Raw genomic sequence first — 72,089 nt, 5'->3', positions numbered from 1 at the left:
CCTTGCCGTCTCGCCTGCTCTCTTGTCTGTGATGATTATGTTTCCCTTCCTCCCCCTCCCTCTCTCTCTCTTTCTTTAATTCCTTCTTCACATGTTTGGCTCAGAGCGTGAGACGAGGACTAAAGAGGACACGGCTCTGTTAATCCTGTCTTACACTCGCCACAGTGCAGACTTCTTTGGTCCATAGAATGTCAAATCGTAGATATTTAAGGGTTAACTTGTTATATGGAGCGAATCATTCACATTATGAAGCCCTCAAACTGTTGGTGATAGTGTGTGTGTGTGGGGGGGGGGTCTAAATTCTATAGACACTCAAAGTGAAATAGTGACTCGATCGGTGTTACAATTCAGATATCGCCCGTGATATCTGACGGGCGATATCTGGTGATCCGTGGAGGTACAATATGAAATTGGTAGAATAACCCTTTAATTGTGAACGCATGGGTCACAAGTTCCAGTGTGCATACATCAATCACTCAAAATGAGTAAATTTCAGTAAAATACACAGCGCACACACACACACATTCTTGTACTTGCTGCATATTGAGGACCGGGTATAAGTGCTGACAAAGTAAGGACCAGCATTTCCACTTGGTAAATCAACACAATCACGATTATCTACTCAATGAATGACATCTATGAATAACTACTGGGTGCAGTGCAATAAAATGTCTGCAGGTGGAGCACCAGAGAAAAAAGTCTGTGAAATACCAAATTGAGGAGCTGTGTTAAAAACAGAGTATAGCATGTTTACAACCTGAGGAAGTGATTTCAATGAAGACAAAGTGAGGACCGGCCAAAATTGCCTCACTTTGTAAAAATGGCCTCACTCTGTTGGTTAAAAAAAACCCTCACTGGTCCTTAGTATGCTGCAAGTACAAGAACACACACACTCGCGCTGCCTACTCATATAAAGAGATCCCACAAATGTAATATTACAAAATGATTGTTAGTGTGAATGAGTGTGTGTTTAGCGAATGGGAGCCTTCAGAGCAGCGTCCACGTCCTCCTCTGGCTGCAGTGTGTGCCACTGGGCCACGGGACGCCTGGGATTGGCCAGCATGTCCGACCAGTGGCGGAGGCCCACGCCGGAGGCGCCGTAGCCGATCCAGCACTTGCCGATGGGGTCGTTGCTGCCGAGCTTGTCGTAGTCGTACACGGTGATCAGCACCTGGAGTTTCTGAGGAGAGAGGAGAAGGTTAGACCACGTTCTGCAGGTAGACGTTATATATATTACAATATGAACATAGTGATGTCTTGAATTGTATGTGCATCTTGAACGAGAATTGTTCAAACCTGGATCTGGGAGAACGGGATCTCGAAGCTGAAGCTCTCGTTGAAGTAAGGGTTCAGGGTGTTCTGTTTGACCGACGTCTTCTTCTTCTTCACTCGTTTTCCGCTGTGCTGCAGCACCACCTTAACAAATGGATCTGACACAGAGAAACAGGACGTCAGACACTCGATCACAGGAGACGGAGGACATTTGAGTCAGTGTTGCGTTCACCTGACAGTCCTCCGACGTCCATCTTCTTCAGGTTCTTGGCCTCCATGATGTTGATTGTGAGCTTCCCAGCAGTGGGCACGTAACGAAGGGAAATACAGACGTCGCCCAGCTTCTCTTGCTGTCGGGGACGAAACATAATCCCAGAGTTTTGGTTACTCCAAATGTCTGTTTCTATTTATCAGACAGGATGAAATAAAAACAACCGCATACCGCTTCTTTCTCTCCGCAAACCAGGTCTTTCCACTCGCTTATGGGCTGTGCGAGGTCCACGGTGTTCATTGGGATCTTGATCTCGCCGATGCGGTCGTGTTTGCCGAAACGGTCAAAGTCAAAAACCTGCAGCACCAGAGTCTGACCGCCCAACTCAGTGTAGGGTATCTGGAGAGGAGAGAGTATTTGAGTCAAAAAGAACATTTCAGATATCCACAATGAAGCTTGTCATTGTGGATAGGAAGCATGTCATTGTGGATAGGAAGAATGTCATTGTGGAGAGGAAGCATGTCATTGTGGAGAGGAAGCATGTCATTGTGGAGAGGAAGAATGTCATTGTGGATAGGAAGAGTGGATAGCAAGAATGTCATTGTGGATAGGAAGCATGTCATTGTGGAGAGGAAGCATGTCATTGTGGAGAGGAAGCATGTCATTGTGGAGAGGAAGAGTGGATAGCAAGAATGTCATTGTGGATAGGAAGCATGTCATTGTGGAGAGGAAGCATGTCATTGTGGAGAGGAAGCATGTCATTGTGGAGAGGAAGCATGTCATTGTGGAGAGGAAGAATGTCATTGTGGAGAGGAAGAGTGGATAGCAAGAATGTCATTGTGGATAGGAAGCATGTCATTGTGGAGAGGAAGAATGTCATTGTGGATAGGAAGCATGTCATTGTGGAGAGGAAGCATGTCATTGTGGAGAGGAAGCATGTCATTGTGGATAGGAAGCATGTCATTGTGGAGAGGAAGAATGTCATTGTGGAGAGGAAGCATGTCATTGTGGAGAGGAAGCATGTCATTGTGGAGAGGAAGAATGTCATTGTGGATAGGAAGAGTGGATAGCAAGAATGTCATTGTGGATAGGAAGCATGTCATTGTGGAGAGGAAGCATGTCATTGTGGAGAGGAAGCATGTCATTGTGGAGAGGAAGAATGTCATTGTGGAGAGGAAGAGTGGATAGCAAGAATGTCATTGTGGAAAGGAAGCATGTCATTGTGGAGAGGAAGAATGTCATTGTGGATAGGAAGCATGTCATTGTGGATAGGAAGCATGTCATTGCGGATAGGAAGCATGTCATTGCGGATAGGAAGCATGTCATTGCGGATAGGAAGCATGTCATTGCGGATAGGAAGAATGTCATTGCGGATAGGAAGCATGTCATTGCGGAGAGGAAGCATGTCATTGTGGAGAGGAAGCATGTCATTGTAGATTGGAAGCATGTCATTGTGGATAGGAAGAATGTCATTGTGGATAGGAAGCATGTCATTGTGGAGAAGAGGAATGTCATTGTGGAAAGGAAGCATGTCATTGTGGAGAGGAAGAATGTCATTGTGGATAGGAAGCATGTCATTGTGGATAGGAAGCATGTCATTGCGGATAGGAAGCATGTCATTGCGGATAGGAAGCATGTCATTGCGGATAGGAAGCATGTCATTGCGGATAGGAAGCATGTCATTGCGGATAGGAAGAATGTCATTGCGGATAGGAAGCATGTCATTGCGGATAGGAAGCATGTCATTGCGGATAGGAAGCATGTCATTGCGGATAGGAAGCATGTCATTGCGGAGAGGAAGCATGTCATTGTAGATTGGAAGCATGTCATTGTGGATAGGAAGAATGTCATTGTGGATAGGAAGCATGTCATTGTGGAGAAGAGGAATGTCATTGTGGAGAGGAAGAATGTCATTGTGGAGAGGAAGAATGTCATTGTGGAGAGGAAGAATGTCATTGTGGAGAGGAAGAATGCCATTGTGGATATCTGAAATTCAAAACCCAATACACATGAATGACAAAAGTGACGTCATTTGTCCTAGGACGAATGTCATTGTGGATAGGAAGAATTGAATTACAGATTTCTGTAAAACATATCCAGTCTAGCTATTAAATGTTGACAGATGAGACTAGAGAGTTAAATCTGAGGCTTCACTGAGCGTAAGTAAGTACGCAAACACGTGGTACACACTTTAAAGGTGAACGTCTCGTTGAAGACTGGACTCAGGTTCTTGCGGTGAACTTTGGTCTCAAACTTCTTCTTCTTGTCCGGCAGCATGTAGACTTTGACGTAGGGGTCCGAGGTGCCGCACACGTCCATGGCCGGGAGGTCCTGTGCCTGGAGGATGCCCACGATCAGCTGGAAGAAGAGGAGGAGGCGGAGTTAAAAAGGTGAACGGAACTGACTGCAAACTGTAGCTCATCGAGACTAGAAAAGCATGTTAATACGGACCAAAATACAGACTCTTTTTAATGGAATCTTGTACATAGGTCTAAAGAGGCCCATTTCCAGTGTTCTAATGGTACATTGTGTTTGCTAATGGTGTAAGAAGACTATTGGATGATTAGAAAACCCTTGTGCAATGATATTAGCACAGCTGGAAACAGTTTTGCTGCTTCTTTGACGAAAGGGCCAAATTATTATTTTTAATAAAAATCATTATTTCTCATCTTGTCAATGTCTTGATTATATTTTCTATTCATTTCGCAACTCTTTTGATGCATAAAAGTGTGACTTTTAATGGAAAACACAACAAAAAATGTGTATAGGTGACCCCAAACTTTTGAACGCGAGTGTACATTCATGTTTTACCTGGTTATCAGTGAAGTTATAGTCCAGTGTGTATTCCAGTTTGCCCAGGGACTCCTTCTCCTCCTCTTCCTTGCCTTCCTCTCCTTCCTGGAAAGACGAAACATAATGTGGTTGCAGTTGCACAGACCTCGGTGTTCTCTTGAAGTTTCTCTTCAGCTTCTCTTCCCTCACCTTTCCGTCGCCCTCTTCTCCATCGGCGTCCTTCTTTCTGCGTCCTCGGCCTCCCTTCCTCTCGCGGACCTTCTTGGGCTTCTTGCCCTTGTTGAAACACTTCCTGTAGATGCAGAAGCACATGCAGCCGACGAGGGCGAGGACGACCACCACGATGGCTCCCACCGCCCACATGGGCACTGGAGAGAGTGAGGAGGAGGGGAAGAAGAGGAGAGGCTTAGGGGACTACACTTTCAAGATGGTTACTTTGTAAAAAACCATGCAAGACAATGTGATGGACTTACAGTTGAGTTTATGATCTTGAAGAGTGGACGCATGGAGAAATGAAGCATAATTGAAAAAATTTAGATGATTAGACCAGTGTTTCACAACCCTGGTCCTCAGGGAACACTGCCCTGCATTGTTTTAGATGTTGTTTAGATGCTCCAAAAACACCTGATTCAAATAAATCGTTTTGTCAAAGAAAAAATGTAAGGAAGCATGTCATTGTGAATAGGAAGCATGTCATTGTGAATAGGAAGCATGTCATTGTGGATAGGAAGCATGTCATTGTGGATAGGAAGCATGTCATTGTGGATAGGAAGAATGTCATTGTGGATAGGAAGCATGTCATTGTAGATAGGTAGCATGTCATTGTGGATAGGTAGCATGTCATTGTGGATAGGAAGAATGTCATTGTGGATAGGGAGCATGTCATTGTGGATAGGAAGCATGTCATTGTGGATAGGAAGAATGTCATTGTGGATAGGAAGCATGTCATTGTAGATAGGTAGCATGTCATTGTGGATAGGTAGCATGTCATTGTGGATAGGAAGAATGTCATTGTGGATAGGGAGCATGTCATTGTGGATAGGAAGAATGACATTGTGGATAGGAAGAATGTCATTGTGGATAGGAAGCATGCCATTGTGGATAGGAAGAATGACATTGTGGATAGGAAGAATGTCATTGTCGATAGGAAGCATGTCATTGTGGATAGGGAGCATGTCATTGTGGATCGGAAGAATGTCATTGTGGATAGGGAGCATGTCATTGTGGATAGGAAGCATGTCAAAAAATGAGATGATTAGACCAGTGTTTCCAAACCCTGGTCCTCAGGGAACACTGCCCTGCCGTGTTTTAGATGTTGCCCTGCTCCAAAAACACATGGTTCAAATAAATCGTCAGCTAAACATCAGAACGTTCAAGTTTTGTAAAAAAAAAATTATATTTAAACTTTTGTCTTATTCAAATTTTTTAATAATAATACATATATATATATATATATATATAAATATATATATATATATATATATATATATATATATAAATATATAAATATATATATATATAAATATATAAATATATATATATATATATATTATATCGCCTATCGCCCTATGTCAGCTGAGATAGGCACAGCACCCCCCGCGACCCTCTGGTATAAAGTGGTAGATAATGGATGGATGGATGGATGGATATATATTTCTTTTTTTTTTTCACCTTTTGTTAAAAAAAAATTTTTTTTAAATATATATTTCTTTTTTTTTATTCAAAAGTTTTATGCTTCAATTTTTGTAAAAATTAGTTTTTTGGAGCAGGGCAACATTTAAAACATGGCATGGCTGCGTTCCCTGAGGACCAGGGTTGGGAAACACTGGATTAGACAGTGGTATGATGTGAGACAGAATATGTGTGTGTGTGTGTGTGTGTGTGGGCTCACTCGGCAGGTGCGTGAGCTCGTTGAAGAACTTGTTCTTCATGCTGGTGAACTGGTGGTTGGAGTGATGTGAGGGAGGAGGAGGAGGAGGTCGCTCCCTCTCCCTCTCCCTCTCCCTCTCCCTCTCCTCATCCTCCTCCTCCTCGGCTGCTGCTGCCCTGCGGAGCCGCGCCCCCGCCACGCTGACCAATCGCATTGCAGCTCTGTGACGACAGAGAGACGAGCACAAAGAGACACAAATGATTTATTATGTATTTATTTATGGTGAGAATGGAGCCAGCACAATTCTTAATCAATGTAGATTTGGTCATTTAATCTAATCTAAATTCAATCTATTGCATATTGATATTACAAACTGCCTTTAAGTCACTTATTTCTTATAGTTTATTCACACTTTATTCTCATTGACTCGATACTAAATTTAAATGTTATCGAATCTTTAAGTGGGGGATCTAATGTTCGATCGAATAATGTGTATATATATATATATATATATAAATATATGAACGTGTATATATATATATATATATGAATGTGTATATATATATACATGCATATATATATATATACATATATGTTCGATCGAATAATGTGTGTGTATATATATGTATTTGTATATATCTGAATATATATATATATATATAAACATACATATGTGTATATGAATGTGTATTTATATATGTATATATATATGTACATATATATATACATACATATATGTTTGATTGAATAATGTGTGTGTATATATGAATATATATATATAAACACACACATATATATACACACACATTATACATACATATGTCACGTTTCAAAGTTAACAAAAATCACTGCTACTGTTAACTTTGGTCAGAAGTTACCTGTTTTTTCCCTTTTTGCTCCCGTCTTTATGCTAAGCTAACATCCTGCTAGAGCTGGATTTGTTAAGTATTATTATATATTATTATATTATAGTATTATTTATTATATATGATTAACTCTTAAGACGGCACACATTTGTGGTATCACTGTTTTGCTCGGGATCCTCAAATGAAGCTATTTATTTATATGTATGACAATATCACTGCTGTTGTTCTGCAGCCTGGTGTCGGGGAACAGTTTATGCTGCAGGTAAATTACACACGCACGCACACACACACACACACACACAGGTTGTGTGTCGCTGTAAATAGAAGTGCGCCCGTGTCCCATAATCCAATTAAACTAATCTTTGCCACTTTTGTAAAGCAGCCTCCACTGTGTGTGTGTGTGTAAAACAAATCAAACAAAGAAAAAGCTTTTTTCAGTGAAATGTCTTCATCCACCAAAACAACTTTATAAAAAGGAGAACTGTGATTTAAAACACAATGAAATAACGTGAACCTCGTGCTCACTGTTGCTGTGGCTGCTTCTCAACGGCGTTACAGCACAAATCATATATATATATATAAGCAGAAGTAGAGGAAACTGAATACAGTGAGAATAAGTTATTCATAGGTCTGATGTACAATACACAGTGCAGGTTTCATGAGTCATTTAAAGTAAAAGCACCTGTTTTTAGCTGAGTGAAGCTCATTAAACCACAGTTGACGTCGTCATTCAAAAGAAAACAGCAAACAACTCACCTGATTTATAACAGTCCCTGTTGTTTCTCTTGTTATTATTTTGCATCCAAACGTCCTCTGGACAAATTCACCTCGACTGAGATCTTGTTGTGCACACACCTCGCTCTGTCTCTCCTCCTCCTCCTCCCCCTTCAGGGTTAATCTCCACTATATCCCTCACCGTCAACCACTTACTGTCCTGCATGTCCACCTGTGACATCTATTTCCTCTCAAGATTAAAGGTGCCATAATGTAAGAATGTGGCCAAAAACGGTTACTACATTCAAATTCAAAATACAGAGGTCTTTTTAGGTTTCGTTTTCTATCCTCAACCCATATCCAAGTGTTAGGGTGATCAGACTAACGGTCAGCGAGATATGCCTGTCACAGACAGACAGACGCAACTTGCTTTATAGATAGATTGACATTTTGAGCACTTTGAAATCATACGTTCCAACATTCATGTCTCCAGATGCTCCAAAGCCTCCCTCTGTGTCCGTGAGTCCCTCTGGTGAGATCGTGAAAGGCAGCTCAGTGACTCTGACCTGCAGCACGGACGCTAACCCAGCAGCTACTTCCACCTGGTACAAGGAGAGGGTTAGCTCGGTGATAGCATCGGCACAGACCTTCACCATCACTGACATCACAACTGAACATGGAGGTCATTATTACTGCCACAGCAACGCCTCCTTAAAACTGTCTGTCGTAGCGGGTGAGTTGTGACCTCTGACCTATAAAACCGCACCCTCCACTAAGTCTAATCTTACTGCTAATATCTCCAATCTGTTGTCTAGTGAAATCGCCGTACGTAAATGTGAACATCATCAGGCTGACTCTGGTGATCCCGCTGCTGAGTCCAGTGCTTGTCGTGACTTTGTATTTGAGGTAAAAACTACTTTTAAAAAAATCTATCAGTTTCATTAACTACTCCTTTCGTATCCAAGAGTCCCTGAATCTTGTAGTTGCTACTAATTCAGTGACTTGATTATGGAGTTGATTATTATCCTAAACGTAGTGTTTGTTGCTTTCGATCCAGGGTGAAGAAAAGCCGCAGTTTGAAAACGGAACCAAACGAAGTTGTAGAGATGGTGGAGGTGAGAGACGACGAGGAGCAGGAATATGTGCTGTTGTGAAGTACAGTCAGGTTAGCTTTAGATTCTCATCTTAGAGTAATTAGCATTTGAATAAGTGATTAAATGATTGCTTTTAATCCAAATTGAGTTGGTGCAGTATGTAATAAATCTAAAGCAACTGGCCGTATGTATATCACAGAGACTCAGGAATTATATTCCTATAACATACTGAAATCACCAACAACAACAATATAGCCAAAATATTTGCATTAAAAAAAACATTTTGCAGATAGCAAATCATGTTTAAGCATGTAGCACCACCTACCAATCATTACAGTCAGTCTCAGCCGAGCAACCACGGGTTGCCAGTTACGTCAGAAAACGAAACCTAAAAGACCTCTGTATTTTGAATTTTAATGTAGTAACTGTTTTTGGCCACATTCTTACATATGGCACCTTTAAATCTGCATTAATACTGTGTTGTTGTGCTCTGTTTTTACATGATGTTCCCCTCTCCTGACTCTTGGTTTGCTTTGTAAAGGATGTTTCACTTTGTAGGGATGAAGCCAACTGAGAATATGGGTTATACAATTAATAATTGAATTGAAAAATTAAACTGCAGCATGCATGTCATTGGCTCAGAATGTTTCCCCCCCACATGAGCTCAAACAAATTGGAGGAAAATGTTGCCACCATGTGGCCAAAAGAGGAAATGTACTAATATTTTAGAGCTTGCATGGGTTGGTTAACCCATGCAGCCTTCAGTTAGAATCATCAATTGAAATTTTGTTTGTTCATTGTGGACCGTTATAATCAGGAGCTAGTTAAAAATGTGTCTCATTCTTTAGTAAGGAAAGCAATTTAAAGTGATGTACCCTCAGCAATATATTAATTTGTCTTCAGTTTCTGCCAAAATAAAGGTTTTTACACACTGAACCTTTAAAGAAATCATGTTCATTTTACAAGTAGGCTATAGGACAGGATTCAACATAAAAACATGCCATTGCAGACAAAGTCCAGCTCAAAAGGTTTATTCAAATCAAGAGGTGACAATAGGTGGTTTGCAGTCAGAGGGAAAAGGAACATTAACCCTTTAGGACAATAAACAAGCACTCATCTTTGCCTTAAGCATTTTAATGCCGATTACACTCAGTGAATGAACAGCTGGAACACAACGGTGCATTAGATTAAAGCCCGTGTTAAGATCTCAATCCAGGACTTTTGTGTTTAGTCCTTGCCGCTCATGGTGTGCTTGTCAAACAGGTACTCCGCCATCTTGTTGTTGTGGCCGTCCATGCGGGTGAGGATGCCAATGTAGTCGCCCAGCTTCTTGATGGCCTCCACCTGCTCGTTCAGGTAGTGGGTCTCCAGGAAGTCGCACATCTAAAAAAAAGAACCAGACAAAACAATGGGGTTTAGTGGGTCAGAATGATTAATAACAGGTTTTAAAGTACAAGGTTGTGTGGCCTCAGCGTGACCAGACTGTTTCAAATCAACTTACATGAGGGTCTCCATGCTGAGAGGCCAGCTTGTGCAAGTCCAGCAGAGCCTGGTTGACGTTCTTCTCCAGCTGCAGAGCGCTCTGCAAGGCCTCCAGACCACTGCCCCACTCGTCACGTTCAGGTTTCTGTGGACGAAGAGCATCCAAATTATAGCAGACTCAACTTCCCATTATATGAAGTCACGTGTACACATCGGTGCAGCTTAGCTTTTGGACACCCACACAAGCTATTCATGACAAAGCAAAAAAAGATTAGTGAGGAAATCAAGTCGGACCCGATTTCACCTGCAAAATGAGTCAGCACAATTGAGGCAGAGAGGATTACCATCTACTATTAACATCTACATTTCTTCCTGGAGGCAATAAAATGCACATTTGCTTACTAAGTGGAAGGAATTTGGGCCAATTTCGCACATTAAAATACGTATTTTTACAGCGTCAATAGGATGTAAACACAGCGTGTCATTTACAGTTTTATCTGCATTAGACACAGGGTTTGGCGAGATGTTAACTCGGATCTGGACTCTGTGCTGACCTTCACGTCCTGGAGGAAGATGCGACCTCCTCTGTTGTTCTGGAAGGACAGCAGCTTGTCGGCGTGCTCCTTCTCCTCCTCGCTGTTCTCCTTGAAGAAGTGGGCAAAACCTGGGAGGGCCACGTCGTCACGGGAGAAGTAAAAGCCCTGAAGAGTGGACGAAGACAAAACACGTTATTACAGGACTGCGTCTGTTAATAACAAAAACACCTGCGTCGTTCAAATGGTAGTTATGTGACAAGGAACATGAGTCACTATTTAAAAAGGTCAGTCTAGACTGACGCAACAAGCCACTGTACGTGACAGAAGGGTGGGGAGAAGACGCCTTAACTGCCCGTTAGCGATAAACAACTTAGCAAAGCAATGACTCAGCACAATGCCCAGACTGGAGATACAGAGGACGCGCACAACACATTAGCATTTATGCTAGCGTCGCCTTTCACCGTTGAGGTTGTGGTCTCAACTGACTCAACACAGCACTGTATCATCTTTAAACACTAATAATTACAGAAAAGTGTGGTTTCACTCACCATGGAAGTGTAGGTGTAGGAAGCGAACAGCTCCATGTTGACCATACGGTTGACGGCGGCCTCGCAGTCGCGGTGGTAGTTCTGACGCACTTGAGACTCCATTTTGGCTGGCGTGTTTTTTTTCTTATCAAAAACGGTACAAAAATAGAGCTTTACGGCAATAGTGTTCAGCAGCGTTTAAGTATAAATTACAAAAAGGTATTTTTTTTTTAACAATTCGGCAAGCGAGACTTAGTCGGAATGAATCACGGCACGAAAGAAAGCAGCTCCGTTCAAACACTGTTGAAGCAAGAACTCCTCGCTGACTTGGAATGGCAGTCGAGACGCTGCCTGTATTTATACCACACGGAGCGACCTCGTGACCGACGTGACGTCACTCAGCGCTGCACCAATCACGAAAAGCCCAGGTACCACGTGAGCTTGAGTTGACGTTGCATTTTTCTTTCCTACTTCCTATTCACGGAAATCGCAGCGTAATCGGCGCATGACGAAGCACTTTTTCTGTGTCAAGTCATAAAAACAACAACACAATTGAAGGGACATGATGTACCCTGTCTCTACACGTGTACCATGTTTATTAATCTTTAACTCGACGGGGAAGCCTCTTAAAATGTAGTGTACCTGAGAATAATGACTTGATGTATATAATAATGACCTGAAGTGTGTGTATTTAATACACACAATTGTATTTAATACACACAATTAATAATGTAATGCAAAATAGTACAAAAATAATATTGAATAATCCATTTTCTATTATAATAATAATAATACTGTTCAATTAACTTTATTATTGTCAGGTTTTCTTTTTTCATGTAATCCAAATACAATTGCACAAATGCACTAAACTGTTTTTGAACAATTTCTTATTATATTATTATTATTATTATTATTATTATTATAATACTTTGCTCGGCCTATTTACACCACTGTATTTTAACACTGTTGTTGATAATGATGTTACTTTGAGAGCTCAATATGAGAACCAAGCCCTTTTAATATTTAATAGCTAGACTGGATATGTATTACAGATATCTGTAATTCAGTTCTTCCTATCCACAATGTCATTCTTCCTAGGACAAATGTAGTGACTATTGCCATTCATGTGTATTGGGCTTTCAATTTATTTCAGATATCCACAATTAAATTATTCCTATCCATAATCGCATTCTTCCTATCCACAATGTCATTCTTCCTATCCACAATCGCATTCTTCCTATCCACAATCGCATTCTTCCTAGGACAAATGACGTCAATTACCGTAAATGTGAAATGTGAAATCTTTCTCCTAGTAAGAATTCTATTGCGGATATCCAGAATGTTGATTCTAGATATCCAGAATGTAATTGTGGATATCTGAAATTGAAAACCCAATACACATGAATGGCAAAAGTGACGTCATTTGTCTTAGGAAGAATGTCATTGTGGATATCTGAAATTCTCTTTTTGACTAGGAATAATTGAATTACAGATATCTGTAATACATATCCAGTCTATCTATTAAAAGTTAAAACAGCTTGCCATAGAACCACTGGCCTCACCACATATACTGTACATTTTAAACAATCTGTGGATGCATGTAAGACGTGCAACACTGCAACCGCAGAAAAAGCAAGGATGAACTGGACCTGTGAGTCATACAATATACACCACATGACATCTAAAAAAACTGCTGATAACATGTTTCCAGGCCAGGCAGTTTAGTTTTACTGCATTACGCTCAATATACCACAGTCACACAGCCGATAAGCCCGAGAAGGCCCGTCAGTGCTCATTAAACCACACTTGGACCAAGGAATGATTATTGTGTTTATATTTTACGGGCGAGCAGAAATTAAACTTTTACCAAACTGCACATGGTCAGTAATTTACAGTTTGGAGTAATAGTGTAGTAAACATAGGCTGCAGATCTGCTTCTAATGGCATATAAATACAAAGTGTTTTTATCCTTGTGTAAACCTCAATATCCTGTATTTAGCTTTCCACATTTGAACATGTAACGTGAAGTAAACAGTACAATATATGCTTAATGAGACTGTAATGGAGTGACACAGCACTGTGACTCAGTACTTTTCCACTTGCATAGCACGTCTTTGTCTGGAGTGGATTTGTTAGGTAAGCACCTGTGTTTTACGCAACACCATAATCTCCTTTGTTTAATTTTTGTTTTGTTTTACTGTATCCTGTTATTCACAGTAAGTGATATCTTTCGTTTCATTTGGTGTAATGTTGAGTGGTACATTTCTACCATTTTTGCTCAACTGTTTCAATTTTATTGAGTTACGAAACCATGGACCATTTTTTTGAAAAACTTTTTTTGGTCCAAAACTTGACAAAAACGTCATACTATACTATGTAGTACGTCCTACTATACTATGTTGTCCATAATGTGACCATTTTTTGGAAAAAAAAAATTGGTCCAAAATTTGACAAAAACGACATATAATACTATGTAGTACGTCCTACGATTCTATGTTGTCCATAATGTGACAATTTTTTGAAAAAAAAAATTGGTCCAAAATTTGACAAAAACGACATACTATACTATGTCGTCCAAAATCTGACCATTTTTTTGAAAAACGTTTTTTTGGTCCAAAACGTGACAAAAACGTCATAGTATACTATGTAGTACGTCCTACGATTCTATGTTGTCCATAATGTGACAATTTTTTGAAAAAAAAAATTGCTCCAAAATTGACAAAAACGACATACTATACTATGTCGTCCAAAATCTGACCATTTTTTTGAAAAACGTTTTTTTGGTCCAAAAAGTGACAAAAACGTCATACTATACTATGTAGTACGTCCTACTATACTATGTTGTTCATAATGTGACCATTTTTTGAAAAAAAGAAATTGGTCCAAAATTGGACAAAAACGCCATACTATACTATGTAGTAAGTCCTGCTATACTATATCGTCCATAATGTGACCATTTTTTGAAAAAAAAAATTGGTCCAAAATTTGACAAAAACGACATACTATACTATGTAGTACGTCCTACTATACTATGTTGTTCATAATGTGACCATTTTTTGAAAAAAAGAAATTGGTCCAAAATTGGACAAAAACGACATACTATACTATGTCGTCCAAAATCTGAACATTTTTTTGAAAAACGTTTTTTTGGTCCAAAACGTGACAAAAACGTCATAGTATACTATGTAGTACGTCCTACGATTCTATGTTGTCCATAATGTGACAATTTTTTGAAAAAAAAAATTGGTCCAAAATTTGACAAAAACGACATACTATACTATGTCGTCCAAAATCTGACCATTTTTTTGAAAAACGTTTTTTTGGTCCAAAACGTGACAAAAACGTCATACTATACTATGTAGTACGTCCTACTATACTATGTTGTTCATAATGTGACCATTTTTTGAAAAAAAGAAATTGGTCCAAAATTGGACAAAAACGACATACTATACTATATCGTCCAAAATCTGACCATTTTTTTGAATAACGTTTTTTTGGTCCAAAAAGTGACAAAAACGTCATACTATACTATGTAGTACGTCCTACTATACTATGTTGTTCATAATGTGACCATTTTTTGAAAAAAAGAAATTGGTCCAAAATTGGACAAAAACGCCATACTATACTATGTCGTCCAAAATCTGACCATTTTTTTGAAAAACGTTTTTTTGGTCCAAAACTTGACAAAAACGTCATACTATACTATGTAGTAAGTCCTGCTATACTAAATCGTCCATAATGTGACCATTTTTTGAAAAAAAAAATTGGTCCAAAATTTGACAAAAACAACATACTATACTATGTCGTCCAAAATCTGACCATTTTTTTGAAAAACTTTTTTTGGTCCAAAACTTGACAAAAACGTCATAGTATACTATGTAGTACGTCCTGCTATACTATATTGTCCATAATGTGACCATTTTTTGAAAAAAAAGAATTGGTCCAAAATTGGACAAAAACAACATACTATACTATGTCGTCCAAAATCTGACCATTTTTTTGAAAAACGTTTTTTTGGTCCAAAACTTGACAAAAACGTCATAGTATACTATGTAGTACGTCCTACTATACTATGTTGTTCATAATGTGACCATTTTTTGAAAAAAAGAAATTGGTCCAAAATTGGACAAAAACGACATATATACTATGTCGTCCAAAATCTGACCATTTTTTTGAGAAACGTTTTTTTGGTCCAAAACTTGACAAAAACGTCAGACTACACTATGTAGTACGTCCTGCTATACTATCTTGTCCATAATGTGACCATTTTTTGAAAAAAAAAATTGGTCCAAAATTTGACAAAAACAACATACTATACTATGTCGTCCAAAATCTGACCATTTTTTTGAAAATCGTTTTTTTGGTCCAAAACTTGACAAAAACGTCATACTATACTATGTAGTACGTCCTGCTATACTATATGGTCCATAATGTGACCATTTTTTGAAAAAAAACAATTGGTCCAAAATTGGACAAAAACGACATACGTCCAATGTGACCATTTTTGAAAAAATAAATTGGTCCAAAATTCGACAAAAACGACATACTATACTATGTCGTCCAAAGTCTGACCATTTTTTTGAAAAACGTTTTTTTGGTCCAAAACTTGACAAAAACGTCATACTATACTATGTAGAACGTCCTACTATACTATGTTTTCCATAATGTGACCATTTTTTGAAAAGAAGAAATTGGTCCAAAATTGGACAAAAACGACATACTATACTATGTCGTCCAAAGTCTGACCATTTTTTTGAAAAACGTTTTTTGGTCCAAAACTTGACAAAAACGTCATACTATACTATGTAGTACGTCCTGCTATACTATATCGTCCATAATGTGACCATTTTTTGAAAAAAAGAAATTGGTCCAAAATTTGACAAAAACGACATACTATACTATGTCGTCCAAAGTCTGACCATTTTTTTGAAAAACGTTTTTTTGATCCAAAACTTGACAAAAACGTCATAGTATACTATGTAGTACGTCCTACGTTACTATGTTGTCCATAATGTGACCATTTTTTGAAAAAAAAAATTGGTCCAAAATTGGACAAAAACGACATACTATACTATGTCGTCCAAAATCTGACCATTTTTTTTAAAAACTTTTTTTGGTCCAAAACTTGACAAAAACGTCAGACTATACTATGTAGTACGTCCTGCTATACTATATGGTCCATAATGTGACCATTTTTTGAAAAAAAACAATTGGTCCAAAATTGGACAAAAACGACATACGTCCAATGTGACCATTTTTGAAAAAATAAATTGGTCCAAAATTCGACAAAAACGACATACTATACTATGTCGTCCAAAGTCTGACCATTTTTTTGAAAAACATTTTTTTGGTCCAAAACTTGACAAAAACGTCATACTATACTATGTAGTACGTCCTGCTATACTATATCGTCCATAATGTGACCATTTTTTGAAAAAAAGAAATTGGTCCAAAATTTGACAAAAACGACATACTATACTATGTCGTCCAAAGTCTGACCATTTTTTTGAAAAACGTTTTTTTGGTCCAAAACTTGACAAAAACGTCATACTATACTATGTAGTACGTCCTACTGTACTATGTTGTCCATAATGTGACCATTTTTTGAAAAAATAAATTGGTCCAAAATTTGACAAAAACGACATACTATACTATGTCGTCCAAAGTCTGACCATTTTTTTGAAAAACGTTTTTTTGATCCAAAACTTGACAAAAACGTCATAGTATACTATGTAGTACGTCCTACGTTACTATGTTGTCCATAATGTGACCATTTTTTGAAAAAAAAGAATTGGTCCAAAATTTGACAAAAACGACATACTATACTATGTCGTCCAAAATCTGAACATTTTTTTGAAAAACTTTTTTTGATCCAAAACTTGACAAAAACGTCATAGTATACTATGTAGTACGTCCTACTATACTATGTTGTCCATAATGTGACCATTTTTTGAAAAAAAAAATTGGTCCAAAATTTGACAAAAACGTCATACTATACTATGTAGTACGTCCTGCTATACTATATCGTCCATAATGTGACCATTTTTTGAAAAAAAAAGATTGGTCCAAAATTGGACAAAAACGACATATATAGTATGTCTTCCAAAATCTGACCATTTTTTTGAAAAACGTTTTTTGGTCCAAAACTTGACAAAAACGTCATACTATACTATGTAATACGTCCTGCTATACTATATGGTCCATAATGTGACCATTTTTTGGAAAAAAAAATTTGGTCCAAAATTGGACAAAAACGACATACTATACTATGTAGTACGTCCTACTATACTATGTTGTCCATAATGTGACCATTTTTTGAAAAAAAAGAATTGGTCCAAAATTGGACAAAAACGACATACTATACTATGTCGTCCAAAATCTGACCATTTTTTTGAAAAACGTTTTTTTGGTCCAAAACTTGACAAAAACGTCATACTATACTATGTAGTACGTCCTACTATACTATGTTGTCCATAATGTGACCATTTTTTGAAAAAAAGAAATTGGTCCAAAATTGGACAAAAACGACATACTATACTATGTCGTCCAAAATCTGACCATTTTTTTGAAAAACGTTTTTTTGGTCCAAAACTTGACAAAAACGTCATACTATACTATGTAGTACGTCCTACTATACTATGTTGTCCATAATGTGACCATTTTTTGAAAAAAAAATTGGTCCAAAATTTGACAAAAACGACATACTATACTATGTCGTCCAAAGTCTGACCATTTTTTTGAAAAACGTTTTTTTGGTCCAACACTTGACAAAAACGTCATACTATACTATGTAGTACGTCCTGCTATACTATATCGTCCATAATGTGACCATTTTTTGAAAAAAAAGAATTGGTCCAAAATTGGACAAAAACGACATACTATACTATGTCGTCCAAAATCTGACCATTTTTTTGAAAAACGTTTTTTTGGTCCAAAACTTGACAAAAACGTCATACTATACTATGTAGTATGTCCTACTATACTATGAGGGTCCATAATGTGACCATTTTTTGAATAAAAATAAATTGGTCCAAAATTTGACAAAAACGACATACTATACTATGTCGTCCAAAGTCTGACCATTTTTTTGAAAAACGTTTTTTTGGTCCAAAACTTGACAAAAACGTCATACTATACTATGTAGTACGTCCTGCGATACTATATCGTCCATAATGTGACCATTTTTTGAAAAAAAACAATTGGCCATAATTGGACAAAAACGACATACTATACTATGTAGTACGTCCTGCTATACTATGTTGTCCATAATGTGACCATTTTTTGAAAAAAAGAAATTGGTCCAAAATTGGACAAAAACGACATACTATACTATGTCGTCCAAAATCTGAACATTTTTTTGAAAAACGTTTTTTTGGTCCAAAACTTGACAAAAACGTCATACTATACTATGTAGTACGTCCTACTATACTATGTTGTCCATAATGTGACCATTTTTTGAAAAAAAAATTGGTCCAAAATTTGACAAAAACGACATACTATACTGTCGTCCAAAGTCTGACCATTTTTTTGAAAAACGTTTTTTTGGTCCAACACTTGACAAAAACTTCATACTATACTATGTAGTACGTCCTGCTATACTATATCGTCCATAATGTGACCATTTTTTGAAAAAAAAGAATTGGTCCAAAATTGGACAAAAACGACATACTATACTATGTCGTCCAAAATCTGACCATTTTTTTGAAAAACGTTTTTTTGGTCCAAAACTTGACAAAAACGTCATACTATACTATGTAGTACGTCCTACTATACTATGTTGTCCATAATGTGACCATTTTTTGAAAAAAAGAAATTGGTCCAAAATTTGATAAAAACGACATACTATACTATGTCGTCCAAAATCTGACCATTTTTTTGAAAAACGTTTTTTTGGTCCAAAACTTGACAAAAACGTCATACTATACTATGTAGTATGTCCTACTATACTATGAGGGTCCATAATGTGACCATTTTTTGAAAAAATAAATTGGTCCAAAATTTGACAAAAACGACATACTATACTATGTCGTCCAAAGTCTGACCATTTTTTTGAAAAACGTTTTTTTGGTCCAAAACTTGACAAAAACGTCATACTATACTATGTAGTACGTCCTGCTATACTATATCGTCCATAATGTGACCATTTTTTGAAAAAAAAAATTGGTCCATAATTGGACAAAAACGACATACTATACTATGTAGTACGTCCTGCTATACTATGTTGTCCATAATGTGACCATTTTTTGAAAAAAACAATTGGTCCAAAATTTGACAAAAACGACATACTATACTATGTCGTCCAAAGTCTGACCATTTTTTTGAAAAACGTTTTTTTGGTCCAACACTTGACAAAAACGTCATACTATACTATGTAGTACGTCCTGCTATACTATATCGTCCATAATGTGACCATTTTTTGAAAAAAAAGAATTGGTCCAAAATTGGACAAAAACGACATACTATACTATGTCGTCCAAAATCTGACCATTTTTTTGAAAAACGTTTTTTTGGTCCAAAACTTGACAAAAACGTCATACTATACTATGTTGTCCATAATGTGACCATTTTTTGAAAAAAAGAAATTGGTCCAAAATTTGATAAAAACGACATACTATACTATGTCGTCCAAAATCTGACCATTTTTTTGAAAAACGTTTTTTTGGTCCAAAACTTGACAAAAACGTCATACTATACTATGTAGTATGTCCTACTATACTATGAGGGTCCATAATGTGACCATTTTTTGAAAAAATAAATTGGTCCAAAATTTGACAAAAACGACATACTATACTATGTCGTCCAAAGTCTGACCATTTTTTTGAAAAACGTTTTTTTGGTCCAAAACTTGACAAAAACGTCATACTATACTATGTAGTACGTCCTGCTATACTATATCGTCCATAATGTGACCATTTTTTGAAAAAAAAAATTGGTCCATAATTGGACAAAAACGACATACTATACTATGTAGTACGTCCTGCTATACTATGTTGTCCATAATGTGACCATTTTTTGAAAAAGAAAATTGGTCCAAAATTTGACAAAAACGACATACTATACTATGTCGTCCAAAGTCTGACCATTTTTTTGAAAAACGTTTTTTTTGGTCCAACACTTGACAAAAACGTCATACTATACTATGTAGTACGTCCTGCTATACTATATCGTCCATAATGTGACCATTTTTTGAAAAAAAAGAATTGGTCCAAAATTGGACAAAAACGACATACTATACTATGTCGTCCAAAATCTGACCATTTTTTTGAAAAACGTTTTTTTGGTCCAAAACTTGACAAAAACGTCATACTATACTATGTAGTACGTCCTACTATACTATGTTGTCCATAATGTGACCATTTTTTGAAAAAAAGAAATTGGTCCAAAATTTGATAAAAACGACATACTATACTATGTCGTCCAAAATCTGACCATTTTTTTGAAAAACGTTTTTTTGGTCCAAAACTTGACAAAAACGTCATACTATACTATGTAGTATGTCCTACTATACTATGAGGGTCCATAATGTGACCATTTTTTGAAAAAATAAATTGGTCCAAAATTTGACAAAAACGACATACTATACTATGTCGTCCAAAGTCTGACCATTTTTTTGAAAAACGTTTTTTTGGTCCAAAACTTGACAAAAACGTCATACTATACTATGTAGTACGTCCTGCTATACTATATCGTCCATAATGTGACCATTTTTTGAAAAAAAAAATTGGTCCATAATTGGACAAAAACGACATACTATACTATGTAGTACGTCCTGCTATACTATGTTGTCCATAATGTGACCATTTTTTGAAAAAAACAATTGGTCCAAAATTTGACAAAAACGACATACTATACTATGTCGTCCAAAGTCTGACCATTTTTTTGAAAAACGTTTTTTTGGTCCAACACTTGACAAAAACGTCATACTATACTATGTAGTACGTCCTGCTATACTATATCGTCCATAATGTGACCATTTTTTGAAAAAAAAGAATTGGTCCAAAATTGGACAAAAACGACATACTATACTATGTCGTCCAAAATCTGACCATTTTTTTGAAAAACGTTTTTTTGGTCCAAAACTTGACAAAAACGTCATACTATACTATGTTGTCCATAATGTGACCATTTTTTGAAAAAAAGAAATTGGTCCAAAATTTGATAAAAACGACATACTATACTATGTCGTCCAAAATCTGACCATTTTTTTGAAAAACGTTTTTTTGGTCCAAAACTTGACAAAAACGTCATACTATACTATGTAGTATGTCCTACTATACTATGAGGGTCCATAATGTGACCATTTTTTGAAAAAATAAATTGGTCCAAAATTTGACAAAAACGACATACTATACTATGTCGTCCAAAGTCTGACCATTTTTTTGAAAAACGTTTTTTTGGTCCAAAACTTGACAAAAACGTCATACTATACTATGTAGTACGTCCTGCTATACTATATCGTCCATAATGTGACCATTTTTTGAAAAAAAGAAATAGGTCCAAAATTTGACAAAAACGACATACTATACTATGTCGTCCAAAATCTGACAATTTTTTTGAAAAACGTTTTTTTGGTCCAAAACTTGACAAAAACGTCATACTATACTATGTAGTACGTCCTACTATACTATGTTGTCCATAATGTGACCATTTTTTGAAAAGAAGAAATTGGTCCAAAATTGGACAAAAACGACATACTATACTATGTCGTCCAAAGTCTGACCATTTTTTTGAAAACCGTTTTTTGGTCCAAAACTTGACAAAAACGTCATACTATACTATGTAGTACGTCCTGCTATACTATATCGTCCATAATGTGACCATTTTTTGAAAAAAAGAAATTGGTCCAAAATTTGACAAAAACGACATACTATACTATGTCGTCCAAAATCTGACAATTTTTTTGAAAAACGTTTTTTTGGTCCAAAACTTGACAAAAACGTCATACTATACTATGTAGTACGTCCTACTATACTATGTTGTCCATAATGTGACCATTTTTTGAAAAAATAAATTGGTCCAAAATTTGACAAAAACGACATACTATACTATGTCGTCCAAAGTCTGACCATTTTTTTGAAAAACGTTTTTTTGATCCAAAACTTGACAAAAACGTCATAGTATACTATGTAGTACGTCCTACGTTACTATGTTGTCCATAATGTGACCATTTTTTGAAAAGAAGAAATTGGTCCAAAATTGGACAAAAACGACATACTATACTATGTCGTCCAAAATCTGAACATTTTTTTGAAAAACTTTTTTTGATCCAAAACTTGACAAAAACGTCATAGTATACTATGTAGTACGTCCTACTATACTATGTTGTCCATAATGTGACCATTTTTTGAAAAAAAAAATTGGTCCAAAATTTGACAAAAACGTCATACTATACTATGTAGTACGTCCTGCTATACTATATCGTCCATAATGTGACCATTTTTTGAAAAAAAAAGATTGGTCCAAAATTGGACAAAAACGACATATATAGTATGTCTTCCAAAATCTGACCATTTTTTTGAAAAACGTTTTTTGGTCCAAAACTTGACAAAAACGTCATACTATACTATGTAGTACGTCCTGCTATACTATATGGTCCATAATGTGACCATTTTTTGAAAAAAAAGAATTGGTCCAAAATTGGACAAAAACGACATACTATACTATGTCGTTCAAAATCTGACCATTTTTTTGAAAAACGTTTTTTTGGTCCAAAACTTGACAAAAACGTCATACTATACTATGTAGTACGTCCTACTATACTATGTTGTCCATAATGTGACCATTTTTTGAAAAAAAAGAATTGGTCCAAAATTGGACAAAAACGACATACTATACTATGTCGTCCAAAATCTGACCATTTTTTTGAAAAACGTTTTTTTGGTCCAAAACTTGACAAAAACGTCATACTATACTATGTAGTACGTCCTACTATACTATGTTGTCCATAATGTGACCATTTTTTGAAAAAAAGAAATTGGTCCAAAATTGGACAAAAACGACATACTATACTATGTCGTCCAAAATCTGACCATTTTTTTGAAAAACGATTTTTTGGTCCAAAACTTGACAAAAACGTCATACTATACTATGTAGTACGTCCTACTATACTATGTTGTCCATAATGTGACCATTTTTTGAAAAAAAAATTGGTCGAAAATTTGACAAAAACGACATACTATACTATGTCGTCCAAAGTCTGACCATTTTTTTGAAAAACGTTTTTTTGGTCCAACACTTGACAAAAACGTCATACTATACTATGTAGTACGTCCTGCTATACTATATCGTCCATAATGTGACCATTTTTTGAAAAAAAAGAATTGGTCCAAAATTGGACAAAAACGACATACTATACTATGTCGTCCAAAATCTGACCATTTTTTTGAAAAACGTTTTTTTGGTCCAAAACTTGACAAAAACGTCATACTATACTATGTAGAACGTCCTACTATACTATGTTGTCCATAATGTGACCATTTTTTGAAAAAAAGAAATTGGTCCAAAATTGGACAAAAACGACATACTATACTATGTCGTCCAAAATCTGACCATTTTTTTGAAAAACGTTTTTTTGGTCCAAAACTTGACAAAAACGTCATACTATACTATGTAGTACGTCCTACTATACTATGTTGTCCATAATGTGACGATTTTTTGAAAAAAAGAAATTGGTCCAAAATTGGACAAAAACGACATACTATACTATGTCGTCCAAAATCTGACCATTTTTTTGAAAAACGTTTTTTTGGTCCAAAACTTGACAAAAACGTCATACTATACTATGTAGTACGTCCTACTATACTATGTTGTCCATAATGTGACCATTTTTTGAAAAAAAAATTGGTCCAAAATTTGACAAAAACGACATACTATACTATGTCGTCCAAAGTCTGACCATTTTTTTGAAAAACGTTTTTTTGGTCCAACACTTGACAAAAACGTCATACTATACTATGTAGTACGTCCTGCTATACTATATCGTCCATAATGTGACCATTTTTTGAAAAAAAAGAATTGGTCCAAAATTGGACAAAAACGACATACTATACTATGTCGTCCAAAATCTGACCATTTTTTTGAAAAACGTTTTTTTGGTCCAAAACTTGACAAAAACGTCATACTATACTATGTAGTACGTCCTACTATACTATGTTGTCCATAATGTGACCATTTTTTGAAAAAATAAATTGGTCCAAAATTTGACAAAAACGACATACTATACTATGTCATCCAAAGTCTGACCATTTTTTTGAAAAACGTTTTTTTGATCCAAAACTTGACAAAAACGTCATAGTATACTATGTAGTACGTCCTACGTTACTATGTTGTCCATAATGTGACCATTTTTTGAAAAGAAGAAATTGGTCCAAAATTGGACAAAAACGACATACTATACTATGTCGTCTAAAATCTGAACATTTTTTTGAAAAACTTTTTTTGATCCAAAACTTGACAAAAACGTCATAGTATACTATGTAGTACGTCCTACTATACTATGTTGTCCATAATGTGACCATTTTTTGAAAAAAAAAATTGGTCCAAAATTTGACAAAAACGTCATACTATACTATGTAGTACGTCCTGCTATACTATATCGTCCATAATGTGACCATTTTTTGAAAAAAAAAGATTGGTCCAAAATTGGACAAAAACGACATATATAGTATGTCTTCCAAAATCTGACCATTTTTTTGAAAAACGTTTTTTGGTCCAAAACTTGACAAAAACGTCATACTATACTATGTAGTACGTCCTGCTATACTATATGGTCCATAATGTGACCATTTTTTGAAAAAAAAGAATTGGTCCAAAATTGGACAAAAACGACATACTATACTATGTCGTTCAAAATCTGACCATTTTTTTGAAAAACGTTTTTTTGGTCCAAAACTTGACAAAAACGTCATACTATACTATGTAGTACGTCCTACTATACTATGTTGTCCATAATGTGACCATTTTTTGAAAAAAAAGAATTGGTCCAAAATTGGACAAAAACGACATACTATACTATGTCGTCCAAAATCTGACCATTTTTTTGAAAAACGTTTTTTTGGTCCAAAACTTGACAAAAACGTCATACTATACTATGTAGTACGTCCTACTATACTATGTTGTCCATAATGTGACCATTTTTTGAAAAAAAGAAATTGGTCCAAAATTGGACAAAAACGACATACTATACTATGTCGTCCAAAATCTGACCATTTTTTTGAAAAACGTTTTTTTGGTCCAAAACTTGACAAAAACGTCATACTATACTATGTAGTACGTCCTACTATACTATGTTGTCCATAATGTGACCATTTTTTGAAAAAAAAATTGGTCCAAAATTTGACAAAAACGACATACTATACTATGTCGTCCAAAGTCTGACCATTTTTTTGAAAAACGTTTTTTTGGTCCAACACTTGACAAAAACGTCATACTATACTATGTAGTACGTCCTGCTATACTATATCGTCCATAATGTGACCATTTTTTGAAAAAAAAGAATTGGTCCAAAATTGGACAAAAACGACATACTATACTATGTCGTCCAAAATCTGACCATTTTTTTGAAAAACGTTTTTTTGGTCCAAAACTTGACAAAAACGTCATACTATACTATGTAGAACGTCCTACTATACTATGTTGTCCAAAATCTGACCATTTTTTGAAAAAAAGAAATTGGTCCAAAATTTGATAAAAACGACATACTATACTATGTCGTCCAAAATCTGACCATTTTTTTGAAAAACGTTTTTTTGGTCCAAAACTTGACAAAAACGTCATACTATACTATGTAGTATGTCCTACTATACTATGAGGGTCCATAATGTGACCATTTTTTGAAAAAATAAATTGGTCCAAAATTTGACAAAAAAGACATACTATACTATGTCGTCCAAAGTCTGACCATTTTTTTGAAAAACGTTTTTTTGGTCCAAAACTTGACAAAAACGTCATACTATACTATGTAGTACGTCCTGCTATACTATATCGTCCATAATGTGACCATTTTTTGAAAAAAAAAATTGGTCCATAATTGGACAAAAACGACATACTATACTATGTAGTACGTCCTGCTATACTATGTTGTCCATAATGTGACCATTTTTTGAAAAAAAAATTGGTCCAAAATTGGACAAAAACGACATACTATACTATGTCGTCCAAAGTCTGACCATTTTTTTGAAAAACGTTTTTTTGGTCCAACACTTGACAAAAACGTCATACTATACTATGTAGTACGTCCTGCTATACTATATGGTCCATAATGTGACCATTTTTTGAAAAAAAAGAATTGGTCCAAAATTGGACAAAAACGACATACTATACTATGTCGTTCAAAATCTGACCATTTTTTTGAAAAACGTTTTTTTGGTCCAAAACTTGACAAAAACGTCATACTATACTATGTAGTACGTCCTACTATACTATGTTGTCCATAATGTGACCATTTTTTGAAAAAAAGAAATTGGTCCAAAATTGGACAAAAACGACATACTATACTATGTCGTCCAAAATCTGACCATTTTTTTGAAAAACGTTTTTTTGGTCCAAAACTTGACAAAAACGTCATACTATACTATGTAGTACGTCCTACTATACTATGTTGTCCATAATGTGACCATTTTTTGAAAAAAAGAAATTGGTCCAAAATTGGACAAAAACGACATACTATACTATGTCGTCCAAAGTCTGACCATTTTTTTGAAAAACGTTTTTTTGGTCCAACACTTGACAAAAACGTCATACTATACTATGTAGTACGTCCTACTATACTATGTTGTCCATAATGTGACCATTTTTTGAAAAAAAAATTGGTCCAAAATTGGACAAAAACGACATACTATACTATGTCGTCCAAAGTCTGACCATTTTTTTGAAAAACGTTTTTTTGGTCCAACACTTGACAAAAACGTCATACTATACTATGTAGTACGTCCTGCTATACTATATCGTCCATAATGTGACCATTTTTTGAAAAAAAAGAATTGGTCCAAAATTGGACAAAAACGACATACTATACTATGTCGTCCAAAATCTGACCATTTTTTTGAAAAACGTTTTTTGGTCCAAAACTTGACAAAAACGTCATACTATACTATGTAGTACGTCCTGCTATACTATATCGTCCATAATGTGACCATTTTTTGAAAAAAAAGAATTGGTCCAAAATTGGACAAAAACGACATACTATACTATGTCGTCCAAAATCTGACCATTTTTTTGAAAAACGTTTTTTGGTCCAAAACTTGACAAAAACGTCATACTATACTATGTAGAACGTCCTACTATACTATGTTGTCCATAATGTGACCATTTTTTGAAAAAAAGAAATTGGTCCAAAATTTGATAAAAACGACATACTATACTATGTCGTCCAAAATCTGACCATTTTTTTGAAAAACGTTTTTTTGGTCCAAAACTTGACAAAAACGTCATACTATACTATGTAGTACGTCCTGCTATACTATATCGTCCATAATGTGACCATTTTTTGAAAAAAAAAATTGGTCCATAATTGGACAAAAACGACATACTATACTATGTAGTACGTCCTGCTATACTATGTTGTCCATAATGTGACCATTTTTTGAAAAAAAAATTGGTCCAAAATTTGACAAAAACGACATACTATACTATGTCGTCCAAAGTCTGACCATTTTTTTGAAAAACTTTTTTTTGGTCCAACACTTGACAAAAACGTCATACTATACTATGTAGTACGTCCTGCTATACTATATCGTCCATAATGTGACCATTTTTTGAAAAAAAAGAATTGGTCCAAAATCTGACCATTTTTTTGAAAAACGTTTTTTTGGTCCAAAACTTGACAAAAACGTCATACTATACTATGTAGTACGTCCTACTATACTATGTTGTCCATAATGTGACCATTTTTTGAAAAAAAAATTGGTCCAAAATTTGACAAAAACGACATACTATACTATGTCGTCCAAAGTCTGACCATTTTTTTGAAAAACGTTTTTTTGGTCCAAAACTTGACAAAAACGTCATACTATACTATGTAGTACGTCCTGCTATACTATATCGTCCATAATGTGACCATTTTTTGAAAAAAAAAATTGGTCCATAATTGGACAAAAACAACATACTATACTATGTAGTACGTCCTGCTATACTATGTTGTCCATAATGTGACCATTTTTAGAAAAAAACAATTGGTCCAAAATTTGACAAAAACGACATACTATACTATGTTGTCCAAAGTCTGACCATTTTTTTGAAAAACGTTTTTTTGGTCCAACACTTGACAAAAACGTCATACTATACTATGTAGTACGTCCTGCTATACTATATCGTCCATAATGTGACCATTTTTTGAAAAAAAAGAATTGGTCCAAAATTGGACAAAAACGACATACTATACTATGTCGTCCAAAATCTGACCATTTTTTTGAAAAACGTTTTTTTGGTCCAAAACTTGACAAAAACGTCATACTATACTATGTAGTATGTCCTACTATACTATGAGGGTCCATAATGTGACCATTTTTTGAAAAAAGAAATTGGTCCAAAATTTGACAAAAACGACATACTATACTATGTCGTCCAAAGTCTGACCATTTTTTTGAAAAACGTTTTTTTGGTCCAAAACTTGACAAAAACGTCATACTATACTATGTAGTACGTCCTGCTATACTATATCGTCCATAATGTGACCATTTTTTGAAAAAAGAAATTGGTCCATAATTGGACAAAAACGACATACTATACTATGTAGTACGTCCTGCTATACTATGTTGTCCATAATGTGACCATTTTTTGAAAAAGAAAATTGGTCCAAAATTTGACAAAAACGACATACTATACTATGTCGTCCAAAGTCTGACCATTTTTTTGAAAAACTTTTTTTTTGGTCCAACACTTGACAAAAACGTCATACTATACTATGTAGTACGTCCTGCTATACTATATCGTCCATAATGTGACCATTTTTTGAAAAAAAAGAATTGGTCCAAAATTGGACAAAAACGACATACTATACTATGTCGTCCAAAATCTGACCATTTTTTTGAAAAACGTTTTTTTGGTCCAAAACTTGACAAAAACGTCATACTATACTATGAAGTACGTCCTACTATACTATGTTGTCCATAATGTGACCATTTTTTGAAAAAAAAAATTGGTCCAAAATTTGACAAAAACGACATACTATACGATGTCGTCCAAAATCTGACAATTTTTTTGAAAAACTTTTTTTGGTCCAAAACTTGACAAAAACGTCAGACTATACTATGTAGTACGTCCTGCTATACTATATGGTCCATAATGTGACCATTTTTTGAAAAAAAACAATTGGTCCAAAATTGGACAAAAACGACATACGTCCAATGTGACCATTTTTGAAAAAATAAATTGGTCCAAAATTGGACAAAAACGACATACTATACTATGTCGTCCAAAGTCTGACCATTTTTTTGAAAAACGTTTTTTTGGTCCAAAACTTGACAAAAACGTCATACTATACTATGTAGTACGTCCTACTATACTATGTTGTCCATAATGTGACCATTTTTTGAAAAAAAGAAATTGGTCCAAAATTTGACAAAAACGACATACTATATACTATGTCGTCCAAAGTCTGACCATTTTTTTGAAAAACGTTTTTTTGATCCAAAACTTGACAAAAACGTCATAGTATACTATGTAGTACGTCCTACGTTACTATGTTGTCCATAATGTGACCATTTTTTGAAAAGAAGAAATTGGTCCAAAATTGGACAAAAACGACATACTATACTATGTCGTCCAAAATCTGAACATTTTTTTGAAAAACTTTTTTTGATCCAAAACTTGACAAAAACGTCATAGTATACTATGTGGTACGTCCTACTATACTATGTTGTCCATAATGTGACCATTTTTTGAAAAAAAAGAATTGGTCCAAAATTGGACAAAAACGACATACTATACTATGTCGTCCAAAATCTGACCATTTTTTTGAAAAACGTTTTTTTGGTCCAAAACTTGACAAAAACGTCATACTATACTATGTAGTACGTCCTACTATACTATGTTGTCCATAATGTGACCATTTTTTGAAAAAAAGAAATTGGTCCAAAATTGGACAAAAACGACATACTATACTATGTCGTCCAAAATCTGACCATTTTTTTGAAAAACGTTTTTTTGGTCCAAAACTTGACAAAAACGTCATACTATACTATGTAGTACGTCCTACTATACTATGTTGTCCATAATGTGACCATTTTTTGAAAAAAAAATTGGTCCAAAATTTGACAAAAACGACATACTATACTATGTCGTCCAAAGTCTGACCATTTTTTTGAAAAACGTTTTTTTGGTCCAACACTTGACAAAAACGTCATACTATACTATGTAGTACGTCCTGCTATACTATATCGTCCATAATGTGACCATTTTTTGAAAAAAAAGAATTGGTCCAAAATTGGACAAAAACGACATACTATACTATGTCGTCCAAAATCTGACCATTTTTTTGAAAAACGTTTTTTTGATCCAAAACTTGACAAAAACGTCATAGTATACTATGTAGTACGTCCTACGTTACTATGTTGTCCATAATGTGACCATTTTTTGAAAAGAAGAAATTGGTCCAAAATTGGACAAAAACGACATACTATACTATGTCGTCCAAAATCTGAACATTTTTTTGAAAAACTTTTTTTGATCCAAAACTTGACAAAAACGTCATAGTATACTATGTGGTACGTCCTACTATACTATGTTGTCCATAATGTGACCATTTTTTGAAAAAAAAGAATTGGTCCAAAATTGGACAAAAACGACATACTATACTATGTCGTCCAAAATCTGACCATTTTTTTGAAAAACGTTTTTTTGGTCCAAAACTTGACAAAAACGTCATACTATACTATGTAGTACGTCCTACTATACTATGTTGTCCATAATGTGACCATTTTTTGAAAAAAAGAAATTGGTCCAAAATTGGACAAAAACGACATACTATACTATGTCGTCCAAAATCTGACCATTTTTTTGAAAAACGTTTTTTTGGTCCAAAACTTGACAAAAACGTCATACTATACTATGTAGTACGTCCTACTATACTATGTTGTCCATAATGTGACCATTTTTTGAAAAAAAAATTGGTCCAAAATTTGACAAAAACGACATACTATACTATGTCGTCCAAAGTCTGACCATTTTTTTGAAAAACGTTTTTTTGGTCCAACACTTGACAAAAACGTCATACTATACTATGTAGTACGTCCTGCTATACTATATCGTCCATAATGTGACCATTTTTTGAAAAAAAAGAATTGGTCCAAAATTGGACAAAAACGACATACTATACTATGTCGTCCAAAATCTGACCATTTTTTTGAAAAACGTTTTTTTGGTCCAAAACTTGACAAAAACGTCATACTATACTATGTAGAACGTCCTACTATACTATGTTGTCCATAATGTGACCATTTTTTGAAAAAAAGAAATTGGTCCAAAATTTGATAAAAACGACATACTATACTATGTCGTCCAAAATCTGACCATTTTTTTGAAAAACGTTTTTTTGGTCCAAAACTTGACAAAAACGTCATACTATACTATGTAGTATGTCCTACTATACTATGAGGGTCCATAATGTGACCATTTTTTGAAAAAATAAATTGGTCCAAAATTTGACAAAAAAGACATACTATACTATGTCGTCCAAAGTCTGACCATTTTTTTGAAAAACGTTTTTTTGGTCCAAAACTTGACAAAAACGTCATACTATACTATGTAGTACATCCTGCTATACTATATCGTCCATAATGTGACCATTTTTTGAAAAAAAAAATTGGTCCATAATTGGACAAAAACGACATACTATACTATGTAGTACGTCCTGCTATACTATGTTGTCCATAATGTGACCATTTTTTGAAAAAAAAATTGGTCCAAAATTTGACAAAAACGACATACTATACTATGTCGTCCAAAGTCTGACCATTTTTTTGAAAAACGTTTTTTTGGTCCAACACTTGACAAAAACGTCATACTATACTATGTAGTACGTCCTGCTATACTATATCGTCCATAATGTGACCATTTTTTGAAAAAAAAGAATTGGTCCAAAATTGGACAAAAACGACATACTATACTATGTCGTCCAAAATCTGACCATTTTTTTGAAAAACGTTTTTTTGGTCCAAAACTTGACAAAAACGTCATACTATACTATGTAGTACGTCCTACTATACTATGTTGTCCATAATGTGACCATTTTTTGAAAAAAATAAATTGGTCCAAAATTTGACAAAAACGACATACTATACTATGTCGTCCAAAGTCTGACCATTTTTTTGAAAAACGTTTTTTTGGTCCAAAACTTGACAAAAACGTCATACTATACTATGTAGTACGTCCTGCTATACTATATCGTCCATAATGTGACCATTTTTTGAAAAAAAAAATTGGTCCATAATTGGACAAAAACGACATACTATACTATGTAGTACGTCCTGCTATACTATGTTGTCCATAATGTGACCATTTTTTGAAAAAAAGAAATTGGTCCAAAATTGGACAAAAACGACATACTATACTATGTCGTCCAAAATCTGACAATTTTTTTGAAAAACGTTTTTTTGGTCCAAAACTTGACAAAAACGTCATACTATACTATGTAGTACGTCCTACTATACTATGTTGTCCATAATGTGACCATTTTTTGAAAAGAAGAAATTGGTCCAAAATTGGACAAAAACGACATACTATACTATGTCGTCCAAAGTCTGACCATTTTTTTGAAATACGTTTTTTGGTCCAAAACTTGACAAAAACGTCATACTATACTATGTAGTACGTCCTGCTATACTATATCGTCCATAATGTGACCATTTTTTGAAAAAAAGAAATTGGTCCAAAATTTGACAAAAACGACATACTATACTATGTCGTCCAAAGTCTGACCATTTTTTTGAAAAACGTTTTTTTGGTCCAAAACTTGACAAAAACGTCATACTATACCATGTAGTACGTCCTACTATACTATGTTGTCCATAATGTGACCATTTTTTGAAAAAAAAAATTGGTCCAAAATTGGACAAAAACGACATAGTATACTATGTAGTACGTCCTACTATACTATGTCTTCCAAAATCTGACCAAAAAAACGTTTTTCTAAAAAATGGTCAGATTTTGGACGACATAGTATAGTATGTCGTTTTTGTCCAATTTTGGACCAATTTTTTTTTTCAAAAAATGGTCACATTATGGACGATATAGTATAGCAGGACGTTCTACATAGTATAGTATGACGTTTTTGTCAAGTTTTGGACCAAAAAAACGTTTTTCAAAAAAATGGTCAGACTTTGGACGACATAGTATAGTGTGTCGTTTTTGTCAAATTTTGGACCAATTCTTTTTTTTCAAAAAATTGTCACATTATGGACAACGTAGTATAGTAGGACATACTACATAGTATACTATGACGTTTTTGTCAAGTTTTGGACCAAAAAAACGTTTTTCAAAAAAATGGTCAGATTTTGGACGACATAGTATAGTATGTCGTTTTTGTCAAATTTTGGACCAATTCTTTTTTTTCCAAAAAATTGTCACATTATGGACGATATAGTATAGCAGCACGTACTACATAGTATAGTATGACGTTTTTGTCAAGTTTTGGACCATAAAAACGTTTTTCAAAATTTTGGACGAAATAGTGTAGTATGACATTTAGGTCGACGACATAGTGTAGTATGACGTTTTGGTCACACTTTGGGCCAAGAAAAAAAAATATCTGATTTTGGACGACATAGCCAAAAAAAAAAATAATAAGGTAGGTAACAATATTAATAATAAGAACTCTAATTACTTTATATCTAACATTCCCCAAAATACGTGATCCACCTCTGCCATCTTTATTTTGTGCTGTGTCATGCCAGTGAACAAAGGTAACACATCAGATTGAACTGAGGATCAAGCTGTGTCATTGCTGTGACTCAGCATTACACAGAAACTTCCAGAAACAGTCACCTGATCTGCTAGACTTGTGGTTATGCAGGAAGCCTCTGCTGGATGAGACCAGTTTAGGGGAATAGAAAAAAGGAACTGATAACTGCACAGAATACACCCACATCTCAGTGCATTTACTGTTATAAAGATAAGGCAACTCAGACTCACAGTCAACACAATCCCCCATTTTTTCAAAGGTTTACACAAATAATCTGTCTTCAGATCTGTACCCACATCACCACCGTTGCTAATAATGTCTTTGTTGCACAATAATCTATACTCCAGTGTTTTGAATTCTGCCGCTCAAAGAGAAAGGTGACCCAAACATAAAACCTCCTTGTTGGTCGTAATCAAATAAACTGAGCTACACATTTGTGAAATGTAAAGACCATGACTTTTATGATGTATGTCATTCCTATATGTCAAAAAAATAAGAAATTTAAAAGGAAGTTTTTGTCAAATTTTGGACCAACATTTTTTAATGATAAGAGACGGAGAAAATTCAGGCAATCATCCTTTATTATGGCCTTTGGACGGTCACATACATAACAGTCTTCTCTGGACAACATTATTTATAATTAGACATGGAAACAAAGCAGATTTCAATGGGAATGTTTGAATCACAGAGTAAGTGTACTTCCATTGGCAGTATTTGTATACAGTTGTAAAAGATATTCAGCACAGTACATAAGGACATTTGTATTGTGTTCACACATGATTGGCTGGTCTCTTTTCACTCATGGACAGAATTGTGAGGCTAAATTGAAGACTGAAACGAGGAAAAACAAATAGAAAAGATAAGTAATGAAAGCCTGAGGTAGAGAAGACATCAGGTGAATAGGTACTGTACGGTAAACTCAATCAACTGAAGCTACGTGCTATTATTATTTTAAAATGACATTTAACTGAAATTGTCTTTGGCTGTGAACAACGTAGCTGATGTTTTCTTTTCTCAAACCCTTCCGCTACTGCTTTTCTACAGCAAATATAAAGTTAACATGGTCCTGAGTTCATATTGCCTTCATGATAGAAAGGAAGGGGAAATTAGCTTCTGTTATTATGTCAACAACAAAAGAAAAGTGTTCAAGTGCACAACAGTGATGCTACGGACACTTCATCAATATGTTCTGCCTGTTCTAAGTGCTTCAAGACATTTTAAATTGCACATTCAATCCAGATCTCATTACATAGATTTAATGTTGGCTAAATTAGGGTAAATAATTCATAACCCGCGGTCTGTTGTGAGGATACTGCTCGATAAGAACGACATCGCGCTGCCTCTGTTTGCTCTGTCCTGACAGTTTTGCTAGTTGTTCCTGGTCAGTGCTCGTATTAGCTCATGTTAGCGGAGGTTAGTCTCTGAAGCTTTGTGTTTAAAACGAATGGTCTAATGTTCAAACGTGAATAGAACCAGAGTTTTGATAAGCACAGTAACAAAGGAACAGCTACCGAGAGCATTTGCTGTCTGTTGACTTTTAATTTCAAAAGGCATCTTGTGATTGTGGTTACAATAAGAAGCAGTGAATATCTGTACCGCTTCCTACATCTCTCTCTCTCTTTCTTCATGTTGTAATCCCGTCACCTTTAATCTCCCTATGCGGTGGGAATCCACACACTCTTCCACTGCACCGCGCTTCTCCACGTGTCCTCGAGGAGCGACGGATGAGACCGAGTCCAGTCCGTGCCACCGTCATCCGTTTGGCAGAAAAGGCGCAGGGTTTTCAGAGGGCAGGTGCAGGAGTACTGGAGGTACTGACAGCCCTACAAAGACAGGAAGTGAGTCAATGTAAATGGTATTTTTAATAATATCCACGTTTCGGCTCTCTTTTGAGCAAGGGGGGTGTGCACACTGGTGCATGTGTTGGTGTCCAGTCCTTACCTCAGCACTGCCCCAGTACCAGATGGCCTTTAGGACACTGTGATTAGCCAGAGCCGCTGTGAGCTGGTCCCGACTTCCTGAAATGATGTTTACCAAACCTGCTGGCACATCTGACGCCTGGAGCACCTGAGGAGGAGGAGGGAGATGAATTATAAAGAGGAAATGGCATTTACAGATACATGAAACTGGTCATCAGTCATGGTATTTTGACTAGAATGTACTGCATGTCCTTATTACCGCTGGGCCTCAAACCTAATATGCTGACTCACTGATCTAAAGGACTTTCTGGTCCCTTCAGACAACCTTCCATTCATATGTAGAGCAAAGTTTGAACGTCTAAATATCGATGTTTCCAAGTATCCACCGCTGTGAGAAAATGCACAGAAATTGAACGCTGTTTTATACAACAACAACCAGAGGTCGTGACTCTGCGGTTGCCTTCTGCAGGAAGTAACAGCTGTAAAATGGGAAATGATGTTGCATGTGTGTAGTCATATCAGGAAGGTTCCAGTCTCCACCTCCTCCTCACAGATTTGACTTGATTTCCCAAAATGTTTCTATGCCTCTCTTCAGTGGAGATGGGACGACATCTTTTCTACTCCAACTTTTGTTTAAAATAAAAATGTTTTGTTGAACGTTTATTCACTGAAATCTTTTGTCTTCAAGTAAAAATCAAAGCATTTGTGCTATCATGAGTAAATTACTGTTTTTATTTACACTGCAACAAAAATTTGGTCCAAAATTTGACAAAAACATCATACTATACTATGTCGTTCAAAATTTGACAATTTTTTTTGGGAAAAAGAAAAATGTTGGTCAAAAATTTGACAAAAACGTCATACTATGTCATCCAAACTTTGACGAAAATGTCATACTATATCGTTCAAAATGTGAAAATTTTTTAGAAAAACATTTTTTTGACCAAAAATGTGACAACTGCGTCATACTATACTATGTCGTTCAAAATTTGACAATTAAAAAAAAAAAAAAAAATGGTAATAATAATTTTGACCAAAAAAATTTGACACCTGCGTCATACTATACTATATCTTTCAAAATGTGACAAATTTTTTGGAAAAAATGTTTTGACCGAAAATTTGACAACTGCGTCATACTATACTATATCGTCCAAAATGTGAAAAAAAATATTTGAAAGAAATTTGGTCCAAAATTTGACAAAAACGTCATACTATACTATGTCGTTCAAAATGTGACAATTTTTTTGAAAAAAAAATTTGGACCGAAAATTTGACAAAAACGTCATGCTATAATGTGTCGTCCAAAATTTGACTTTTTTTTTTTTTTTTTTTTAATTTGTGGTCCAACGTGGTCCTAAAAAACGTCATAAATAGTATGTCGTCGTTAATCGTTTTGCTAAAAATTGAAGCATTCAGTGTCTTTGCACTATAGATGCAGCAGCTGCATAAAAGCTCTAAACACTTGCCTGAATGAATGCCAAAGCTGCCAGTGGATTCTTCTGACTGGGAACCATGATGACGGCATTGCCAGTGGCTATTGCTGCGCCGAGAAGCGTCACCATGGAGAGGAGGGGGTTCTTGTCTGGGAGAACCAGGCCAACGACTCCCAGGGCCTCAGGGATGGAGAGGGCGGAGCCAGACTGCGGCATAGGCTAAAGGAGAGGTGAAACGTTAGCTCAGGGTCATACATTTAGTGATATTAATAATCCAACACAGAATGTGTAGAATGCAAAAATCCTGACCAGAGATCCTCCTTGAAGTTTATCACAGTAAGCGGCCCAGTCACTGAGCCTGGCAGAGCTGATGTCCACCTCCTTCTCAGCTTCCTCCGCCGACAGAGCGCCCTGGACGCTGAGTGACGCGGCCACGTCTTTCTTCTTTGACTCCAGGTTCTTGGCCAGAGAGTAGAGAGACTGAGCGCGTGCAGACGGGCTTTTCTTCATCCAACTGAAAAAGGGGAAAGGATATCATTTGAATAAATCTAGACGTCACGACTTTAAAGCTTTATTTAAACATTTTTAATACTGTTATTATTGTTGGTGTTTAACATTCTTCGTGTGATTTTTCCTTGTTTTTGTCTAGTTTGTCACTTTACTTGTGAAATAGTGTGCGTGTGCCAACAGTAACAAAGTCTGTTGATGCTTGTGTAATTCACTGATACACTGGCGCATGACTCAGCAAATTTGCCAAGCTGAACTTCAGCTGGTGATAAACACAGACGTATGTGTGTGTGTGTGTGTTTGTGAAAGTCTGAATTATAAATGTATGGACCTTTATGGAGCCCAGACTGACCTCTAACAATAGTTTTATTTCTGTTTATCATTGACAGGTTTAAGGCTCTGTTTAAACGTAGTTACATTTTAACTCGGGAGCGTTTCACTTCAGGACAAACTGCAAAGTTGCACAACAAACTAAAAGCCTCTAAGTGGAATTAAACTGTGGGACCAAAGCAGGATTTTTAGCTCACACTTCTTTGATGTCAGGGCTTTATTTAAAAAGATGTATTGATTCATCTTTGGTCAGAAACAAAAGGTTTAGGTGAAGGATGAAAACAATATGGTTCAAGAGTATACCAAATTCCAGTCTTGCTTATGTAAAATAATGCTATTTATAACGATCGTATGCTTTGTTTGAACACAGGAACGGCTCTATAGCTGTAAATGTCCAAATCTGTAATGAATATAATCATTAAAGAACTTTTACTCATGGTCTCATGGACAATATATACATTTTTTAAAGTAATCTTTAATTGCTGAAAACAATGAGGGATTTGGGCATTGACACAATTGTTTTTTTTGTGTTTTGTACACAACCACAACACCTCAACACCAGTGAGGTCAAGGATGAGGTGGCTGTGTCTCTGGTGATTTCAGGCACATTTTAAGCTGGATTGGCAAAATTTAACTTGCTAATATCTCTGTGTACATTTTCACCTTTAAAGGGCTTTGAATAAGGTTTATGTTAGGGCTGGTTATGGATTAGGTACTTAGGTTTATGTTTATGTTATGAAAACAACTTTGTTTGTGTGTGTGAGAGAGAGTTTCTCGTGTGCCAAAGCTCTCACCCGGGCTGCACTTTGCTTGCCGCCTCCACAGCGTTTCGGACATCTTTCCGGCCTCCGTCTGGACAATAGGCCAACACGCTGCCACCACCTGGTGGCTGCACAGCCACACTGCAGCCAGATTCAGCTTTACATGCCTTCCCTCCCACAAACTGCAGGTAGGACTTTGGAGAACTGAGAGAGGAATGGTTTACGCATGATGAAGGATATGCAACTGAGGCAGAGGATATTGTCTCCATACTACATGGCATCTTGTGAAATCTTGTGAATATAAGTAAAGCGAGCGCTCAACAAACCCACCTGGCAGAGTCATCAGGAACAATAACAGCTGGAGATGCTGCTGTTCCGAACTTTGCGTAGTCCAAAGAGACGGGGGAGGAGCGAGGAAGAGGACAAGGACAACAGGACGGACGCAGGAACTGGTACAAACCCTGGTAAGAAAGCAGAGCGGAGTCAGTATGACTGTGAAAGATCGTCAAACAAGTATAATATACAACAGATTAGATCAATAACTGATATTCATAATTAAATCATTTAAATTTAGTCTTAAAGGACACAATGAGCTAATATTTTGCTTTCATTGCCACAGTCAGTTCATCAAGTAATATATAGCACAACGTTTTTATACCACGTACCACCATAAGGTGACTCTAATTATTACTATTTAATTTATTATCTTTTTGTAGTACCACCAGAAGAAGCTCACGTGCTACTGGTTCCACAGTTTGAGAACCATGATTACATTATATCATTTTTTAAATGATTAATATCAATAAATATGATCATCACAATTCTCATGATAACAACAGAGTACTAGTAGAGGAAACTGTCATTCAGAGGAGTCTGCAATGATTAAAAACAGTATAACTAAGTGTCCATTACTGCCACCTAGTGGACTAGAGTGAACAGCCGTTCAAAGAGCAGAGTTGGTATTCAAAGTATTCTGCGTCCAAAGTCTTAAAAGTCTTCACAGTGAGCAGGTGTTGACCACAGCTCTGTGTCCACAGGATCATTTCCAGGGCTTTATGTGCATGCGTTTCCGGTCAAAGTGAGAGAAACTACTGAAACCCACCTCCTGTCCTCCGTCCGTGCAGGTGCCACTGTCTTTGTGGCCAGAGACAGGGAGACAAGGGTCTGACACAGAGTGGGAGTTGACCCACACTGAGCCAACTGACAGACTGTGGGAGAATAACCAGAACAAGTAGAACAACAGTTGGTGAATTGGACTTAGAACATCAGAGTCAAAGGAAGATGCAACTGGAAAACAAAGGACAAAATAACTTCTGTGAATCGGTGAATGTTTGCACCTCTTTGCCGTCTCCAGAGCCAGAGTGAGGTCTTCAGTCCAGATGGAGGCTGCCAGGCCATGAGGACTGTGATTCCCTGAGAATAAAAAAAACATTATTTCCACTGAAATTAGTTTTTCTATTAATAAAAAAAGAATAATAATGGAAAACCTTCATGTTTCAAGCAGTTCCTGTAGAGAAAACACAGCAGTAGCAAGACTCTTCTGACTGTTAAACGTAAATGTGATTATATCACGTCAATACTGGCATTTTAGGATTGATTTTAAAATCCTCTTGTTTGTTTTTAAATCATTAAATGTGCTGGCATCACTGTATCTGGCAGAGTGCTGCACTTGCACACGCTCAATTCAGAGTGCTTAGGGTCAACAAACCAGCTGCTACTGGAATTCCCCAAAACATCGGCTTTGAAATGCTCTGCCCTGGGACATCAGATGTCTCCAGACTCTTGAGATCTTCTTGAAAACTATTTTTTACTCTTGGCATTTTAATTCAGGTTGAGCTGGACTCCTGTTTGTTTGTTTTTATGTGCTGTTTTACTATGCTAATTATGTATTATATATAATATTAATATTTATTATATTTTGTCAAAGTAAATTCAAAGTATCCACAGCAGCGTCTTTACCCAGAGCCACTGCTTCAGTGTTGCCTCTGAAGGTCATGAGAGGCAGCAGCGGTCCTGGACAAGGGCTGACCACAAATGAAGAGGAGGGGGCGGAGCCACAGAGCACTGTGGGAGGGTACAGAGCACCTGAGGGAGCGGCAGCGCAGGACTGAACCAACTGAAGCAAAAAGGGAGAACAAATAATGGTGTTTGTTAACATAGATTTAACATTCCACTCCCAGCAACTGCAAAGTTTTTCCCTCCCGATTTCCTTGACTAACCTTCGCCCCCTGCTGCTGAGCCTCCTGTACTGCAGCATCCACCAGGACTCTGTCCGCTTCACTGGACAGGCCGACGCACTTCATGCCCGACATACGCAGACTTAGACGAGCCACAACGCTGTCCAGCACGCTCTCTTGCACACACAACACCCAGTGAACCTGAGGCAGATAGAGCAGAAAGAAGGCGGTTACAGTGACTGTAGAGCTGCTGTGAGGAAAACCAGGACGCTGGTGGTGCTTCACATCAATCACCTCTTTCTTCTTTTTAAAAGCAGCCTCTATCGCTCCGTCCACAGCGCTGTCGATGTCAGCGGACTCAAAAATGATGAAGGGACACGTGGCACCGACGCAGGGGGAGACAGAAATGGGAAGGCCCATCCCTGCTGTGGCCTTGCACAGCGTTACTCCGTCCTGAGCAAGAGGACAAACTCTGTTGTAATGCAATGAAGTAAAAACACAACACACAACTCTTCACTCCCACAAACACACACCTGTTTGTTGCCACAGTAGGTGATGTAGCTGACGCGTGGGTCCTGGGCCACTGTGGCACCCGACATTATGTCACTTCCTGTTAAAACATTAAGGGCCCCAGCGGGAAGTCCTGCACCCGCAAAAAGCTGAGCCAAAAGAAGCACTGGAGCGGCGGTGCTCCGACCAGGGACAATGATTACAGAGTTACCTGGGAAGAGGCAGAATGTTGTTATTCAAAACACCTGGATACAGACACATTACAGATGTTACTATGGCTGCAACAACTTATCAAGTTACATTTGATCAACAGAAACCTGTTATTTTCCTACTTTGGTAATCAATTCATCTTTTTGAATTTGTGATGGTTGCTTTACTCAGGGTCTCTGCAGGTTCCAAAAAGTAAAATTTAAGACTTTTTAAGACTTTCTTAAGACCATAATGAATACAATTTAAGACCCATTTCAAATCCATACTGGCAAAAATGTACAAAAGACACAAAGGAAAATTGGGAGCCACAATTGTTGCCTTGATAAATTCTCACCTGGCAGCACAGGTGGCCTACTCTAGTTCCGTGTTGTAGTTATGTTATCGCATCCTCAAAAATAGAAACGTATCAAAGCGAGACTGAAGTTTATGCATCTTTTAAATAAATGTAAACGTTAATAGATTTTTAAGACCTTTCAACATTGTATTTAAGACCTTTTATGAGATTTTAGCAGAATTCACGACATTTTAAGGCCTTAAATTCAAATTATTGGATTTAAGACTTTTTAAGACCACGTGGATACCCTGTTTACTTTACTTATTCTAAGTGGAATATCTTAAGCCTGGGTTAAGGTGACATAAGGTTTTAAAAAAAAGTCAGATATACAAAATATTTTGACATGAAACAGTGATACAATTGTGTGAATGTTTAAAGCTGCTGTCTGGTATACTGGTAAAAATCACTGGATTGGATATTGAGACAAAAAAAACAACCAAATATTCACTCTCACTAAGCACAAGATAGGGAGTAGAATGTCCAAAATGCAATAACATCTAAAAATGTTAAGTTCACTTGAACAATCATTTAACAGATTCTTTCAGCTTCTCCGTATTGGGGTAACTTGCCACAATGGATCAGCTGCCTTTTATTTATTTTAATTAATTTTCATTTAGCAGCTACTGCCATGAGTATCAGTGTGGGTGATCTGCATATATATTATCTGAAGGTGCAATTGATGCAGATGCTTATATTGAAATTTGAGAGAGACAAATGGTCTTGTCATTATTGTCCACCAAAGCAAATTCTGATTCTGATTGCAGCTCTATTTCTTACCCATGGCCAGTGCTGGTAGCACTTTGAGCATAAGGGAATAGAGAGAGCAGTCATCGGAGACGACAACTGCTACCACACCTGGAAAAGAAGGAGGAACAAACATTATTAGCTCCAACTTAAGGAAAGCAAAACATTTTAATTTAAAAGCATTGATGCAAGGCCTTGCTACCTCACCCAATGGTGTCCAGTTTGTGATGAGAGTGTCCCTGAGTTGAGCCCAGCTGCTGTAGTACTGCAGCAGTCTGACCAGGGTGGACGGCGAGCAGGAGGCCTCGCACAGCTCACACAGCTCCGACACGCACTTGGTGTGCTGGCCCAGAGAGCTCACCATCCTGTTATTAAAGAGTCAGAGTGGAGTATGTGTAGACTGCCGGCAAACACACTCAAACAAACAAGCGAAAAAGCCAGGTAAGATCTCTTAATCTGCGCAGTCAGCGCTGACTTCATCCCACCTGAGCAGCACTTTAGCTCTGTTGTAGCACGTCATCTCACTCCAGGCCTTGAAGCCATTAACAGCTGAGGAGGCACATTGGGAAACATCGTCCTCAACAGCGCAAACGGTGCTGCACACATTAGCACCTGGAGGGCAGAGCAGGAAAATATGAGACACATTGTCAGAATATAATTCATTTTAGGGCTGATTATTAAATGACTGGTCAACTATTTTGATAACTGATTAATCGTGTTTTTTAAATGGATAAAGTTTTCTGTAACACTTATTTTGAACATAACTTTGCCGTGTGCCTTTGTGAGTTATTTCCTAATCAGAGCTGTAACATTGACAGAATTTAATCACTGACTATTTTGATAATCTTTAGTAAACCGTTGTATAGTCTCAGATTTTTCAGCTTCTTAGATGTGAATATTTTCTGGTTTCTTTGCTCCATATAGCAAAAAAAATAATCATTAGCCGCAGCCCTACTTAATTCCAAAAAGATTGTACTATTAGTGTTCCATTTCAGACATAATTAAGGACGTTCAGAAATTATCTCAATCCGTTTATGTTATGTTCCATCATATCTAATTTGTCAATGTTGACATTCTGCTCATTCTAGGTTTACAGGAGTCAAACACTTTGAAGTGTCTGTCATTTAAAACGCTGCCAGAAAGATGCGACTTCACCTTCAGTGAATATAGCAGACGTAGGAACACTCACTGCCAAGTGTTTTAACCACGGACACATCACCGAGCTGAGTCGGGGGACTGAGCCCATGAACGACCTTTCGTTGAAAGACAACCCACTGTACCACCACTAATCCACCGCTGCCTGCTCTCTTACCTTTAGAGTCTGTCAGGGAGCGACTCTGTCTGTTGGCTGGTCGGACAAACTTGCCATCGATGAACAAACCCAGAGAACGAGAATGGTGATCGAGCCAGGCCTGACGGAGAACAATTCAATGAAGAAACAACACGATTAGCAAAGGCTGCGATTTATTAACTGTGAACACAAATGACAAAAAGCTATTTCAATATAAGCCAGGTTGATTTTTCCGTTTTCTATACCAATTTATCCACGTTCTGAAGTTCTGAACCTTGCATTAGAAATATTTCTCACCAACTCTTGCTTCTCATATTATTACAAATAGGTTTTTAGGTTTCTGATAACAAGCAGAAAGAGAGAAAAACATTTTTTTTAGGACATACAAAAGGTACAATTAAGGATTAAGGTTATGGTTAGGGGCTAGGGAATGCATTATGTCTATCAGTATGTCTTGTTTGTGTATGCGTGTGTCAACCATTTACAGACACAAGACCAAAGTACAGAGCTGATCTTCTCTTGTCTCAACACCAAGTTCATCTTCAGTCATCACCAGACAACCAGAACCATGTAAAGCTGCTCATAATTATGTCAAATCATGTCAATTTAATTCAAAAACATTACACAAATCAGAAGTGAACGACTGAGCAACTCACTATACACTACTGCTTTTACACTGCATTATTTTCTGTGCCTGTTATATTAGTTTTACTATTAGTCATTGCATTACTTTTATTAATTAAACTATACTTATTTAACTATAATTGTACTGCTATTTCTTTTTGTGCTTGTTCATATAATAACAATAAAGTCCTTATCTAATCTCAAATTTCCTTCAATATAACCCTCGCTTCCTTGTTAATGTCCACATTAAGGGACAAATTAAATACTAACTGGTTCCAAATGGCAAGGAATGTAACCCACTCTACATGTCACTAAAAACCTTGATGTGAAGCGAATGGTCTCCAATCTAGGTTAAGGAGAAAAAAAAAACTATACTGGTATTAGGATTGGTCTGTATTTTAATTAGAAAAAAAGCTGATTCTATTTGTTGAAACAGCCTACTATTTGACAAAAACAGATGAGGTTACACTATAATATGGCAGATATAGTGACTATAGTGGAATATAAACATTTGACTAATTCTCCAACAGATATCTAAACCACCTGCACAGGTCAAATGATACAGATTTATCAACAGATTCTGAACGTGGAATGAGCAGCAGGAGTTAAAGGTCAAGTGTGTGTTACTGCCAATAATAATGATTATTGATCATTCACACACCTACTATACTAAAGGTATTCTACTTATTCTACTCTGTCTCAAATACAAATACACTTGTAAAACTAAATGTTAGAACTTTTTGTTGCATGGAAGCAGACACCATATTTGCAAACATACAGAAACATTTTTCAATTAATATTTGGAAAAATCGGCAACTCCCCCTACTGTCGACACGAAGAATCAATACATTAAACCAAACGGTTTATAAATAAAAAAAATAAGATATTAAAGATCTGAAAAATTTAAAAATGCGCACAATCTTTTGGGGGGAATTCAAAATACACCCCTGTAATACAAAGATTTGACTTTTATGTGTAAAAAACCGAGCATTAAATAAAATAAACAAATAAATATTAAACAAATACCTAAATAATAATGTAAATCAACAGAGGCACCTGGAACAAGGTAATAAAAATGGTTTATAAATAAAATATAAAGTTAAATTATCACATCTGACAACTATGTAAGAATTGTGAAAAAGCTTTGGTAAAAATGGGGAGAAAATTTCTAAATTAACTACAGCAATCCAAACTTTTATTTTTTATTTTTTAGTTAATTGCTCTTGGGGGCCCTCTAGTGGTCACGGGGCCCTAAGCAGCAGCTTATTTCGCTGATGCCTTGGGCCGGCCCTGGGGGATACTTTATTAACTTGTTAGCCGAAGACGGCAGACTCCACAAAGGAAGCCCCGTGTCTTACACAATACTGTAATGTATTCAGCCACCAAACTATTATTGTTTTAGCAATGATATTACGGACATACAACGAGGATAATTATTTTTATGTTTCCAACTTTGTGTTTAATTTGTGCTGCTGCATGTGTTAAAGGCGCCATATGTAAGAATGTGGCCAAAAACGGTTACTGCATCCAAATTCAAAACACCAAGGTCTTTTAGGTTTCGTTTTCTGACCTAACTGGCAACCCGTGGTTGCTGAGACTCTACTGACTGCAATGATTGGTAGATGGCGGTAGGTGGCGCCACATGCCAAAACATGATTTCAAAACGTAAACATGATTTGCAGTCTGCAAAAATGTTTTTTACTGCAAATATTTTGGCTGTACTGTTGTTGTTAGTGAGTTCAGTTTGTTATATGAACATTATTCCTGAGTCTCTGCGACATATTAGGAGGATTTTATGGCCAGTTGCTTTAGATTTATTACATAATGCACCATTAAACAATTAGGTTCTTAATCTCAATGTTTAGTAGCATGTGTAGCATGCTTCTGTATCACCTGGCACTGCGTCACGCTTCACATTGCATAGCTAACTCACGTCAGTACAGTAGGTCACATGTTTGCCTTGTGAGTTACAGTGACAGTTAATGGACTTCACGTGGACAGCACATAATGTCTGACGACGTCTAATAAGTCTAGTAAGTGAGTGAGTGAGCACAGTAAACACATTGAGTTTGTAATGATAACTACATTAAACAACATAGCTTTTATGCTAACAGTAGTTGCAGCATCCAATACTCGGTGGTAGCTTTACCTGTGCCGTGACGGCGCTGGAAACAGCCGCTGGTCCGTACTCCATACTTTGGAAAATGTCGTACACCGTCTTGGTGGCGCTACCAGCCATAATACTTTCAAATGAGCGAAAAGGCTGATCTCTCTTTTCGCTTTATGGAGGAGAGACACACCACCCCAAAGTGACGAATAAGTCAGACAAGAACGGCACAGGCTGGAAAGAAGAACGTGCTGGGGCTGAAGAAGGTTCCCTCCCTCTGAACATTTGTGTGACAGATTTCCCTCCTCCTCCTCACTCCCGGGACCGTGTACAGTTGCTAAATGTTCACCTTAATAATGTATTTTTTTTTTAAGTTGTTTTATTACTGTAGAAAATCCTCAGCCTTGTCACATTTCGTTTGAGCTCGGCGAATTATCTAAATTGTAAAATACCTTGACGCTAGCCGCCAAACACCCTCTTGTTTCACCCGGAGGTATTTTCTGAACGTACCCGACAAAATGTACGGTCCTGCGCACAGGGCTACAACCCGGAAATAAACCAGGGAGACTTTTTTTTTGGCATATGCGCTGGGAAAGCAGCTCCATAGGAATGAACGGAGCCAAAGGGGCGGTGCTCTATCCAGATTTTATCATACATCCATGCGCCCTCCGTACTAGGAAGTGCGGAGAAATGGATGTGCCTTTTTAAGCTGAGTTGGCTCCTGTCAAATCTGTGGATTTATTTATTTTTTCTTGTTGTTTATCCGACCCGAGGTCGATTGCTGACTAAACACGGAGTGATAACACACGCCTCGTCCTTAAAATGCCCCGGAGAAAGGTAAGGCAGCTGCAAACTGCAGCTCGGGCACGCAACAACATAACGTCATAGCTAATGTTAGCCGATGTGGAGGCAACAGTAAGTTGTGTGTGTGGGGTGAAAGCGTGTGTGTGCAAGATGCCGCTAACGGGTTTTATAAGTGCGATTGTTATCACCATCACAGGTAGAAAACGCTGCCACTGTGTTTTTTGCTAAAAGCTAGGCTAACTCATGTTTATTAGTGAGTTGTAGGATGGATCAGTTCACAAGCCTACAAAGGGGGCGGGGGGCTTTTGAGTGTGTGGGCTAAGCGACTCGAGGTTCGATTTCTATGAGCCGAGTGACAGACGCTGAGCTGGAGTTAGAGTAAGGCCAGTAAACGGCAGCTTTGAGAAGGAGAGCCGAAAAGGAAGGAACTTGCTGTTCTTGTTCGATGCGAGAATGAGGCGAAGCGTCCGAACCAAAACAACGCTGTTATTGGTCCAGATCTGGAAAGCGCTGCGTTCATTGGCTCGTCTTTCACAAGCCCAGCCCTCTTTTTAATCTCATTGGTCGTATGCAAATAGTGTGTTCGGCTCGTTGTAAAGTTGTCAAATTCGCTCTCATTCAATGGGCGCTCGTGCTGCGCGCTATACATGCAATTCTCCTTTTGCTACGAGTATCGAAAGTGATTTTTATTTGTTTTATTTTGCACACATTATTCCTGCAATATTATTCCACAAAGTTTTCTTCAGTATCTTTTTTGACAACAACCCCAGTAATCAATATTAATTCATTTATTTGACAGGGAGTCTGTGTATGTTGAGGAACATCGTTAAGATGAGTCTTTAAAGTGACTGTGGTCAAAAGTGTCATACATTTATACATGTATATAGATAATATACAGCAGTGCACTTCCTTATTGCCAAGTAGTAGAACATTGTGTTATTTACGTCTCCTCACAGTCCCCCTCTAGTGGTGGCTTTGGTGCCACTGCCATCAAGCCCACGTGAGGCCTTGTAAATAAATAAACCAATAAATATATATGTGTGTGTAGTTAAAAAACAGAAATAGCTCAAATGGCTGCCTGTTAAGTAATTTATGGCCTTTTTTCCCCCCACTTCTTTTTAACAAAAAGGTGGTTTTATTGGTTTAATTTTTAATAATCACCTGCAAGGAAACAAAATATATTGAATGTCAACATATTTTTGTCACAGATTTCCTGTGTGCATATTGTTGCAGTAGATTCTGTCATATACACAATAGGCAGCCTTTATAGTGGCTTCAGTGACATGTAAATGATATGTTGGCTCCTGCTCTCTTTACCCCACCCCCACCTCACTGGATTTTGGTCTCTGTAGTGTAGTGGGTGAGTGAGGCCCCCCCTTAAAATCCTCTGCTGGCAGCATCATCACCCCCTCTCTTTCCGGCCATCATTTGGATAACAACATCACTGGGACATTTCCTATGGTTTGACTGATTTGTTTGGGCTCTTTTGGAATGAACAGATAGTTGACCCATGGGGGTGATGGGGGGGACTGACGCGGCGGTTGCACCCAGGAATTTGCGGTGAACTGACACAATAGAAGCGGTGATGTGATGTGATGTCGGCTTTCACTGACGCGCTCGTGTAAATAGGTGTGGGTGCAGAGGGGATGTGAAACGCGCCGTGTACCTCCCTCACTATGGGATCTTTGTTGAATTATCCGCTGGTAAAAAAAAAAAACACACGTAAACACCACAGATTTACACTCAAACTAATTTACTTTACACTTTAAAAATCCTTGATTTGTTGTGAAGTGACGCACGACTGTTTTGTTGTTGTTGTTTCCAGAGGACCGCAGGCAGCAGCTCAGACGGAACTGAGGACTCGGATTTTTCCGCCGACCTCGAGCACGCCGAAGTCCCCGAGAACGCGCACAGACGCAGCAGCACGCGCCTGACCCGCGCGTCACTGCGCCTCAGTCGGAGCTCACAAGGTAAACACGGGCAGTTTAAAAAAAAAAAAAAATCAAAAATCACTTTAAAAGTCATATAAACAGAGTGCACACACACACACCATTACACAAAGTGTAAAGTAATATCAATTATATATATATATATTTTTAATTTAAACTTTTTTTAAATTATTTAAGAAGTAAAAAGCAAAACATGTCAATAGAGAATGTAGCTGAAACACGTAACAACAATATAAATAAACACAAATACATGTATAATATGCTATGTAATAAAAGTGAGTTTTTAGAAGGAAAACAAGTAGTATGATCATGAAATGAATCCCAACGGCTCAATTCCTTTTTAAAAAGCATGTGAACTGATGAATTAACTATTAAAATAGTAGATAATTGATTCTTTCAGCCTTAATTGAGGTAGCCAGTCGGTATGGGAATCTTTGGGAGGCTCACGATTCGATTCAATTCCGATTCTTATTATGGCATCAAAACAATACAGTTTGTATAAGATAATGTGATAATGACAAACGGTAACATTTATTCATTCAAAACAAATAAAAACTTACTTACTGTACAAAAAAATAAATTGCATAAATAAAAGCTTAGGCTAGCTGCCTTTTTCTCCCAGAAGTTACAAAAATAAAATCTACACAAATAACACAAACTGGTGTTTTGTGTGGTTTTTCAAAATAGAAACTTCAAAAAGAAAAGAAAAGAAAAATAAACAAATACATATATATATATATATTTTTTTTTTTCAAAAATCGATTTTTGAAGTTTATGAATCGATTCAGAATCATGGATGATTAGAATCGTGCTTCCTATGTGAATCGATTTCCCCCCCCACCCAAGTAGCCAGTGACAGGCAGCTGGGATTGGTGTTATTATGGTCTATTTTGGCATGATGGCAGAATTCCATCTGTGGCCTTTGTAAGTTTGGTTTGTTGTAGAAAAAGTAAAGGGCTTTACAGTCTAGTCAAGAAAGCATGGGTGACCCTTTCACATCCAACCGACAGCACCTGATATGTGGCCAACATTTCTGGAATCACAGGGATAGAAAATAATAAATACATTACATGTAGGTTATAGCAATAGGAATATTAGCATTTCACATCCGTCATAGTTCACGCAGTTCAACTCAAATTGTAATTGTTTTGTCCATATTTACAAACCAGTTCAACTCAAGAGGCTGCAGGGTGCTCTGTGCTTAACCCTGAATGAGGAAAAACTGCCCTAAACAACTTAAGGAAATGACACTAGTTTATTTTACTTACGAGGTACGAGGTTTTCAGACTTTCTAAAAACCTGTTTATGAAAATGAAATGTTCAGTTTTATTGCAAAAAAAGGAACAAAATCCATTAGAGCCATTAACCTTTCACACATTGGATAATTGCACTAGTTTATTTTGCCATTAATGCAACTCCAGTGTATTCAGACAGCCGTTCATTGGCTCTACTTATTTTGCTATAAACTTTAGAAAATTTACAAGTACCGTTTTCCTGCCACGGCTATAATCAAACCTATTTATTACAGAGCAGTTTGGTTGTTCTGCTCTTGACCTGTGGTGAACTTTCTTCTTTTTAATCATACAATTTATCCCCACATAATTTTTTTTCCCTCTTACCAACTGTTGTTATGTATGGAAGCGTATTGTTACCACACATACAAAAAAGTGGGGTGCTCAGTATTACGCTATAACGAGAAACTATTACGTTATAACGAGAAACTATCATGTTATTTCAGGATAAGATGTCATGACGTTACAATGAGAAAACATCTTATCTCGAAATAACGTGATAGTTTCTCATTATAACTTAATAGTTTTTTTTGAAAAAACGCAGTAGTTTCTCGAAATAACGTAATAGTTTCTCGAAATAATTTATTAGTTTCTAGAAATAACATGATAGTTTCTCATTATAACGTAAAAGTTTCTCGAAAATAACATGATAGTTTCTCGAAATAACGTAATAGTTTCTCGAAATAACGTAATAGTTTCTTGAAATAACGTGATAGTTTCTTGAAATAATGTGATAGTTTCTCGTTATAAGAGAAAATAATCTTATCTCAAAAAAACGTGATAGTTTCTCGTTATAATGTAATAGTTTCTCGTTATAATAGAAAATAATCTTATCTCGAAATAACGTGATAGTTTCTCGTTATAAGAGAAATTAATCTTATCTCGAAATAACGTAATAGTTTCTTGAAATAACGTGATAGTTTCTTGAAATAATGTGATAGTTTCTCATTATAATAGAAAATAATCTTATCTCGAGATAACGTGATAGTTTCTCGTTATAAGAGAAATTAATCTTATCTCGAAATAATGTGATAGTTTCTCGTTATAAAGCAATAGTTTCTCGCTATAACGTGATCGTATCTCGAAATAATGTGATAGTTTCTCATTATAACGTAATAGTTTCTCGAAATAAGGTAATAGTTTCTCTTTATAACTTGATCGTTTCCCGTTATAATGGGAAAACATCTTATCTCGAAATAACGTGATAGTTTCTTGCTATAACGTTATAGTTTCTCAAAATAACGTGATAGTTTCTCGTAATAACGTGATAGTTTCTCGTTATAACGAGAAAACATCTTATCTCGAAAATAACATGATAGTTTCTCATTATAACGTAATAGCTTCTCTATATAACGTAATACTGAGCACCCCACTTTTTTGTATGTGTGCCAGCAATACGCTTCCGTAGTTACGTGTAAGTTTACTTTATATGAGGAAAGAAACTCTAATCCGGCCCCCTCACCTCACCAGTGCAGCACCAGCCATAATGCATGGTCAGTGATGAAGCATGAATGGGTTCAGACAGCCTGGCCTCCCCCCACCACAGAGACACAAACACCCCCTGTGTGACCTCTTTCTGCTGTGCCAGAAGGGATTTACTACAGAGAAAGAAAGGCTGACTCTGTTTCCTCCTTGTCTTGTCGCTGAGGGAAGTTGGCCGGGGAAGTCGGCCAAGTCCTCACCGAGGAAAAAAGGTGGATTCAGAGGTTCAATCCTCTTTTCTCTGGCAGAATTAGTCTCTTCAGGATCATTGAGGCCATTCACAACAAGTAACATCTTTCTTTTCTTTCCATTTTTGCTTAGAGTTGCTCAGAATACACAGGTTTATTATCTAGCTTTTCAGCTACATTGCTGCAATAATTAGGCGTTGTGATTAGAAATTCATTCAGGATTTCACCATAGTGCTGCTCAGATATTTAAGGTTGTTTTACAGATTAATTGTGCGGCCTTAGCTGCAACTAACAGTTACTTTTATGATCACTTTATCAGCTTATGGTATTAAATGCTTGATGCTTGTTGTGCGTAAGACACCAAAGGGCAGTAAATTCAGAAGCTGGGACAAAGAAATGCCATTGATTTTCATAATAATAGTATTTTTTTTGTCAAGTGACAAAAAGAAACTACTTGGATTAATAAACAAACATGGTGTATGATATAATACATGGATTTTTCACGTCAGATTTGTTTCCTTTTTATGTTTTAAAACTGCAATTGACTTGTTTTTTTTAAATCTTTCCCTTAGAGGCAAATATCCTTTCAAATAATTATTTTTATTGTTATTGTTTATCGATCTTTTTGACATATTGCTGAGCCCTACCTCCACAGGGAGGCTGTAGTTCAGTGGTAGAGCCTTCCAACTGGAAGGTCAGGGGTTAGATCCCAGGCTCCTTTAGTCAAAATTTGTCCTTGGGCAAGACAAGTTTATCCTGAGTGGAAATCAGAGGTGGAAAGTAAAGAAATACATTTACTCAAGTTACTATATTGAATACTTTTTTTGTGTATTTTGTATTTTACAAAATTGTACAATTTAAAATCAGGATTTTGTATTTTACTTGAGTATGTATTGACTCAACTTTATAAATCCTATCCGTTACTGAGTAAAAATAAAAATTCAGCACAAGGAAGACCTACAGGGGGGAAATATACACCAGAGCCAGACGAATGATGATGTGATTAGCACCAGTACTGGCGCGTGAACATAGAGGGCGCTACGCCAAAAGTGATGTAATATCCTGTGTCGCGCCGGGCGCATGAGCTCCAAAATAGTTTTGGACCCCTTGTAATATTTCTACTACCCTCACACCCCACGCAAAGTAACTTTTACTTAAAGTACATTTCAAATGAACTACTTTTTACTTGTACTTGAGTACATTTTCAGATGACTACTTTTACTTCTACTTGAGTAATATTTCATCAAAGTATTAGTACTTTTACTTGAGTACAATATTTTAGTACTTTTTCCCACCTCTGGCGCAAACCGAGAGAAAAGCAAGGCGCTGTATAAATACCGAACATTCACCATCTTCCACTGCAGAACACTTCAAACTAATGGGGAAACTGAATATTTGTTATGTTATTGTTTGTAAGTGTTGTACGATGAAGTGCTCTTCTCCTCTCCCTCTCAGATAACTGCAGTTCTCCAACAGCTGTGGCCCCTGATGAAGGTCCCGATTCAGCAGCAGAGGCAGCAGCAGCAGCAGCATCGGCGGCGGCGGCGGCTGCGGCAGCAGTGGCAGCATCCGTCTTCTCCTCTGGGCGCCGGATCACACGCAGCCAACAGGGGGCGACAAACGCCGCAGCCAAAAGATACCCACTGCGTCAGAGTAGGTCATCTGGCTCAGACACTGAGGGTAATGGTGAGCGCTGCAAGCCCAGTAGTTTCGTATATTACGTTTTACAACGAGGTTATTAACGTTTGCGTAGAGGCTCGACGTCTGTATTCACTCACGGAGGGAAAAAAACGTGATTTAATAGGCGAGAAGGAAAAGAGTGAACCTGGTGAATGAAGGAAGCAGAGAGAGGAAAAAAGAGTTGAAAAGAAGAAATTACGATGGAAATTAAATTCTAATGAAAAGGAGGAGATAGAGGAAGGGCTTCTGTCTGTGCTTTCATTCATTCAGCAGCGCTGTCTGTGATCACAGTGTGTTCCTGATTATAAAGTGTCAGGAAACATCCAGGGCTTAGTCAATGGAAGACTCTGAGTCTGTTAAAGCAGACGTTTTTTTTAAATCATTTGTTACCTTAACTGTGAGTCTCATTGTGAAAATATATGATATTATAGTAAATAATGATTTATAGACATCATAGATACTATATATTTTTTTAACTATGTCAATACTAATGCAAAAGAAATGCAAAGCTTTTGAAAGTACAGACCATAGTTGAAGGCATAGTTTGATGCCAAAATAGCATTATTATTTTCCCCTCAAGTCAGGGGTCTCAAACTGGCGGCCCGGGGGCCACATGCGGCCCCCCAATCGATTACATGCGGCCCCCCACTAAATATCATGTTAAAATGAAAAATGGCCCATGACATCACCGTCTTTTAAACACACGTTTGCTAGAAATGTTAATGTTTTTATAACAGTAATAATAAGACATTTGGTCATAATGATCCCATTATTAAATGTATCATATACAACATTCAATTACCTATACAGTATAAATACACTTGTTAGGGCCCAATCCACGAAGGGCAGTGACCAAAACGGCTCCTGACACATAATGCGCCTTTAAAGTTGTGTTGGTCGTCAAGACTTTTAAATATTTCCATTTTTACCTTTTGTTTGCTGACGTTGCGACGTTGGTGAGGTTTTAGGACGTTGCGCAATTTGAAAGAAGCATAGGTGTGCTATTTCAGTCTCCCTGAGCTATAACACCAGTCTTATGCCGCAGTAGCATCAGTCTTTACTATTGAATTTCTCTGCTGGCAGCCACTGTTGGAGGGTGTTAACTGCATTTGTATGTGGCCGCACTGACAGCCTTACAGAGATTTCCCTCAGGATAGACTTGTTACGACGGATAGGCTCGATTATTTTTTTTTTACCACCGCGTCGTCACCTGCCGTTAACGCGTATCTTTGCAGAGCTGAATATAAATGGCGTGACATTTGTTTACACCTGTATCTGTGTCCACTGTGCATCAGTGTTTACACGACACAAGTTATGTGGACAAATGTGTCCCAGATTAGCTTGACAAAAAAAAGAGGAGACGAATGTCGTATATTTTGTTAGGTGGCCAACGTCACATGAGCAGAAACATTTCCAACACTTGAAATCCATATCTGTCGTCAAGATGATGGACTATTTCATTTAATTTTGTCTTTAAATGTTTCTGCTGTAACTTCTGGGTCAAGGGTCATGTTTTTTTCATTTGATTTTGTGCATTTTCACAGATTACTTTGTCACTTTTACTCACTGCCATTTGCTGTGCGTTCTCCTGCCTGAGCTCTGGAGGCTATGGAGGGCAGTATAATACGAGACGAAAAGTGATCCCTAGCATACATATTATGCAAAATCAACTTTTTAATCGTTTTAATACTTGTATTTCGGACTCTGGAGGCCCTATGAGTCGGCAAAGTGTGAAAAAAGATGACTCTGTCATGTTTTTGTGGTCCTCCTCAGTCTAAGTACAGGAGATAAAACAGGCGATGTTGACTTCCGCACCGTATCTGACGTCAGAATTGGAATTGTTGTCCGCTTTGTCCCTAAAAAAAGGGGGAGGGAGGGAGGGCAAGAGCATCCGGAAGAGCGGAAGTCAGCAAAGTTTTTCTATTCTTGGCTGCACAGTGCAGCACAGAGTTCTACACAAACTTCCAGCCTCAGAGGATTTACATTTTATATATGACGGCAATGTGCCGGCTTTTCCAAATGCTAACTGCTGTTAGCTGCCGGAGCCTCAGTGACGCTGACATAGTTTCCTGTGTCTCATTTGCATATTTAAAGAGACAGGCACTTAAAACCGAACGTTCTGAACGGGGCTGTTTTGGCAGGGTGATTGAACTGCTGTGGTGCTTCATCCTGTAAGGTATTTTGAGCAAAGCATGTCACAGACATGTTCATTAGGACACCAGGGAACTAGGTTAACTTGGAAAAATAGGGTATAATATGTCTACTTAGTAATCAGATCACAGTGCGCCTTGTGGATTCGGCCTCACAAAATGTATGTCAGGCTTATAGAGATGTAAAGTTGACAATAATCGTCTTTTTTTTTTTTTTTTTTTTTTAATTGGCCCAGCAGACCTAAAGCAGGGGGAGGACCGGGACGAGACCCCTCCCCGCACTCCGACAGGCAACGCCCCGTCCTCGGAGTCCGACATTGAGGTTTCCAGCCCGAGCAACGACCTCGTGTCTTCCAGCAATGACGTCGTAGTGTCGCAAGAGGAGGACGAGAGACTGGCCAAGGAGCTGTCGCTCAAGGAGGCCGCCGCCCACGACCTCTCCCACCGGCCCAAGCGACGGCGCTTCCATGAAAGCTACAACTTCAACATGAAGTGTCCCACGCCTGGCTGCAACTCACTGGGTGGGGGCAAAAAAAAACAAAAAAACACACAACATGCATGTCTGTAACTCTCTTTCTCCCTGTTCACATGTTCCCTTCTTTTTTTCCTCTCAGGTCATCTAACGGGGAGACATGAGAGACATTTCTCTATATCTGGATGTCCTCTCTACCACAACTTGTCTGTTGACGAGTGCAAGGTACACACACACACAGACAGAAAAATAAACTATGCGACTACAGTGTTTAATGTAATCACCTAGTTTAAGTTTTTCTAAATGCAACACATCATTTTTCTTCAGTCCATTTTCAAACTATTGTTAAATGCGCCATATGTAAGAATGTGGCCGAAAACAGTTACTACACTCAAATTTAAAATACCGAGGTCTTTCAGGTTTCTTGGTTGCCATTGTAGCTCAGACATAACTGGCAACCCGTGGTTGCTCGGCAGCAGAGACTCTCTACTGACTGCAATGATTGGTAGACGGCGGTAGGTGGCGCCACATGCCAAAACATAATTTCAAAACAACATATTTTTTCTGTACTGTTGTTGTTGGTGAGTTCAGTTTGTTATATGAACATTATTCCTGAGTCTCTGTGACATATTAGGAGGATTTTATGGCCAGTTGCTTTAGATTTATTACATAATGCACCTTTAAGCTCATGAGTCAAATCAAGAGTCTTTAGCACACTGTCCAGTCGGGGACAGATATTGGTACCAATATGTATTTATATTTGTGTACCTTGGTATTGACCAATGAGCAACTGGCATTACATTAATACCACTTCTTGATACCCGTCCTGAGTGGATGAAACCTAAAGGAACCCAACAGACTCGAACTGAAATAGTAAAGCTGTAAACACTTCAGGGATGCGGGGGCGGGTCGCTGTGATGTTTCTGCTGCAGGCTTGCTTTGCGAAATAGTGGTAGACGAGACGGTGTTGATGTTTTGTTTCCTTCACAGGGCAAGGCATCGACGCGCGACAAACAGGCCGAGGAAAGGACGCTGTCACACCGCCAGGACGAGAACAGACATTCCACGAGAAGCCAGGTAACTAACGCGCAACACAAACACACTCCAGCGCTTCACACGGTGATGCATACTCGCACCTGAACACACAAACAGGTACTCGCACTCAAAGCTGAATACTGTAGCGCTTCCTTGATTTCTTCCTTTACAGTTTATTTGTTTTTTGCAAGATCTTAAAAAGGCATTCTTAAAATCAGAACACAGTCACGTACATGAATGTTATGAAATGTATATACCCACGATAACGTAAGAAATAAGTGTACATATCCAAGATATGTAATGCCACATAATCGCAATCAATTGTAGCCCTACAATTAAGGCAAGGATGGGTTTTAAGGACAATATTTATGTGGGAGTGATCAGCATTATGTATATTTAGACACACTATATACTATATTTACTATATATAAATAGTAAATATGAAGTAATCTGACTTTTTTGTTGAATCAAAGATAGACTTTGACTTTGACTGTTACAAGTTTCTAGCTTCTTGACACAACACAATTTTGATGTGCTAATCTGTAATCTGTGGGTTTAGGGACATAATCATATTAAGGTTTAAGTTGGGTTGGGTCATATATTGGCTGAACTTTTCATTTTATACTATTACTACTATAAAATAGTATAAACTGCAATGTCATATAATGTCTAAAGTGTAAAGACCTATATAGATTAGAAAACTGTGTCATCAACATACAGTACCGTTCAAAAGTTTATTCATCAAAAGAGTTGCAAAATGAATAGAAAATATAGTCGAGACATTGACAAGATGCACAAGGGTTTTCTAATCATCCAATAGTCTTCTAACGCCATTAGCAAACACAATGTACCATTAAAACACTGGAAATGGGCCTCTATACACCTATGTTAATATTCCATTAAAAACCAGACGTTTGCAGCTAGAATAGTCGTTTACCACATTAACAATGTATAGAGTGTATTTCTGATTCATTTAATGTTATATTCATTGGAAAAAAAGTGCCTTTCCTTCAAAAATAAGGACATTTCTAAGTGAGCCCAAACTTTTGAACGGTAGTGTATGAATGGAACAGGATCACATAAAAGCGGTCCGAGTATAGATCCCTGTGGGACTCCGAAAGCTGTCACCCTTCACATTCACATTCATAATCAAAACAGCTCAATGAGATATTGTGTCTTCATACACCGTCACAGGCTCCAACAGATCGTCAGCTGCGCTACAAGGAGAAGGTGACTGAGCTGAGGAGGAAGAGGAACTCTGGCCTCAACAAGGAACAGAAGGACAAGCACATGGTATGTGGGTGAGAAACGGAAATACGGAGGCAACACTGTACGTCTAAAATCCATTTCCCCACACGTTACATTCTCAGAGCCTTTCTTTTGCCCTTTATTCACGTCCAGGAGCACCGTCAAAGCCACGGGACGAGCCGGGAGCCACTGCTGGAGAACATCACCAGTGACTACGACCTTGAGCTGTTCAGGAAAGCGCAGGCACGTGCATCGGACGACCTTGTAAGAGAGAAAACTCATCGTCATCCTCCCCCCGTTACTCTTCTCTCCTCCCCTCTTCTGTTTTGTCCCCCTCTTTTCTGCCTTCTCCTTTTCTCAGTTTCAGTCTGAAAAAAAAAAAAATCCCTTTCCCCTGCAGCCAAAGGAGGAGTCTGACATATCTTTGGTAGTTGGGACAATCGCTTCCCGTTGTTCTGTTTTTCTTTCTGCGTCTGTGTTTGTGGGCTCTTCTCAGATGAGAAAAACATTGCTGTTTTCAGCCATGCTTCACATAAACGGTTGTTTTAGCCTCAAATACGTACAGGACAAATGACCTTTTAATTTGACAAATAAACAAATGGTTCAAATAAAACCTATCTCAAAGACATGACGCATAAGGCAAATCGTAAGTGATCATTTTTTTCTATTTCACTTTCTTCTAAGATATATGCCATTTAACTATTATTTGTACTTTTGTACATTCTTATCTAATTCTTAAGCCTTTTTTATGTTTGTTTCTCATTCTGAACATCCTTGTCTTGCTTTATTTTTTCCCTTTTTCAACGATCGGTTTCCTCCACTGAGGTGTGATCTTTGACTCAATCGATCTTTTTCTCCGCATAATTGAGATATTCTCTTCTCCCTTCCCTTGTTCCCCTCCACCTGTTTGCCTGCCCTCTCTTCTTTTTCCTTTTTTATGTCTTTTCATCTCCCCCCCCCACCTCCACCCTCTGTCCCTCCTGTCCTGGCTCATACAGGATAAACTGCGTCTGTCCGGTCAGGTGTCAGAGGGCAGCAACATGATAAAGACCATCCTGTTCGGCCGCTACGAGCTGGACACCTGGTACCACTCTCCGTATCCTGAGGAGTACGCCCGCCTGGGGAGGCTCTACATGTGCGAGTTCTGCCTCAAGTACATGAAGAGCCAGACCATTCTGCGTAGGCACATGGTGAGGCGACCACATTTTGGAGGGTGTGTGAGGGAAATTATCTGCTGTTGGTGAGGAATAAAATAGAGAACTTCTGCCGGCCGACAAGTTTTTGTTTTCATTGCAAGGAAAAGGTCAATCTTCACAGGAGTGATGCTAGTTGGAGAAAGACCCAGAGTTTTGTGAGCCCTCCACAGTTATACCTGAGCAACTCCCCTTTCGCATTCCTCCAATAGACAAAGTCTGCCTTTCCAGGCGGTGTTTTGACACCTCTTTGTCTACTGTAGGTATTGGGGAGCCGACTCCCTACGGATGTTGTAGGAAAGTCTCAGTTCAGGCTAGAGGCAATACACAATACACAAAAGACCTGGTATTCTGTGTTCGGCAGGTATAGGGTGATGGGCAGTTGTAGCTCTGAGACAGAGAAATCTAATTTACCATTACAAGGGTCAGGATTTATTACAGTTCCTACTGGTCCTACACTACCGTTCGAAAGTTTGGGGTCACATAGACATTTTTTTTTTCAATGAATATAACATTAAATGAATCAGAAATACACTCTATACATTGTTAACGTGGTAAATGACTATTCTAGCTGTAAACGTCTGGTTTTAATGGAATATGTACATAGGTGTATAGAGGCCCATTTCCAGTGTTCTAATGGTACATTGTGTTTGCTAATGGCGTTTGAACGCTATTGGATGATTAGAAAACCCTTGTGCAATGATGTTAGCACAGCTGAAAACAGTTTTGCTGGTTCTTTGACAAAAGGGCAAAGTTATTATTTGGAATTAAAAATCCTTATTTCTAATCTTGTCAATGTCTTGACTATATTTTCTATTCATTTTGCAACTCTTTTGATGAATAAAAGTGTGACTTTTAATGGAAAACACAACAAAAAAAAGAACAGGTGACCCCAAAATGTTGAACGGTAGTGTATATTTACCCCTTTGCACATCCAGCGTTGGAGTAGTTAAAATGCAGAGGGAGTCAAACCCCTCTCTGTGTTTGATTACAGTAGGACAAAGTAGTGAATCGTTTTCAAATCAAAATCATCTTCCAGTTTGTGCTTGTTCACCTTCACATTTTAAATCTATCAGAGTGAAGTGTCAACTGAAGTTTGACTTGAAATAATGTAGAACGTCTCTTTTTACGTTCACTTTGTTGCAGTTCAAGTTAAAGATGCTTAAAACCTTTTTTAAGCAGTGATAGTTAATCTATAATAAATAAACCAGAAGAAAATGAGAGCTATCAGTCAGCGATGGCGAAGCATTAAAGTGATTCTTGGCTATTGCCTCAATTCAAACAGTAACCTCTCTATCCCTGCGCCTAAGGAGATTCATTGATTTATTTCTAGTCCACACAGACTCTATTTAGATAAACTTCATAACTTTGACGCTCTCATAGCGTTCCAATAATGTGATGTGATGGATGGGTGAAGACTGACTTGTGGGCTTTGTTTTCCCCCTTCCTTGGCTTTGCTGCATAAAGGCGAAGTGTGTGTGGAAGCATCCTCCGGGTGACGAGATCTACAGAAAAGGGAACATCTCGGTGTTTGAGGTGGATGGAAAGAAGAATAAGGTACGACGGATCTGCATAAGTCACTCTGACCTTATTCTAAAACGTCCGGGAATCACGTTCTCTATGTGTTCTGTCTGTGTTATTGCTTGATTCAACTTGACAAGTCCAGAATTACTAGTTTAAAGGCGCCATATGTAAGAATGTGGCCAAAAACGGTTAAGACATTCAAATTCAAAATACAGAGGTCTTTTAGGTTTCCTTTTCTGACGTAACTGGCAACCCATGGTTGCTCGGCAGCTGAGACTCTACTAACTGCAATTATTGGTAGACGGCGGCAGGTGGCGCCACATGCCAAAACATGATTTCAAAACAAAAACATGATTTGCAGTCTGCAAAAGATTTGTTTTAATGCAAATATTTTGTCTGTACTGTTGTTGTTGGTGAGTTCAGTTTGTTACATGAACATTATTCCTGAGTCTCTGTGACATATTAGGAGGATTTTATGGCCAGTTGATTTAGATTTATTACATAATGCACCTTTAAGTCCAGTAAAATCTTAAAAATTAATGCTAATTGTACTGGAAACCAAAGAAAACGGAATTCAGTGACTATGGTTAGGACAGGTTCTTACACGAGTCCTCTCGTCAATGTATACGCTGTGTTTCTGGCTGTATTTGATGTGACGATCTGCTTTGCACTCTGCAGTCTCACCTGTAGGTGTCACTGCAGCTCACACACTCGACTCACTTTTAACGGGACAAAAACTACGGCAACTGTGCGAGTGAGTTTAAACCGCGAGCCGTCGGGACGGCGTCGTCAAAGTCGTAATGTCCGTGATTTCCCGTTTCCCCCGTTCTCGCAGATTTACTGCCAGAACCTGTGTTTGCTGGCCAAACTCTTCCTGGATCACAAGACCCTGTATTACGACGTGGAACCTTTCCTCTTCTACGTCATGACTGAGGCGGACAACACGGGCTGCCACTTAGTCGGATACTTCTCTAAGGTAAATGGGACATGTCATGCATCTATGGCACATTTACGTCAAACTCAAGGCCCGGGGGCCAGATGTGGCCCGCCACGTCATTTTATGTGGTCCCGCGAGTGATTCATTGGTCTCAAAAATCTGTGTTAAAATAGGTTAATGCTGCTTTAAGGCGTGCGTTGACCATAAACTACATTTCCCACAATGCATGGCGATTGCGTTACCCACAAAGTGACGGCATTATATTTGGTTACATTTAGTTACATTTATTCTCTATGACAGTTACATCTGGCCCTTTGAGGGTAACCATTATGCTGATGTGGTCCTCAGTGAAAATGAGTTTGACAGCCCTGATCTACGGCGAAGAACCCAAAATACACATTGATTTTCAGATGCTTCGGTGTCATGTTTGTCCATTAAGGACAGGTTGGTTTAATTTTCACAGCAAATCTATAGGTTAAAAAATTAACCCTGGTTCTTGGAACAACATGTAGCTGCCCTCATGTCGACCTCTGCTGGACCGCACACTAATTACTCCAGACGGTCTCTTTTAAATGACTGAAAATCAATCTGTGTCAAAAGCAAGTGACTTTTTCTTGTCTTTATTTTCTCCCTCTCTCTCTGCAGGAGAAGAACTCTTTCCTGAACTACAACGTCTCCTGTATCCTCACTATGCCGCAGTACATGAGGCAGGGCTATGGCAAAATGCTCATAGACTTCAGTGAGTACACACACACACACACACAATGTGTGATCTTGTATGTGTTTTTGTTTGTTTTATTCAAAAAACAACAACAAAAACACGTTCCTGTGATTTATCTATTGCTGCCATTGATTTGTTGTTCTTTTGCCAGTTTATATTTCTTCAAGTAAGCTCCTCTTCGTATTATTTTGAGTTTTTCTGCATAGACCATATTTCACAAAGTGGACATAGGCTTCTTGTTACAAAACAAGCTCCTGTTTTGAAACCTTGTGGTCGGCGATTTGTCCAGTGCCATGTCAGTTTTTAAAACCAGGCTTTCACAGGTGTCGCCTAAAAACCTAAAGCTAGCGATTGAGTCCAATAACTCCTTAAAGTTTTCCTATAGACTTCCATTCAAACTATGTTGATAACTACGACGTTGCCTAGCTTCCTTCTTCTGGATTTAACCATCCATTACTGTTTCCTTTCCTTTCTTCCTGTCCTCCTGCTTGTCCTGATTTATTAAAGCGGAACTAGACCGGAAGTTCCTATTATCGCTGTTTTTTTTGGTGTGTATCTGCGTCATTACCTTGTTTATGAAGCCTGATGGTTCGAAACAAACAGTTCAGCCATTGCTGAGAACGTTGTGTTTTATTGTAATCTCGGGGCTCAACGAGATCACTGAAAATCCCGTACTAGTTACGTAAGCAGCGGTTCTCCTGAACAACCGATCGTCCTCCTCCGGGCACTAGTCCGGGCACATCCGGTTACGTACATTGAACCGCAGAAGAAGAATAACGTCCGTTGTGGAGGTGTTTCACGAGCAACAGTGTCTTCTGACTCTGTGTCTGACTCCGGTTTAAAGTCATAAAAGGGACTGCGGCGGGGGGTCGTGACGAAGCTATTTTTAAACACTGTTAAAACAATGTTTTGATAATGAGGAGCAGTGCATCCGCCGTTCCAGAGGGGGTCGCTGCGCTTCTGAGAACGGATGTGCTGGATAGTACTGGCCAATCACAAGACTCTGTCTTCTGGGAGTGAAAGTTCACTCTGAAACATCGCGGCTGAAAAACACTGTCAGAAAAGAGGATTTCTATCGGCTAGTTCACAGAAACTAGGAGGTTTTTGACCATAAAAACAAGTTAATATATGTAAGTAGACCTCCATAACTAACATATATGTGCAACAGGACCACTCTGTGTGACCTTTAAATGAAGTCCTGTCCCGATTGTCCTTCCAGGTTACCTGCTGTCCAAGGTGGAGGAGAAGGTGGGGTCACCTGAGCGTCCTCTGTCTGACTTGGGCCTCATCAGCTACCGTAGTTACTGGAAGGAAGTGCTTCTGCGTTACCTGAACAATTTCCAAGGCAAGGAGATCTCCATCAAAGGTGAGGAACATCTCAGAGAGTGAGAGAGATGTCGGTGGAACAGTGGTCCATTCAGTCAATTCAATTCAATCTATTTATTACACTCTTAGAAATAAGGGTTCCAAAAGGGTCCTTCTACAAGGACTGAGGTTCTACCTGGAACCATTTGCTTCTGAAAAACCCTTTCTCCGAAGAAAGGGTTTTTCAAGGGTTCTTGGTAACACTAATGGTTCCAGTAAGAACCATTTTGATACAGAGAACCCTTTAAAACCCCTTTCCTGAATAAAGGGTGTTAAAAGGGTAATTGGTGGAACCCTCCAAAAGGGTTCCAGGTGGAACCTTTATAAAAAAGGTTCTACCTGGAGCCAAAAAGGGTTCTCCTATGAGGACAAGCGGAAGAACCTTATATGGTTCTACTTAGTACTTTTATTTCTAAGAGTGTACCATCGAAGTCGAGCTGTAAATAATCTGTGTAATATCATGAGGGAAGTCTGTGGACCGTACCAAAACCAAAATATGATCACGCACAACATGATTCTATTATTATAAACACAATGATTGATCTCAAATTAAATCTCTCCCATTAAACCCAGTGAAAGAGCTCGGACTGCAGTGCCTCGATGCCTTCAACTTCATTTTATTCTCTGATAATTTTTTTTGTTGCCGTTCTTTTCATTTACGCTATTTAAACCCTGAGATGATAATGAGCGTCATCAGTGAGTAGAGTGGGCTGTGTGTGTGTGTGTTGACTGCCTGTGTTTGACAAAAGCCCTGGGAATCCTGTGTGTGTGTGTGTGTCTGTGTGTGTCACACCAAGTCAGTGTTACGCTGATAAACGAAGGCAGATGTTCACACATGTTAAAAGTCATGCAGAACTAGGCCAATCCCTAAAAAAACACCACACTCACATCCGTTTTGTTTAGTTCTTGTGCGACTGCAATGAAAACAAAAAGGAGGAGTTTACTTATGCAGAATTTTCAAAGCGATGTGAGACACTCGTCGTTTTTACTTTTGAATTGAACAAAGTCCTGATGTGCTCACAAAAACGTTTTCTTAAGCAGTTTGATGCAATAAACGTTTTGTATTTTAATGCCATGTGTCTGCTTAGACAAAACGTACTAAAATTAATTTTTTATATTGTTATATTGTTTTTTTGTTAAGGAAGAACCTCATAAAGGGACGGAAACAGGATTTTATTTTTAGTTACTGGCGCAATTCAAAAACCTTTATGTGATTAGCGCTGGGCACGTTAGCGCCGTTAAACGGCCGTTAACAGCGTCAACGTTAGCGCACGTTAACGGGTGGCGACTCCATGACGACTGACCGGAAAAAGACGGCACGCGATGTCATGTTTATGCGCCACAGCAACGGAGTCCAGGCACCGCTAACCAGTTGGCTCCGTTAGCTGCATTAGCTCCTTTAGCGCCGTTAGCGCGCCCTACTGTCGAACTGGCGCGGTCTGTTTTTTAAACATAAAAGAGCAGCGCTACAAATAACCAGCGTACCTGTGTACTGCGTATGTGTGCGTCTGTTTTTAAAAGTTTAGCGTTACTTTAGAGACTCATTTTAAAGGTGCATTATGTAATAAATCTAAATCAACTGGCCATAAAATCCTCCTAATATGTCACAGAGACTCAGGAATAATGTTCATATAACAAACTGAACTCGCCAACAACAACAGCACAGACAAAATATTTGCATTAAAAAATATATTTTGCAGACTGCAAATCATGTTTATGTTTTGAACCTACCGCCGTCTACCAATCATTGCAGTCAGTAGAGTCTCAGCTACCGAGCAACCACGGGGTGCCAGTTACGTCAGAAAACGAAACCTAAAAGATTTCGGTATTTTGAATTTGAATGTAGTAACCGTTTTTGGCCACATTCTTACATGTGGCACCTTTAACAATCTTGAGTCACGCAAACATAACGTCACACGGCGTTAACGTGCCCAGCGATATTTGCGATATATAAAAAAACAACTAAAGCCTATTACTATTTGCTAAACAGCAAATAATAGAGTAATACAACTCTCCACTCTATCATTTCCATGCTTCATTCATGTTTTTAAACATGTCTGCTTGCTGTTTTCATCCCTAGAATATGTTTTTAACTCACACAATGATAGAAAAGACTCAAACTATTCTCCACCATTCAGCTATTGTGGCTCTGCCGTTCTCTATTGCTTTAGTCATTTAGATTAGTTTCGACAAAACAGATGTGACGTGTGCCTCAGAAAGAGCGTGAATCATTGAATATGTTCATAATTAACCTCCGGTCTCGTAGCATTGAATACTTTTTTCACCTGTAAAGAAAACAACACTGATGCAGCTGCTCTTATCCGTCTTCTATTCTTAAATCTAAAAACGATGGCGCACACATTAAAAAGGTCAAACCACTGCTGTGTTATTGTGATAGTAAATCTACGTTATGAACATCTCTATGATTTATACTTGTTGTTGTTGTTGTTGTTGTTGTTTTTTAATCTCTTGTTGTCTAATGAGAGTAGTTTAGCCGCACTAATCTACGGCCTCTGGAGCAGCAGCAGAATCGGCCAAAAGTGAAATACCTGCACTATATTTTGGACTGGCTCGATGGATTTTGTCCTTGCAGGTGTGGTAATTAGTGCGCTTAAAGCGAGAGATAATATTGTTTTTTCAAATGTAAAAATCCTTTTACAGCCTGTTGTGTCTTGCTGCTGCTGGGTTTTACAAGGTGCAATATGCACATGAACAATAAGGACAGTACTTTTCTGTGACGTCGATCACTCTTCAGCCTCGCTGTAGCGGCTCCTTCTATGTTTTTCACACTTTTTTGTCAAGATGAAGGCATAACTGAAAGTGTTTTGATGTTTAATCCGTCTCATCGAGTTGAAAAACCTTCCCCCGAAAGCCATTAAAATAATGTGTACATGAAGAAGTACACATTTGGAGTTAGATTCATCTTTAGATTCATGTACTTAAGCCAGCCAGGTTTTCTCAGACATAAACTACATAAAATCGTTTTTTTTATTTCATTTCCAAGTCGTTTTTTCGACACTTTAGAGGTTTGGTATCAACTTGCGATAAACTGCAGTTCTTTAAATAGCGTATATATGTGTAAAAAAAAAAGCTTTACGCACAATTTCGTCTCCATCTTAAGGATCAAATGCGGCTCCAGATTAATTTTATTTGGTTGAAGAAGGAGGAGACAAAAATGGCTCTTTTCATTCAAAAGGTTGCAGACCACTGACCTAGAGTAACCACCTCCACTGCCCTTTTCTTTATATTGTTTAGAGCCTGAATGACTGAAATACTGACAAATATGCTGACGATAGTACAGAGCAAAGCTAACTATTACTTTAAAGGTGCCATATGTAAGAATGTGGCCAAAAACAGTTACTACATTCAAATTCAAAATACCGAGATCTTTTAGGTTTCGTTTTTTGACGTAACTGGCAACCCGCGGTTGCTCGTCAGCTGAGACTCTACTCACTGCAATGATTGGCAGACGGCCGTAGGTGGCGCCACATGCCAAAACATGATTTCAAAACATAAACATGATTTGCAGTCTGCAAATATTTTGTCTGTACTGTTGTTGTTGGTGAGTTCAGTTTGTTATATGAACATTATTCCTGAGTCTCTGTGACATATTAGGAGGATTTAATGGCTTTAGTTGCTTTGGATTTATTACATAATGCACCTTTAAAATAAACAATAAAATAATACGAAAGTCCTCTGATCCTGTGAACTGTGGTCTGGACTCTTGTGTTCACAGAGATCAGTCAGGAGACGGCGGTGAACCCTGTGGATATCGTTAGCACGCTGCAGTCCCTGCAAATGCTCAAATACTGGAAGGGGAAGCACTTGGTGTTAAAGAGACAGGTAAGTGATCTGTTTGTTTTTAAATGTCACAGTTTCCAGTTATAGTTGACAAGTTTATGAAATTGGTCTGAAGTGAGTTATTTTTTGTCGGTGTATATTACATCATTTATTGCCTGCTGTACCTGATCCCTATGGCTCCCTAATGATTGGGTTAATTGGACACTAAATAAAAACACACATCCAGTGGACTCCTAGTGTCGGCCCCAAGCCCAGACAAAATGGGAAGATCAATCTCTGCCAGATCTAATATGCAGATAAGTTAACAACTCTAAATAAACTGTATTACATACACTACCGTTCAAAAGTTTGGGGTCACTTAGAAATGTCCTTATTTTTGAAGGAAAAGCACTTTTTTTTCCAATTAATATATCATTGAGCTGTTCTGATTATGATTATGTGAAATCTGTGAATGTGAAGGATGACGGCATTCGGAGTCCCACAGGGATCTATACTCGGACCGCTTTTATGTAATCCTGTTCCATTCATACACTACCGTTCAAAAGTTTGGGCTCACTTAGAAATGTCCTTATTTTTGAAGGAAAAGCACTTTTTTTTTTATGAATATAACATTAAATGAATCATAAATACACTCTATACATTGTTAATGTGGTAAACGACTATTCTAGCTGCAAACGTCTGGTTTTTAATGGAATATTAACATAGGTGTATAGAGGCCCATTTCCAGTCTTCTAATGGCACATTGTGTTTGCTAATGGCGTTAGAATTAGATGATTAGAAAACCCTTGTGCAATGATGTTAGCATCTTGTCAATGTCTCGACTATATTTTCTATTCATTTTGCAACTCTTTTGATGAATAAAAGTGTGACTTTTCATGGAAAACGCAACAAAATTGTACAGGTGAGCCCAAACTTTTCTACGGTACCGCGTTCTCTTCATTGTAATAAGCAGCCGAGATGTGTTTTCTTCCTTCCTGTAGGACCTCATCGATGACTGGAAGGCCAAGGAGACCAAACGGGGCAACAGCAAGACAATTGACCCCACAGCCTTAAAATGGACACCGCCTAAAGGGACGTAGAGAAGCTAACCTTTCACACTCCAAACACCTTAAAACACACTTCAACACAGTCACACTCCCTCCCTCTCTCTGTACACCGGCATGCTCACACACCCTGAGCCTAAACCCACACACACACACACACACACACATATGCGTACACACTCTTGTACAAACTGTTTTCAACAGCTCCTGCCTATCATCATGCATTTATAGAGTCAGATATTACCCCCGGGTTTCAAGCAGTCACTGTCATGGCTTGGATAAAATGACTCCACATCAACTTAATGTGAATTTAAACTGGAAGAAAAATGCAAGCCGAGCTACCTGTAAACATAGAAGTCATGGTTTTGATTTACTTGAAGCAATAAGGAAAGAATGTAGGTCATTCACGTCATACCAGTTGATTTCCCACTGCTATTTACTTCCAATACTCACTTTAAAGTCCAGGGTGTAAGGATAAGTGACGTCTGATGTTTGTAATACATATTACCGACACCATAGGTGAGTGACGTTCACTGTTATTGTTTAAATACAAAGGTCAAATCAACAAACAGCGTGAATACAATATAAAAATGCCGCAGTAGGAGTCGGTGACGTCAAGCTGTTGATGATAACCTCCTCCTCAGAACCTATTTGTTTTCTGTAAAAAAGTGAGAGTAATTGCGCGTCGTCGGCGGCGCGCCTCTTCTCAGACACTCGATTAGCACAGATCGCCACACACACACACACACACACACACACACACACACACACACACACAGACACGCTCGCTAATCCAATCTGCAGTCATCCAGGTACCTGAACCTGTGGCGACAGCAGCTGCTCTGACTCATGCCGCCAAACTCTGCGGTCGACGCAGACCAGCTGGACGTGATTAAAGACGACCGGCAAGACCGCCGCTCAAACTCTGTCAAGTAGCGCGTCGAAAACCTCAGTTCATCACCCAGGTCACATGACTACAGTGAAGTCGCACAGAACTGGATTTCATGAAAGAAAATCAGATATAAATATATATAAAAAGATATTATTCACTTATCCCTGCGAATCGGTGCTAGTATTTCAGATGTTATATATGAGGTTCTATGGCAAGCCGTTTTAACATTTAATAGCTAGACTGGATATGTATTACAGATATCTGTAATTCAGTTCTTCCTCGTCAAAAAGAGCATTTCAGATATCCACAATGATATTCTGGATATCTAGAATGAACATTCTGAATATCTGCAACATTATTCTTACTAGGAAAAACTCCCATTTCAGAAATCTTTAATCCAATTGTTACTATTCATAATTCCATTTTAAAGGTAATTGTAATGAATCTCATTTGTCTGAGGAAGAATGACATTGTGGATAGGAAGAATATCATTGTGGGTAGGAAGAATGGCATTGTGGATAGGAAGAATATCATTGTGGATATCTGAAATTAAAATTCCAATACACATGAATGGCAAAAGTGATGTCATTTGTCCTGGGGAGAATGTAATTGTGGATAGGTAGAATGTAATTGTGGATAGGAAGGATATCATTGTGGATAGGAAGAATATCATTGTGGATATCTGAAATTGAAATTCCAATACACATGAATGGCAAAAGTGACGTCATTTGTCCTGGGGAGAATGGAATTGTGGATAGGAAGAATGGCATTGTGGATAGGAAGGATATCATTGTGGATAGGAAGAATATCTTTGTGGATATCTGAAAATTGAAATCCCAATAAACATGAATGGCAAAAGTGACGTCATTTGTCCTGGGGAGAATGTCATTGTGGATAGGAAGAATGTCATTGTGGATAGGAAGAATTGAATTACAGATAGCTGTAATATCCAGTCTAGCTATTAAATGTTAAAACGGCTTGCCATAGAGGCTGTCTCTCAAAAAATTACCCCCTCGTATCAACTAGTGGCTCTTTGGGCAGGAATTTGTAAATTAGTTTCATGACAACAATTTCCTTCCTATGAATTTCATTAGATTTCGGCAC

The 72,089-nt window shown here is 37.7% G+C and overlaps 4 protein-coding genes across 4 annotated transcripts; 1 reads left to right on the top strand and 3 right to left on the bottom strand.

The window, feature by feature from the left end:
• Positions 1 to 970: 970 nt before the first annotated feature.
• syt5a (synaptotagmin Va) lies at positions 971 to 6,360 on the bottom strand (the record flags this gene model as incomplete). Its single annotated transcript, XM_083896903.1, has 9 exons — positions 971 to 1,180; positions 1,297 to 1,430; positions 1,505 to 1,622; positions 1,715 to 1,882; positions 3,674 to 3,841; positions 4,295 to 4,381; positions 4,466 to 4,644; positions 4,750 to 4,764; positions 6,168 to 6,360. The coding sequence occupies 9 exons, from the start codon at positions 6,358 to 6,360 to the stop codon at positions 971 to 973; spliced, it is 1,272 nt and encodes a 423-aa protein (XP_083753029.1).
• A 3,578-nt stretch (positions 6,361 to 9,938) lies between these two features.
• Positions 9,939 to 11,681, bottom strand: LOC310933576 (ferritin, middle subunit). The gene is made up of 4 exons (XM_083897091.1): positions 11,387 to 11,681; positions 10,857 to 11,003; positions 10,322 to 10,447; positions 9,939 to 10,203 (listed from the first exon to the last, which is right to left on the bottom strand). Exons 1-4 carry the CDS (start codon positions 11,486 to 11,488, stop codon positions 10,048 to 10,050), a joined length of 531 nt encoding a protein of 176 aa, XP_083753217.1. The 5' UTR covers positions 11,489 to 11,681; the 3' UTR covers positions 9,939 to 10,047.
• Positions 11,682 to 34,957: 23,276 nt separating this feature from the next.
• On the bottom strand, positions 34,958 to 47,341 carry aldh16a1 (aldehyde dehydrogenase 16 family, member A1; the record flags this gene model as incomplete). The annotated part of the gene is made up of 17 exons (XM_083897142.1): positions 34,958 to 36,085; positions 36,204 to 36,329; positions 37,648 to 37,833; positions 37,924 to 38,128; positions 39,246 to 39,416; positions 39,543 to 39,673; positions 40,315 to 40,420; positions 40,550 to 40,625; positions 41,172 to 41,328; positions 41,432 to 41,590; positions 41,684 to 41,842; positions 41,923 to 42,110; positions 43,221 to 43,298; positions 43,395 to 43,552; positions 43,673 to 43,799; positions 44,500 to 44,599; positions 47,252 to 47,341. The coding sequence occupies 17 exons, from the start codon at positions 47,339 to 47,341 to the stop codon at positions 35,918 to 35,920; spliced, it is 2,385 nt and encodes a 794-aa protein (XP_083753268.1). The 3' UTR covers positions 34,958 to 35,917.
• Positions 47,342 to 47,953: 612 nt separating this feature from the next.
• Positions 47,954 to 70,218, top strand: LOC310932635 (histone acetyltransferase KAT7-like). The gene is made up of 15 exons (XM_083895965.1): positions 47,954 to 48,046; positions 49,839 to 49,983; positions 54,380 to 54,610; positions 56,994 to 57,275; positions 57,369 to 57,451; positions 58,217 to 58,303; positions 59,456 to 59,554; positions 59,663 to 59,773; positions 60,508 to 60,699; positions 62,170 to 62,259; positions 63,062 to 63,202; positions 63,809 to 63,902; positions 65,104 to 65,250; positions 68,986 to 69,092; positions 70,031 to 70,218. Exons 1-15 carry the CDS (start codon positions 48,032 to 48,034, stop codon positions 70,127 to 70,129), a joined length of 1,923 nt encoding a protein of 640 aa, XP_083752091.1. The 5' UTR covers positions 47,954 to 48,031; the 3' UTR covers positions 70,130 to 70,218.
• The last annotated feature ends 1,871 nt before the right edge of the window (positions 70,219 to 72,089 follow it).

Source organism: Microchirus variegatus (genome assembly GCF_963457635.1).
Source record: "Microchirus variegatus genome assembly, chromosome: 10".
Taxonomy (NCBI): domain Eukaryota; kingdom Metazoa; phylum Chordata; class Actinopteri; order Pleuronectiformes; family Soleidae; genus Microchirus; species Microchirus variegatus.
Note: the sequence above shows the minus strand (reverse complement) of the source record. Positions and strands in the feature narration are given on the sequence as shown.

Coding starts and splice junctions, on each gene's coding strand:
- LOC310933576 (XM_083897091.1), bottom strand. CDS start 11,488: ATGGAGTCTCAAGTGCGTCAGAACTACCACCGCGACTGCGAGGCCGCC. Junction 11,004..11,386: donor CCTACACCTACACTTCCATG/GTGAGTGAAACC, acceptor TCCACTCTTCAG/GGCTTTTACTTCTCCCGTGA. Junction 10,448..10,856: donor TCTTCCTCCAGGACGTGAAG/GTCAGCACAGAG, acceptor CTTCGTCCACAG/AAACCTGAACGTGACGAGTG.
- LOC310932635 (XM_083895965.1), top strand. Junction 54,611..56,993: donor CTCAGACACTGAGGGTAATG/GTGAGCGCTGCA, acceptor TTGGCCCAGCAG/ACCTAAAGCAGGGGGAGGAC. Junction 59,555..59,662: donor AACAGAAGGACAAGCACATG/GTATGTGGGTGA, acceptor ATTCACGTCCAG/GAGCACCGTCAAAGCCACGG.